Source organism: Rattus rattus, chromosome 15 (genome assembly GCF_011064425.1).
Source record: "Rattus rattus isolate New Zealand chromosome 15, Rrattus_CSIRO_v1, whole genome shotgun sequence".
Classification (NCBI taxonomy): Eukaryota; Metazoa; Chordata; class Mammalia; order Rodentia; family Muridae; genus Rattus; species Rattus rattus.
In genome coordinates this window covers 58,169,359-58,241,447 of record NC_046168.1, presented here as the reverse complement: position 1 = coordinate 58,241,447, position 72,089 = coordinate 58,169,359, and the positions used below count along the sequence as shown (strand labels likewise).

General features: G+C 44.7%; 2 protein-coding genes across 2 annotated transcripts in view; both read right to left on the bottom strand.

The window, feature by feature from the left end:
- The window catches only part of Elac1 (elaC ribonuclease Z 1), a 16,307-nt gene extending 14,809 nt beyond the window's left edge, over positions 1–1,498 (bottom strand). The window contains exon 1 of the mRNA XM_032885707.1: positions 1,420–1,498. The gene's annotated coding sequence lies outside the window, so the exon portion shown is untranslated. The remainder of the gene's footprint in view (positions 1–1,419) is intronic.
- Positions 1,499–16,964: 15,466 nt separating this feature from the next.
- On the bottom strand, positions 16,965–61,350 carry Me2 (malic enzyme 2). The gene is made up of 16 exons (XM_032885468.1): positions 61,195–61,350; positions 52,875–52,992; positions 48,559–48,692; positions 45,023–45,172; positions 43,562–43,637; positions 42,154–42,315; positions 41,957–42,060; positions 39,350–39,459; positions 39,163–39,260; positions 38,628–38,741; positions 36,052–36,166; positions 33,579–33,721; positions 27,437–27,539; positions 20,850–20,920; positions 19,952–20,050; positions 16,965–17,845 (listed from the first exon to the last, which is right to left on the bottom strand). The coding sequence occupies exons 2-16, from the start codon at positions 52,980–52,982 to the stop codon at positions 17,678–17,680; spliced, it is 1,755 nt and encodes a 584-aa protein (XP_032741359.1). The 5' UTR covers positions 52,983–52,992; positions 61,195–61,350; the 3' UTR covers positions 16,965–17,677.
- Between the last annotated feature and the right edge of the window lie 10,739 nt (positions 61,351–72,089).

Genomic DNA, 72,089 nt, shown 5'->3' with positions numbered 1-72,089 from the left:
CTTCAAACCTTGATTCATCTACACTCCACCTTCACACACACACACACACACACACACACACACACACTGCTCCAGAAGCTCGAAATGGCATCAGGGGTTTCCAATAGACCTGACTCGGTGCTAGAATATCTCCTTTCCTGATGCCAACATCTACTAATGGTCACTGTCAAGCTCCATTATGTCATTAGATGTGGCCACAAGGTGACAAGTGTCCCGCTGTGGTTGTTAGCTGGCATCCCTCTCTCTGAGTCCTTGGCCAATCATCTGGTTACCTGTGGTAAAGGTCTATAAAGAGGAGCAAGATCTTATTTAACTCCCGATGGTGCAGTATGAAATACACAGTTGGCTTCCATGACGTTTTCTTGCCAGAAAGTAGGGCCAGAACCAGAAAAGGCTAAAGACCAGTTCTTTGAAGAATCCCAGAGATAGAAAAGGCAGTGTGCGGGCTGTAGGAAAAAATCATGTAGGACACGCGAATTGGCGTTTCAGCTAGTAAAATACAAGGGGTTAAAAAAATTAGAGGCGATCGGGAGAGCAAGAGACAAGAGGTATTACTGTAGAATGTGTAGCTTGTTTGGTTCCTGATCTGGATAAACTGATAGGGGAAGAGAAAGCAGGGAGAATGTAAACACTAGTTAGATAATAGATAGTAGGAAATGCTAACAAGACTGATTTTATGATCAAAAACCAGCCATTGTGTCTTATAGACAAGCTTTTACCATATGGAGTAGTAGATTTCATAATCACTTTAAAACAACAGCGGGGAAAGAAGGTAATGGGGTCAAACTAGCCTGATCATGAATTGGGAATTTTTTTCCCCGTGTATGCTTGAGATTTTCCCCGAATAAAAGGCCTTTAAAAATTGACTAAATAATCAAAAGCCTCCCAGTAGGTCAGCTGGCAAAGAGCAACTATTTAAGCAACGGTGTATGTTTTGTGACATGCATCGCTCGGGGAATTAGGAATTTAAAGTGAGCAAACCACGTTCAGTCCCTGCCTTCTTGGCCAAAAAGCAGTTGCTCGCTCGCTTTCTCAAGACCGGGATCCACGTTCGAGATAGTGCGCAATTTCAGTCTTGACAATGCTGTCACTTGTCACCTCAGGCCTGACTGCAGATCACAATCTCTGCTGACCGTGGGGACATCCCACAGGACCTGAGGGACTAGTGGAGACCGGCGCTCCTCAGTTTCCAGACTGCCAGCTCCCGGTCAAGGCTGCAGGCGGATGACACCGCCGCCCCTCACTTCGGAGCTGCGTGGGCCGGAGATTGAGTGGCCCGGCCTGTGGCCACCGCGAGCCCGGGGCACCGCGCGGCGCGTCCTCGCTGTCGGGCGCTCCCGGGACCTCTGCGCCCGCCCCGCGGGCCTGTGAGCTCCGAGGAAGCGCGCCCGCCCCCCTCGGGCGTCCTGCCCCACTCACCCTCTCCCTGAGGCCCGCCGGAGCCGAGGGAGGCGCAGGCCGGCTCCGAGGCCCAGCAGTGCGCGAGTGGCGACGCGCAGCCGGAAGTGCGCCGCCCGGCGGTCCGGCGAGGCCGCTCTAGGCGCCGGAGGTGCGCGGGAGGTCCGCGCTCGGTGGCGCTCGCCCGGGCTGGCTGCGGGGAGGACAGGGTCGCGGGTTCCCACCCACTCTTCGGTCTCCGGAACGCGCTGGCTGCGATGCGTGCTGCTGGAGCTCCTGACCCCAAAGTGGAAACCTGTCTTCTTCTGCCTTTGGTTTAATTTTCATGTCCCGTTTTCCAGACAAGAGTTTTTCCTGGTGTGTTCGTATTGTTTTCAGTCTTTGGGATGAATCTTACATCTGCAGAGCCTGAAAGTTTAAGCTTGTGCCTTGATAGGAAAGCACTTGGCATCGGACTTCATTATCAGCCTAACCACATGCCTTCTGAACCTCTTATTTAAGGATCGTTTTTGTTTGTTTTTGTTTTGAGACAGTGCCCCGCAATGTCGCCCGCCCGTGGCTAGGTTTGAACTTGCTACATAGACCTGTTGGTCTGGAACTCTCAGAGAATCCTAGAAGTCTGCCTCTGCCTCCGAGGGCTGGGATTAAAGGCGTACTCATTGTTTCCTTTTGCTATTTAGGGGTAAACTTATCACAGCAACAGAAATGAAGCTAGAACACTAACTGTGGCTTGCATGTTCTTCTTGGTTCTCCGTTCTTGTTTTAATAGCCGGAGACCTACTTAGTGTTTGATGAGTGTCACAGACCCAAAGATAGAAATCTGTTAAATTTATCAATGCCCTGTTGTTGGGTTAGAAGGAACTCCATTGGCTCATCCTGGAAGCCATGCATGAGAGCTGATGGCTTACTGTCTTGATCCCCTGGTCACATCCCTGTTAATGTGTAGGCTAAGTTCAAATCTATTCCCCAAAGCTGTGCATTCTGGATCTAAAACCTGTTAGGAATGGCTGCTGCTCTGTGTGCTCTTGATCCTAAATCTTAGAGGCACTCTCCGTTCTTTTCCTGTCTACTCACTGTCTAGACTCTCTCTGGCAAGCTCAGCAAAGGGAACTCGGCCTCCTCGATGCTGATTTACAGGTCTGCTTTATACATAAATGTCTTCAAGGACAACTCTGCCTGCTGCCTTCCCCTCCTCACTGCTGGATTGCGACCTGTATCTTCTCTCCCTGTGAGACTCTACTCTTCCATCTTTAATTCTAGAGTTGCACTAAATAATGTTTTTGAAGAACTTCTATAACTTTCAAGGCTAAAATAGGTAAATTTAGACATCACGTGGGCTCATTCGAGTCTGTTAAAACCTCAGCTGCTCTGTGTGTCTGTCCTTAAACTTTGCACTGGTATCTGATCCTGGCGGGGAATTCCGCATCAGTTCCCCGGCTTCATACTAGATGAACCGTGTGTCTGATCCACCAGAGTAAAGATAACCTCGGAAGGACAGAGTCTAACTCAATCATTAATGCTCAAGGAGATACCCAGTAAAATTATTAAAAGTCAAACCGTCAAGCTCATCTTCTGACTTAAAACACTTGGAAGGTGTGCTTTTACAGATAGACGTGCCTTTCTCAAAGTCATTTTCAGCCAAAACCTTTGGCCTTAGGGAGTGATGTCCCTTGCCCAGAAATGACAACCCTGAATGGGCCAGCAATTAATTCCTCATCTAGGAATGGAACCCTTCCTGGCTGGCAACTGGATGGACCGAGGTTTGATCCAGGAATCTTCCTGTTTCCTCTTAGATACACAAGCATGCGTAGTTTAGCTTCACTGTAAATCTATGTACGTGAGCTTCACGGCTTGACTTTTATACTTTTACTGCTTATCTCCTTGAGCCTTAAGGATCAACTTAGACTCTGTCCTCAAGATGTAAGTATTTCTAAAGAAAGGCCTAACCTTTGGGAATGCAGGCTGAAGGTTAAGGGTTGCTTGATACTCTTAAGAAAATAGATAAACCCGGTGTTAGTGGCACATACCTTCAATCCCAGCTCTCGGGAGACTGAGGCAGGTTGATCTTTGTGATCTGAAGGCCAGTGTGGTCTACAGAGCAGGTTCCAGGACATCCGGGGCTACACAGAAAAACCCTGTCTGAAAATACCAATAAGAAAAAGAAAAAGAAACGAAACAAAACAAACAGCAACATAGATAAACCAACTTAAAACGGACAAGGGATAAATCTAAATGAAAATTACAAAATACTTGGTTTTTCTTAGCCAGTCTTTATGTATGACTACGTATAGGGCATTGTTTGCATCTGCTTGGCTTTTTGTTTTTGTTTGTTTGTTTACTATTTCCGTGGAGCCAATTATAAGTGATTTATTAAGTAAAGTAAAATAATTAAATCAGCCCATGTTATTTATTTATTTATTTATTTATTTATTTATTAGTTCATAGTATAACTGGAGTTTGACAAAGGGGTAGCAGGGGTCAGAAAAAGGAGATTTTAATCAGTGTAACCACAATGGGGGAGGGTAGAGATAATCTCTTCTGCACTGTGTAAAAACGCTCACCTATCAAGAAAATAGGGAGGTTGAAGTTCCGGGAGAGAAAGAGGATTTCTGGGATTGAGTCGAGGCTCAAGGCTCAGGAGATTCATACCACACACAGAAGAAGGCAGTCATATGAAACTGAGGAGCAGGTAACCAGCTGTGTGGCACGACTTAGATGAGCTCTAGTCGTGAAACAGAGGCAAAGCTTCCGGCCTAAGCATCTACTCATATATAAGAAGTCTCTTAGTCATTATTTCAGGGAACTCATGCACACGGTGAGAAAGTCTGCAGTTATGTAGGAGCAAACAAAGGCGTCGGGTGACCCCAGATCCTTCTCCGGCATTAACATGAGCTTTTGTTCGGGTCCAAGAATGGCTGAAAGGAACCATGACCAAATAGTATGCAGGGGCAAAGAGTGTTTATTCTTCAATCTTCATTTAAATGGCAACAATTCTAGGGGCTCGCAGGCCCCCTTTTATGCAGAGCTGGAAGACTTTTCCAGAAGGGTTAGGTAACCTCTAGTTGATTGGTGGGGCAAAGCAGTGGCATTAGTACGATTTTGACTGGCCGCCATGTTAGTTTCATTCTATTTTGGAGACCTTGGAGAGTTTCAGAGACCAGTTCAGTTCTGGCCTTGTTGTCTCTTCCAGCGAGGTGTCCCAGGAGTTGACTCAGCTCCAGGCAGCTTCCCTGTATCAGGGCCGTCACTGATCAATGACCCATCATCAGTGGCTCCCTCTGAGGAGCCCAACTTGCTTCCCGAAGGATTGAAATGTTTTTATTCCCCAGGTTTTTTATTTCTTAGTGGCTACCTCATTTTAAATTTCAATAGAAAAATTAAATCAGTGGATCACGTGTAATTGGACAGACACACCGATCTGTATTTCAATTCTGATTCTGCAGGGTGATCCGAGAAGTCTCTAAAGCTTGTGGGGTGGATTGGTTTTCGGGAGATGAATGCTCTTGTTCTAGGTAACACACTTGCCCTCATAGATGGATTGTGCCTTCTTCTGGGGTGGACTTCTCTAGACTCTAGTCTTCCTGGGAAGAGCTCCCAATGACTACTGTCCAGATCAGGTTGGCCCGAGGGCATGTCAGGGGGCGGGGCAGATTATCATAATTGACTTAATCAATGTGGGAAGAAGATCAGCCCGAGAGTGGGTGTCACCGTCCCTGGACCGTGTGAGAAGAGGGAAAGCGAGCCGAGTGCTATAGACACGTGTGTGTTCGTTTCTCTCTGCTCGCACACGTCGGGCGTGCCCTGATTAGCTTCAGGTTCCTGCAGCTGTGACCGCCGCACAGCGACGGACTTTAACCTGGAACCGTGAGCAAAAATAAAACCCCCTTCCTCCCTAAGCTGCAGTTTGCCAGGACATTCCATCACGGCAGCAGAGATGAAACTAGGAAATCTCAGGCAGTGTATCCTCAGTCATCCAAGGTGAAACTAAATCCCAGTCAGTTTTGCCCTTAGCTTTCCGGTTTATCAGCATCGGACCATAACTATAAACCAAGGCAGACAAATAGAGGCTGTTTGGAGTCTGTTGATGGACTATTGTTTATTGTTTATGTATAATAATTGCTTTAAGATTTGTTTTCATTAATTCGTAGTCTTAAGGCAGTAGGGGGTGGCTGTACCTTACTCACCTAAAACCTCTTCGGTAATTGTCATCAAATTTTAAGTGCCTCCGTAGGAGCACGCTTCCAAACTGGCTGCAGTTACTTCACAGTCTAGTCTGGAGTTGGGACAGTACATCTGGAGGGGGTTGGGGGGGAACAGTGCACATTAAGAATACAGAGATTCCATTGATTAGTGGCTATTAGCCCAAATGCTTGAATTACCCTAGATGCACAGAACACATGAAACTCAAGACGGATGATCAAAATGTGAATGCTTCACTCCTTCTTTAAAAGGGGAACAAGAATACCCTTGGCAGGGAATAGGGAGGCAAAGATTAAAACAGGCAGAAGGAACACCCATTCAGAGCCTGCCCACATGTGGCCCATACATATACAGCCACCCAATTAGACAAGATGGATGAAGCAAAGAAGGGCAGGCTGACAGGAACCGGATGTAGATCTCTCCTGAGAGACACAGCCAGAATACAGCAAATACATAAGCGAATGCCAGCAGCAAACCACTGAACTGAGAACGGGACCCCCGTTGAAGAAATCAGAGAAAGGGACTTGAGACCCCATATGAACAACAGTGCCAACCAACCAGAGCTTCCAGGGACTAAGCCACTACCAAAAGACTATACATGGACTGACCCTGGACTCTGACCTCATAGGTAGCAATGAATATCCTAGTAAGAGCACCAGTGGAAGGGGAAGCCCTGGGTCCTGCTAAGACTGAACCCCCAGTGAACGTGATTGTTGGGGGGAGGGTGGTAATGGGGGGAGGAAGGGGAGGGGAACACCCATATGAAAGGAAAATTATACAGATTTAAGGTTTAAAAATATGAAGTTAAAAGAGTAAGTTTCAAAATTCACAAACTCAGGGCTAAACACTGTGAAAAGCAAGTCCAGGCAGCCCCGCCCTGCCGCTAGAACTAACAGACCATAAAAGGAAAGGACTGCAGAACAGACCAGGAGTACCAGATCTGACTCACAGGCCACCTGGCAGGAAGAGATAAGCCCCCAGCCCCCCGACATTCAGGACGCCCAAACCTGCCAATGTGTAGCTATACCTTATTACCTCATCATGAAATAGCCAAATAGCATGAACATGTCTATGTGCCTCGTTTGAATCCACCAATCCCCAAACTATGCATCTGCTTCTGCACGCCCGCTTCTGCTTCCCCAAACCCTATAAAAGCCCCATGCTGGAGCTGCTGGGCGCGCAAGTCCTCCGAAGAGACTGTGTGCCCGCAGGTACCTGTGTTTTCCAATAAACCCTCTTGCTGATTGCATCCGAGTGGACTCGGCTCGGTCATTGGGCGCTTGGGTCTCCTCCTGAGGGAAAGGTCCTCTCCGGTGGTCTTTCACATATAGAAGGGGAGGGGGAGAGGTTGGGGCATGTTGACCCGGAAACCGGGAAGGGGAATAACAATCGAAATGTAAATAAGAAATATTCAAGTTAATAAAGAAAAAAAGAAAAAAAAAAGAATACAGAGATTCTAATTACCATACCAATAGCTCTCATCATTTTAGTGTTTCGTATCTGTAGACCCATATCCAGAGTCATCTGCCGGGCTAGCCTGGGCTTTTGAAGAAACACACAAGAGAAAATTAAGTATGCAAGTAAGGTGTTAGGAGAAATGTCTGCTCAGAGTTGGGGGAAGCCAGCAAGGCTATGAGCATCTTCAAAACACAATGGAGATAGATGTGACTGGATGTGGAGAAGGCAGGTGAGGAAGAAATGGTGGCTAGGAAAACATACAGTTTTGTACTTAAGATCTCCGGGACGTCATGAACTGATGCTGACCTTTAGAACAGTCCTAGACTCCCAGGAATGCGTCTGCCATACTCTGCCTGCTGCCCTAAGCGGTTGGCCGAGAGAGCCCACTGGCAGCCTGGCTTCCAACTTCAAAGGAAAGACGGTTTCAAAGTGTAGCGCTCACGGCCGGGGCGCATCCTCCTGACGTGATAAAGGCGTTCTCGTGGTTGCCACACCACAGTCTCCAGGTAGACAGTGGGTCAGCATTGAAACAGAGCTTGTGGGCTGCAGCACTGTTTGCTTGTGGAGTGAAGGGAAAGCCACACACCCTAGAGGTCAGGAGAGTGTACTGTGTGGAAAAACTGAGGTGTTTGTAAACCTGAAAGAAAAAAGGCTTGCCAGAAGCTGGAAAGAACCCAGATGCCCTTCAACAGAGGGATGGATACAGAAAATGTGGTACATCTACACAATGGAATATTACTCAGCTATCAAAAACAACGACTTTTATGAAATTGTGAGGCAAATGGTTGGAACTGGAAAATATCATCCTGAGGAGGTAACCCAATCACAGAAAGACATACATGGTATGCACTCATTGATAAGTGGCTATTAGCCCAAATGCTTGAATTACCCTAGATGCCTAGAACAAATGAAACTCAAGACGGATGGTCAAAATGTGAATGCTTCACTCCTTCTTTAAAAGGGGAACAAGAATACCCTTGGCAGGGAATAGAGAGGCAAAGATTACAACAGAGACTGAAGGAACACCCATTCAGAGCCTGCCCCACATGTGGCCCATACACATAGAGCCACCCAATTAGACAAGATGGATGAAGCAAAGAAGTGCAGACCGACAGGAACCGGATGTAGATCGATCCTGAGAGACACAGCCAGAATACAGCAAATACAGAGGCGAATGCCAGCAGCAAACCACTGAACTGAGAACGGGACCCCGTTGAAGGAATCAGAGAAAGAACTGGAAGAGCTTGAAGGGCTTTGAGACCCCATATGAACAACAATGCCAAGCAACCAGAGCTTCCAGGACTAAGCCACTACCTAAAGACTATACATGGACTGACCCTGGACTCTGACCTCATAGGTAGCAGTGAATATCCTAGTAAGAGCACCAGTGGAAGGGGAAGCCCTGGGTCCTGCTAAGACTGAACCCCCAGTGAACTAGACTGTCGGGGGGAGGGCGGCAATAGGGGGAGGGTGGGGAGGGGAACACCCATAAGGAAGGGGGGGAGGGAAGGGGATGTTTGCCCGGAAACCGGAAAAGGAAATAACACTCGAAATGTAAAAAAAAAATAATCAAATTAAAAAAAATAAAAAAAAAAAAAAAAAAAAAAACCCAAAAATAAAGGAAAAAAAGGGAAAAAAAAGGGCTGTATGAAAAAAAAAAAAGAAAAAAGAAAAAAGGCTTGCATTCACAGCATTCTTACTCAGTTCCGGAGAGACAAATAAATAGAATAAGTAGTATTATTGTCTCAGATGGTAAGTAGGTAAATAGAAAATCAGAGATGGGGATGCTGGGGAGTCTTGGCGGCAGTTAGTGGGTGACTCAGAGAAAGCCTTCTGAAGGGATGTGGACAGAGACTGAAAGGTACAGGTGCCGTGAGAGTTCTAGGCTGAGGTACAGTGAGTGCTGAGGCCACTTTTGAGGTCCAGGGTGTAGCCTGGGGTAAAGGGACACTGTCCCTGCAACCCACTCCTAGTCATTCAGAAAATAACCTTTATGCATGCCAAGGGTCAGAGGAGGAGGAAGAAGCAAGATGTAAACAAATGTGCTCCTGGCTCAAGGCTGGCAAACCCCCAGCGTTCTTCCTGTACCTGCCCTTAAACCGCCTTCCCACCCCTCCCCTCCACAACAGCAAACAGAAAAGCTAGAGGAGAGTAACTGACACATAGCATATGGAATTACAAAAATGCGAAGTTGGCCTTTGATCAGCACTGCGAAGGTCTCTCTCAGTGCCAGGCAGGTGTGAAGGCTTGGATGGAACGGTACAGGACAAGGCAGGAGGGGACTGGAGCTGTGGCTCCGTGTGTGTGTGTGTGTGGGGGGGCATTTGTTGAGCACGAATGAGGCCCTGGATCTAATCACCAGGACTGCCAGATTGGACAGGAAGACCTGAGGCCAGGAAGGAGTTAGCACAAAATTCCTATGCTGAGTTTTGCTCTGAGGCAACAGCTGAAGAGGAAGAGGAGCCCAGAGTCCTCCCAGTGCTGCTCTCAGGATGAAGGAAGCAGAAGCATGTTTGTACCCTGGTGCTAGTCAACTGCCCAGGGAGGACTGATGGCCGGAGAGGCAGCAGAGCCAATGACCAAGTTCTTAGACTGAGAAGAAATGGTTCAGAGCCCAAAGAACACTTCTTTTCTTTTCTTCTCTTTTCTTTTCTTCTCTTTTTTCTTTTCTTCTCTTTTTTCTTTTCTTTTCTTTTAATGTGTGTGGTACAGATGCATGTTGTCAGTGTTTTCTGGCCAAAGGCCTCTGGGAATTCGTATGTAGATCATCAAGTTGGGTCATTGCTTATCTCTGTGAAGGAACTTATATGTGGGGTATCGTAATAAGTTAGTACATTTTGGGCTGAGCTCAGAATACTTGTCTAGCATGCTTAGACAAGTTTGATCCCCAGAGTCCATAAATAATTTTTTTAAAAAATGAATAACTTATATCTCTTGCAAGATGTGAATCTGGTTAGGTGATTTTGCAGAACCATGGAAACTGACTCAGGACTGAGCGTGTCAGAAAGCAAAAACATTTCAAGGACACTAATCTCAGTAATCTGCAGAGTCAGTACTGATCATTCTGTCCAGGGGTGTGTGTATGTATGTGTGTGTGTATGTGTCTTGTGTGTGTGTGTCTGTGTGTGTCGTGTGTGTGTCATGTGTGTGTGTATCTGTGTGTGTGTGTCGTGTGTGTGTGTGTGTATGTGTGTGTATATGTGTGTCTGTGTGTGTGTGTGTGTGGTGTGTGTATGTGTGTGTATGTGTGTGTGTGTGTGTGTGTGTGTGTGTGTCTGTGTGTGTGTGTATGTGTGTCTGTGTGTGTGTGTGTATGTGTGTATGTGTGTATATCTGTGTATCTGTGTGTGTATCTGTGTATCTGTGTGTGTATCTGTATATGTGTGTCTTGTGTGTATGTGTGTGTATCTGTGTGTGTTGTGTATCTGTGTGTATGTGTGTGTGTCTGTGTGTGTGTATCTGTGTGTCTGTGTGTGTGTGTATCTGTGTGTGTCTGTGTGTGTGTATCTGTGTGTGTGTGTGTGTGTATCTGTGTGTGTGTGTGTGTATCTGTGTGTGTGTGTGTGTATCTGTGTGTGTGACAGGAAGCTGACGTTTCTTATGGCCTCAGCATCAATGCCGGGCACAGACAAGGTTCCAGAGGGCTCCTGTTTTCATCTGGCTCCATCCTGACCAGCACAGCCTTATCTGAGGTTGATGTTCTACGGAATGATTTATGTGCAACAGAACACGAAACCCTAGGTAAGCCATAAACAATGAGAAGAATGTTGCTGAGAGCCCTAAGACGCCCTCTTCTGATCGTTCTCTCTGAGAGGATGGAAGCTTCTGCAGAAAGTGAAGGTGTGGAGGGAACGACAGTGACCTGAGAGAATGGCATTAGAAATTACCAGACAGGGACGTGCCTGGCAACAGGAAGGGTTCCTTTTTTTCTTTTTATGTGTATTGGTGGTGTTTTACCTTCATGCATGCACATGTGTGTGTGTGTGTGTGTGTGTGTGTGTGTGTGTGTGTGTGTGCTTAGGGTGTCATGAGCCACATGTGGTTGCTGGGAATTGACCTCAGGAGCTCTGGAAGAATAGTGAGTCTTCTTAACCTCTGAGCCGTCTACAGCCCCCAGGACAGGCTTCTTCAAGTTGGCGACTTTGACTGACTGACAAGGACTGGCTCTGCAGCCATGCTTTGCTTTGCCACACCAGCCAGAGATTTAGTTCAGAGTCCAACTCAAAGAGGTTCCGTCACGATGATGGGAGAGGTTAGAATCTTGCTAGACTGGGCAATTGTTTGTAAATGGGACCATTGTTATTATGGAAGTCTCCTAAGTGTTGTGAGGTTTAACTGAGTAAATTTGCCAGATAACCAGAACAGTGCCTGGATTAGGTAAATGTACTCATTGAGTGTTACCTATTACGGCATGCACCTCCCCACCATCACATCAGCAGTTTTCTAAGTGTTGGCATGGGGTTTGGTTCTCCTTTACTGTTGAATTGAGCTAAATAAGGAGATACAAAGAGTGGGGAACAGAGCACAAGAAAATAAAGGGCAAATATGAGAATCGCGAGTAGTGTTCTATGTGTGAACTTATGTCTAACAAGTTCCCAAGGGGTCAAGGACATTTGGAAGAGAGCCGGGGTAACGAAGGGCTCACAGCAACACCAAGTTTTAAAAGTATCCTACACACCCTTTAGAAACAAAGTCAGCAACCGTTTTTTACACATAAGAAAAATTTTACTAAGAAAATATAAGAACACATCTCATGACAAGGAATATATCACAGAAAGGATTCACGTAATTAACACGTCTTTATACCAGTCTCAGGACTCCCCGTAAGCAGTCAACACAGCAGGATATGCTCTACACAGAGCCTTCCCCTTAGCCAATCACCTCCACAAAACCTGCATTCTGCCCTCCACGAGGTGAGACCTGCTAAGTGATCACATACAATGTGTGGTTTCTTCCGGTCAGCAACTGATGCTGGCCATATCACTACTGACGGGCACACGACGACATGAACTGTAAAAATACTTTTTATTTCTGGCAATTTTAAAGCTTCTCAGGCAAAGTACAATAAAAAAAAACACTGGGTAGGAAGTCTGTCAAATGTTCAGGTAAGATAGCTTTCTGGAAATTCCTTGTCCCACACATATTCCTTCTTCACAGAAGTTGTGTGTGCACAGAAGAGACTTCACTCGAAGAATAATGTCCAGGGGCACGCTGACAGGACTAGATTCCCAAAGTGAATGGCTTCTGCTGCTGCTGCTGCTGCTGCTGCTGCTGCTGCTGCTGCTGCTGCTGCTGCTGCTGCTGCTGGTTTGCAGAACCGTGACAGCACTTGGTGGTCCTATGAATATTACTAAATCAAGAGTGTACTAGTTGTTGAGAATCTTTGGTGTAATCTATCACATTCAAAAGCAAACAAAAACCTGAATATATACATCTAATAATTAACAATAAGAGGTTTGTAATGTATTTGAATTGTTAAGTAGGAACAAGGGGGGAAAAATCACATGAACAGGTGAAGACATTCCATGTGGATGGAGCTCTCTGCAGACACTGACGCATCTGAGTGGAGCCCAGCTCTGCTCACCATGAGCTCAACTCCCTTATGACGCTGTCCTTGCTTGTAAAACTCAGTCAGAGAGGAGGGCTCCTGTGTAAATGGGAGATGCTTGGAACACCTGACCCAGAGCAGATATGACCACACAAGGTGGTCTGTCAGGACATGCTGGCTGTATATATCAGACGTACTGGTGTCACTCAATGACCACATGAGAATCAGTGACTTTCTAGAAATACTCAAGAAAGGGAGATAAAGTTTCTAGGATGTATGCAGACTATTTCAGCACAGGTGACGCTAAGTTACAAGTGTAAGGCTGGGCTAGGTAATGTGGCCCTGATTCAAAAACACAAAACCAAAATCAAAAGGCCGAGTGCAAGCATACAAGCAAGCAAGGAAAGACCCCGAGAACTGGGGATACAGACCAACAGACACCTCCGAGTTAAGACTTAAGGGTATGGAATGTCTCGAGGAGCAAATGGCACGTGCACTTTTATTTAGAAGAAAAAGATGAAGAGTTCAGTTATTGGGGAAATACCACCTAGCCAACGACACACTTACTTAACGTATGGGCTAGCCTGGCCCTACCACCAGACACACAGGTAAAATTAACCATGCAAGGAATACAACCAACTGTGAGTACCATCCTTTTCCTTTTCAGGGACACAATGTTAAGTAGTTGCTTTAAAAGCCAAGTATTACTTCAAGTAAATACTAATAAACGTTAGAGAGTTCCATAAGGCATGTCCCCTTTGGACTACCTGAAGGTCTTGAAATTTGAAATAAATTTAAAAAAACAAAAAGCATTCTCTTTCTTCAACCACATATTAAGACATTGACTTCAGATGAGGTGGTTTTCTAAGGCTAGATTATTTTGAACGTTTATATAGTGTATAACTTCAGCTCCTTGTTTGAGGGGTTTTGAGGCAGGGTCTCCTATAGCCCAGGCTAGCCTTGATCTCCATATACAGTTGAAGCTCCATATACATATACTTGATCTCCATATATAGCCTTTAACTCCTGATCCTCCTGCTTCTATCTGTCGAGCGCTGGCACACAGCACAACTGGTCAGTGGGTTTCATTTTAACATTGTGTAGAAGTGCAAGTCACAGCGGCTGATGAGACCTGTCTTGCGTGTGCAGTCAGCAACATGTCTGCACTGGAGTACGCCTTGAATGGAAATAGGATGCCGCTGCTAGTCCACGGAGGATTTCTCTGGACACGGAACTCCAGTAAGGAGCTCTGAGATCTGTATTAATGTCCTCTAGGACGGTGAATGCTCTTCGGGGCTGATTTTGTTTAGGTGAACTCGAGAACACTGACACTCCAGTGACCCGTCTGTGCTTCCTCCAAGGCCAGGCTCCCTGCACCCCTTAAAACTGCAGTCTGAATCCACTGGTAACTGCAAAATCTCTCCAGAAGCTGATAATTTAGAGAAAAATCAGTAAGTCCTTCCTCAGAAAATAGAAAAACTGCCCTACAAATAGACATTGGGTAGCTACTCTTACAAAAGCAAGCAAGCCTGGTCACTAGATCTTATGAGCTTAATAAAGTATTCTAGATTATGTTTTCAGAAAAATTATGTCTAAAGTTTCCTTATTAACTTAATATCCTATATAATTAGATGAAGGCCATTTCATGTAATTTCAGTTGACCCTTTTCACATAAACTGGAGCACAGTTTCTGAGCACTAGATTTAAACGTGCATGCGACGTGCTCAGTTCTGCACCTGCACTGACAGCGTGGGTGACACCAAGAGATCATTGGACATGTGAGACCCCAACAACCAACCCATAAGATGAAAACGAAAAGCAAACCATCCCTCAACAAAACCACCACCAGCAGCAAAACCCCCGAAACCCAAACAAAAAGCACACGCCCAGACAAAAGCCATGGGATGTGTTGGTGTTTGGCCAACCACTCCTAGACATGGGGGCCGCCCTAATGATGTTCCATTGTTTTCATTTTTGTTGTTGAGAAAGAGACAGAGACAAAGAGAAAGAACGTGAAGTTGGGTGAGTAGGGAGATCTGGAAGGATGAGAAATGTATGAAATAAAAACATATGAAAAATAATTTAATAAAAAACAAAGAAATGCCAGAGAGTGAACTCTGCCCTGGAACCGTACCAGCAGCAGCATGGTCTATCTGCCGTCCCACATCAAGGCGTTAATAGGTAAGAACAAGGGGACATCAGAATCCTGGGGGTGCTGCTGAAATAGACCTGCCAGGGCTCTCCCCACCAGAGGTCGTTTAGGGGTTTGAAGACAGGGGTACCTCCGTTTAAGAGGCTCACAGTGATTCTGAGGCAACCTTCTGGTGGGGAAGCCACCCTTGGAAATGGTTTAATGAAACTCTCAGGGCTTAACATCTGTGCATCCGCTACACCTTCAAGTTTCCCTCTTGACTTCACAGTGGAAAACAAGTAGGGCCCTTTTCCTCCCGACTGCTGGAAACCCATCTACAACTGTTCTTCCACCCAGCAGAGCACAGCACCACTCTTCAAATAACGACCTTCTTGCTTGGCAAAATTCCCCATGGAAGTCCCAAGTGATCCCCCCACATACACCCAGTTTGATGCCATCAAGGTCTCCCATTGCCTAAAGTCATAGATAATAAACATTTAAATTCATACTAAATGCTATTTATATTTTTCATCTTGCGATCTTCTCCTTAAAAACTGACTGCTGTGAATTGTACCATTCAATAAGCAACGTCTTAGTAAAATTACTTTAATTCAGCCTCTGTCCTAACCATTAACAAACTGAACAAACAAACAAAAAAACCAGTAACACATTTTTATACTTGCAATGCTCACTATTTAGATTTCATATACAGAATAAAGCAAAAACATGAAAAAATAAACGTTTCTCATTATTGATGATGATGATGTGTGTGTGTGGCAAGTGGAGGGTGGGGAGGGTCAGAGAAAAACTTCTAGAAATTGGTTTTCTGTCCACCATCTAGGTCCTGGGATTAAATGTCAAGGCTTGAGGACAAGGGCCTTAACCACTGAACCATCTTGCATTCCTTTTGTGAGTTCTTTAGTAGGCAGTCTGGCTTTGAACTTGAGATTTTCCTGCCTTGGTGCTAGACCGATGCCTACATATTCATCTTTCAATCAAACTACGATATTTGCGTCATTGTTTTACTAAGCAGACGGCTATGGATGCTAAATTAGCCATTGTGCTTACCCATATTTAAAATTGAAATGCCATTTCAAGTCTGCCTCTTTTTGGGGTGGCCCTGTGCACTGAATCCAAGGTCTGTGCACACTAAGTAGTCTGAACACATCTTCAGAATTTTGAATCAATCTTCTTAAGCAGGGAGATGGATAAAAGGTCCCCTCTGCCTACAGAGTGTAAAACATGCACTGTGGTATGGACCTGAGAATTGCTTTGTACTGCGATCGTTCCAGGGTAAGCATGTTTAAGTCTTGTCCCTGCACATGGTGGTTCATAGCTATGGTCTCAGCATGTGGAAGCGAGCCAGAGACACATAGTGAGTTCCAGGCCAGCTTGCTACAGTCTCAAAATAAAAACAAACTTTGTCTCTCAAAGCATCTAGACAGGTGAATACCACAGCCATTGCCATTTCTCCAAATACTTCAGAGTTCTTGAGAACATGACTCATGAACACTGATGTCTTTCTACAGTGCTTGCCCTGGGATTAAAGATGGCAATTCCTCGGCTGGGCTGGAGAGATGGCTCAGAGGTTAAGAGCACTGACTGCTCTTGAGTTCAATTCCCAGCAACCACATGGTGGCTCACAACCATCTGTAATGGGATCTAATGCCCTCTTCTGGTGTGTCTGAAAAGAATGACAATGTACTCATAGAAATGAAATAAATAAATCTTAAAAAAAAAAAAAAAAAGGCATTTCCTGCCAGGTGTAGTAGTGTACGTCCCCAATCCCAGCACTCTGGAGGCAGAGGCAGGTAGATCTCGGTGAGTTTTGGGCCACTCTGGTCTACAGGGTGAGTTTCAGGACAGCCAGGCCTACATAGTAAGATCCTATCTTGAAAATACAAAAGGCATTTCCTGGTCTGATTCTACTTTATTTATCTCCAGTAATCTTGGAATCTATTTTGCATTCTCAGCAGAGAAAGCCATCACTGCTAATATTCAAAGGAATGTATGTGAGGAGGTCCGCTAACTACTGCACAGTAAAGGACGTGACCGACAGGGAGAAGACCTAGGCTGTAGTTAACCCCTTAGGCACCATCTCCGAATCACATGACATTAGTCATGTGCGGTAGATAGACGATACTCCCTCAACTGAGTGAAGACGGTGAAACTCTTGTCATAACCAACAAAGCTAAGTTTCTGTGTGGTCAATAAGATAATGTAACTGAAGCAATTAAACGTAAGGAATTGGTTTTATTAGTAAAACTGGTTTGTACACTGTTGCAGATGGCCGTTCAGTCTGTCTAAAGGCAGCAGTGGCTCCTCCCACTCTTCTAGAATGTCACAGTTAGCACTGATTTAGTTCTAGGAAACTGGCATCTTTTTTTGTTTTCGTATTTCCCCAAACCTGTCTACTACAAAGGAATTTCAGAGCAGAAAGTGAAATGAAGTATATAGAAAAGAACAGCTTGGGGTTGGGGATTTAGCTCAGTGGTAGAGCGTTTGCCTAGCAAGCGCAAGGCCCTGGGTTCGGTCCCCAGCTCCGGAAAAAAAAAGAAAAGAAAAAAAAAAGAACAGCTTTTAAGTGCTAACAACTTTTTCTTTGGGATTTGGTGAACACTTAGCTTCTTCTCAACACGTTGTACTCATATGCACAGTGCTAGAGGACTGAGTGGAAGAAGAGAGACATTCACGTAACAGCAACAATACCGTGGCGAGCTCAAAGCAGAGCACACGAGGAGACCCACTGAACTGAATGACGCATTCCCAGTACTGGACTGTGGGCACCGCAGCATAGTCAGCATGTCTGTCCCCAACCAAAGCGAGATTCACAGGAAAAATGCCAAGCAAAGTAGTACGGAGGAATAAACCAGAGGACACAGTAACTCAGAGAATATTATCTTTTTGTCCCTGCAGCACGGAATGTCTTAAAGGGAAAGCTTCTATTCTGGTATCTGAGGAGGCTTCAATGACGATTCTGGCCAATCATACACATCTGGCAGCAGGGAAACATAATTACTCCGCCATATCCTTTCCTTCACATATTTGGCCTTGTCCTCGGGCTCTGGGTATCGGAAAGCCATTTTATTAGCGTACAGGTACTCTGCAATCTGGAAATAAACAGCGTCACTATTTAGGCTCTGAATGTCTCTCAGAGAAATAAAACAGTATTACAACACCCAGACACACATATAGATAAATTGTATTTTACTTTTTCCAAAATGTAAAATATTACTTTGACTCATTTCAAATTATTTAAAATGTGTCAAGTTTGAAAGATATAGTAAAAGTTATCCATCATCTTATGAAAGCTTTGATGTGTTCTGGTCACCTTTCCTGACGTTGAAAAGAATGGTTAGTATTTCTTTACATTCAACAAGCACATCTAAGTTCTAGTCTGTCAGTCTACATGTAGGCGATGCCTCCATTCCCAGAGCCCTGCTGAGAGGGGCTGTGCTGTTCAGTACACTCCAGCTCTATCAAAACTGCCCCACAGAACAAAATGCAATCTTCGCTACACATTTGCCAGCCAGGCGGTGGCAGCACATGCCTTTAACCCCAGCGTTCTGGAGGCAGAGGCAGAGGCAGATGAATCTCTGAGTTCGAGGCCAGCCTAGTCTATAGATTGAACTCTAGGGCAGCCAGGGCTACACAGAGAAACCCTGTCTCAAAAATCAAACATAACAAAGCATGCATCAAACAAAGGGGCAGAGACATCCACAAGTCGGCTGTCATCAGCCACACTGTTCTGAAGTACGTGGGGCTGACTCGACCCTCCACAGCCTCTACTGCCTTCAGAATGAATCTTTGTGTATGCAAGTCTTCTTGCTGGAAACTTCTTGCTCTTGACTCTAGACAATCTCCCCTCCTTACAACCTATCCATACTGGTGCCCAGGACAGTGGTTAGCTTCTAGACATTCTAGGAAGCAACTAGGAGTGCATGGCAATGCTAATCAAGGTCCTCAGATCACAGGCATCAGCGTCGTGTGGGAATTCTGGACTCTGCCCCAAATATATAAAACCTCTTATGACCAAATCCTTGTAGTACAGCCCTGGACCTTGTAAATGAGTGTTCCAGGCAATTCTGATGCATTTTCCAGTTTGAGATATGTTGCCCAGTGTGATAACCCCTATTTCTCTTAAGCTATCTTATATTTTAATGCTTTTCTCTTAAGTATAAAGGGGAGAAAAAATTCACTTTTGATTAAAATGTAAAAATATACAAAAACCCCATCAATTTTATCATAATAAGAGTTGAATAAACTAAAAGTTCATAAATTTCTCAGGCCCATCCACTGAAATAACAGTGTAAGACAACAAAGAAACTGCTCTTGACAAGGGCTGGGGTTCAGTTCCCAGCACCTACATGGTGACTTACGACTGCCTGTAATTCTAGTTCCAGGAAGTCTGATATCTTCTTCTGGCCACTACAATCATGTGCTACATTCAATTGTCTACACAATAAAGTGTAGGCAAAACACTTATACACATAAAAATAATCTCAAAGAGGTGGGAGGTGGGGAGGAAGGAAAGAAGGAAGGAAGGAAGGATGGAAGGATGGAAGGAAGGAAGGAAGGAAGGAAGGAAGGAAGGAAGGAAGGAAGGAAGGAAGGAACAAAGAAAGAAATGGTCCAATCTAAAGGGAACAGGATTCTTCAAGGGAGGATGGGACACTTTGTCACAGTGTGTAGGTAAAAAGCAGGCAGCTAAAACAACGAGGTGCTTCCACAGCCAACGTAAGCCTGTATTTAATCTGTAATAGCCACAAGGCTCAGGAACAGAGTGGTTCACACTGGCAATTTCTCCCCAACGGACAGGCTGACAAAAATGCTGAGTCAGCAACAGATCAAGAGCCCTAGTTGGTCATGCACGTAGACAGGGTGACTGGCATCAAACTGATGAGCACAGTAGCCCAGCCCTGATGCAGAACTCTCCTGCCTCTGGACTGTAAGGTCGGGGCAGCCGGCTCCTGTGGGCACAGAGCTGTGCATATTTCCTGAGCCTTTTCTCTTAAAAAAGAAAGCCAACTCTGAAGCCACAGCAGACCCCCTCCCTTCCCCAGGCCAGGAGTGCAGCAAACCTGAGCTCACCATCCTACAGAACAGAACCCAGAACAGGTAGGTCTCCTTCACTGTCATACACGACAAACCAGCCTGGGCTACCCCACACCCTTCTGACACAAACATCAGAATGTGCACCATATAAAATGACTTACTTTAATAGCTATGTTAGCAGAAACTTCCTGAATATTAGCAAGTGATGGGTAAAGCCTCCCTTGGGCTAACTCTTCATCTGTCAATTGAGATGTCAGTGCCTGAAAGGGAAAACAGCGTCATATTTGTGTGTAAACAAAAGAATCAAGTAAAGTGGAAAAAGCGTTGGAGAAACAGAAAATTAAGACGACAGGATTTTTATTTCTTATAGGACTACACTAAACCAATGTAGAAATTAAAACTGCTCATCATGGCTGGGCGTGGAGGGACACACCTTTCATTTCAGCACCCAGGGGCAAAACAGGTGACCTGTGAGTTTGAGACCAGTCTCCTCTACATTGTGAGTTCTAGGCTAGCCAGCACTGCACAGTGAGAGCCTTTCTCAGAAAACAAAACACACCAGAACCAACACAACACAATGTCCATTAAAGAATAACAACCAGATCTAAAGATCTGATGACCAGTCCTGCTTCACACAGAAAGCTGGGGACAGCAGCTGAGGAGAAGACGGACATCATCACTAGTGTTCATGTGAGGTCTTCAGAGTCCCTTTGGGAGGTGCAGTGCTCCATTAAGGGCAAGGGCTGTATTTTATCTATGTTGTAGTAATTTATGCTGTCTGCACTACCTTCATATGACAGGTCACATGACACGCAGGTAGCATGGGAGCACGAGATACAGGTACAGCGTGCTATAAATACGCACTGATTCGCAGCATCTACAGACATTTGAAAAGCTATGATTTTTAAAAGTTGACAACGCAGAAGTAGACAAAGAAAGAGTCATGGATTGCTAACTTCCTTTTCATCCACATTGCGGATTTAACTCACTCCTGCTTTAAGATCTGCTCACCTCTACAATCCATACTTTATATAAAATCAGCAGTATTTACAACATTACCTTTGCAGCTTCTAAGAAAACGGTGTCACTGATGTGTCGGGCTTCACAGAGAATAACAGCTAGAGCCACACCTAAAATGCAAGTTACACACTTCATTTAGTAAGGTCACTTTTCAAATTATGAGGGGCTAGATTCCTAAACTGAGAAAAGGAAACAGAAATAAGCTCCCAACACAACTGCCCAAGAGAAAGCAATACTGAAGTAAAATGATCTTGGTCAATGTCTACTTCTCACCACTAACAAAATCATTGTAGAAATAAGCAAGGCTTTTTGCTTTGTTTTGTTTTACAGTTATCAACATAGCACATATTTATGGGTTTGTGTTAGGGCCTACTTCAGTCTACAGTGCCAAAAAACGAGAGCAAGACAGACAGACAGACAGACAGACACACACACACAGAATGAATATACAACCCAAAAGAAACATCCAGCAGCCAAGCAGAAATGCATTCACTAACCTTTAAGAAAACAACCAGTCTCAACCCACCTGGACCCTGATTCCACAGCGGCACCTACTGTCTGTCTGCTCCTTCAGCTCCTCGCCTCACTGTTTCTGAGTCTTTAAAAGCCCCCTTTAATTTCTTTAGATTTTTGAGCTTGGGGTCCATCTACATTCACCATTTCCCTGAGAACTCTGTGGGCACTATTGAATCCAGGCAGAGTTAGCACTATGCTGGGACCATTTCCCCCTTTGTATAACTTTTCTTCCCCCCAGAGTTCATGCTATTTCCCCTTAAGTGTTTGTAGTAATGACCGTGGTTTCCTCCTGGGGCTCTTCCTTAGCTGCCCCGTCTTCTGCGCCTTTGCACCTGTGGGTTTCTGGCACAAGTCTGCAGCTCTTACTGCCCAGCTCCCTCTTCACCCTGTTGCCCAGGGACGGGTTTCTGGACTCCAATTACTAACACCCCTTCAGCAGTGTTTTGTTACCCTCTCTTCCTAGCAGACAGATTTTCCTGCAGTTGTTCTGAGAGACAACTGATAGGATTTTAGTTTGCAAATGTGTTTCCTGCGGAGCTCTGTCTGCATCTCCTAGCTTCCAGCCTTGGCCCCAGGTCTGTCTGGTGTCAGGTCCTGTAGGCAACTGTCTTTTCATCCCTGAAGCCCAGAGCTCTTTGACTCAGGCTTTATAACACTGTGTCTTGGGGTATGCTTCAGCTGACGCTCAGGTGAGCCTTTCCTCTGAGAAATGTTTGTGAAGTCTTTGATGTTCTTCCATTTCTTTCTTTCCTTTTGTCCCACTATTTCCATTTTCTGATCTTGTACTTGGGAAGCTGATTGACTCCATTCTTTGTTATCTATCTCCTGCCCTAACTGTCCGTTAGATGAAAACTCTGAAGAGCAGCCTGTGCTCTTACCTGCTGAGCCATCTCTCCACCCCCGAAGTTTCTTTATTCTAATACCTCTTCCTCCCCTTCTCTCTGTTAGTGGTCTATGTCGCTTTAACAAAGAAACTTAAGTCTAGTGTTTTGACTTACAGTTGTCTTGCCCACTGTATGGTTTCTTTCTTTCGTTTTTTAATTACTGCATTTTATCCCCCAAAATCCCCTGACTGGAAATGAGAAGTTCTTGCACTATTCTAGTGATTATTCTCAAGTTTACAGCATGTGCCCTCAACAAAAAAATCTCCATTCATTAAAATGTATCTTCCTGCCCATGTGAATCCCTGCCCATGTGATGACCGTCAGCTCTGTTTAACTGAGAGCATTGCTGTGCGTGTGGTCTCAGCTGAGATGCAGCAGCCTGCTCGGTCACGTCCGCCAATCCTTACCTGCACGTGCAGACACGCGCTGTCTTCCCTGCATGTTTACGAGCATCTGTTTACGAGATGCTTCTACCCATCCTCCCCTCACACTAGGGCTTCTGGGACGGTTTCCAGTGGCCTGAGGAACAGCATTTCCTGTGCCTTCATCTCACACAGTCTGCAGGCAGAGAGTTCTCTGAATTCCTAAAAATGTCTCCATTTTGTTCTAGCTCTTGTAGACTGTGAAGTGAACTCTTGGCTGGCAAGTATTTCCTACAAGCAACATGAGCACATCACTCCTCTCCCTCTTGGCCTGCAGCGGTGCTGAGAAGTCAAATGTTGCTCCTACACTTGGACCAGTGGCTGACATGATTTCTCCTTGGAACTTTCTGAGGCCTCACAGTGAGGGTCTGAGGCCTGGACTCCTGAGGTACTGGAAGGTACTCTTAGCCATGCAGCCCTCAATGGCGCCTCTCCTGCATTCACACACTCACTGTCACCCAGGGCTTTACTAGTCATTAAAAGTCTCCTCCTTACTTGCTCTTCTGCATTTCCCCTTCAACTCTGCTTCACTTCCAGTTTCTTCTGTGCTGCCCTACACTTACTGGCCTTGGTCTAATCTTCATTCACCCATTAGATTATTATTGTTACTCAATTCCAGAAGTTAGGGATTTTGGCTTCTAAAGCTTGGCTTTCGCTGTTGTAAGATAATAATCATGTTTGTGTCATCCATATAGCCCTGAACCTGTCTTCCTGTCTAGTGTGTCTGTTGGACTTGCGTTGTCTTTGCGAAGGTCTTTGCACAGGTCTCCTTGTTCCCTCTAAACAAGAGTGGCATTTGTACATTTCTCTAGAAAACCAACTTGAGGACTGGTGCTGTGTTTTCAGAGAAGACTTCTACTTGGTTTTGCCGGGCACTGACGTCCAGAGCAAAGGCTGGCGTTTTCTAGAGCAACCACGCTATAGACCACGGTCCGTTCCCAGATGCAGTCCTGTAGGGTTTCAGCCCAGGATGGGTAGCCACTCATAAGGGGAGGAGTCATACCAGGACAATACTACCTTTCCTCTAGGGCAAATACAACTTGTCCCTCTGTTGTTTATTTCCTGATCAGTGCATGTTTCTCCTGCTAAGGGACTACAAACTCTAGCCTCTTCAGCATGTTCTCTGCTCTTTAATCTTGACCCAGGATCTCACATCAGTACGTACATTACTGGCTTCTGATCTTTGACGGCTGTCTATTCATCACTCTCTGTCTTTCTTTTAAAGACTTATTTTATGTGCATGAGTGTTTTGCCTGCATCTATGGGTGTGTGTGCACCATGTGTGTGCCTGGTGCACTCCAAGGGCAGCACGGATACTCTGGAACTAGAGTTATATGTGTTGTGTGCTGTCATGTGGGTACTGAGAACTGGATCTGAGCCTTGTGCAAAAGAAATAAGCACGTTCTCTAGCCCCTCTTTTCTTAATATGTATGATGGCTTTAACTCACACTCCTCCTGCCCCAGCCTCCCAAGGGATGAAATTATAGGCTCGAGTTATGCTCAGCCTTAGGTTTTAAATCTATCCAGTTGTTAGAGTGGCAGGACTGGCAATTCAGATGATACCACAGCCCTAAGTTTTAGATTTCTTTTTATAAGACTTTCAGACAATCTCCCATTGGTGGGTCTGCCTTTACCCCTATCTTGTCTATTCACAGGCCAATGGCTTTCACTCATAAAGCCCAGGACTTTAAAAAAGCTTATCAACAATAATAATCAACTGCCAAACTTCTTAAGAGTCAAATCTGAGGGCTGGAGAAATGGACAGTGATCAAGATTACTGGCTGCTCTGGCAGAGTCGGGGCTCAATTTCCAGCACCCACTCAGGATATGTGACATGTTCCTCTGGCCTCCATGAGCACCAAGTACACACATTTACATGCAGCAAAATACTCGTACTATAATAAACTAAATACATTTTTTAAAAAGTCAACTCTGAACGTAAGATCAGCTTTGTCAAAATCAGCAAGTATTCTCTTCTTTGCTCTCAAAACTTTATGCTGTAAAAATACTACTGTATAGAATAGGACAGTTTAAAACCCAATGCTACAAAGAAATCACTGGTGGTGAAAGTCTTTATAGATGTCTCAAGAGACAACCGAATAACATAAAAAGAAGGAGGGGCATTACATACAAAGGTCCCAGGTAAAATAAACACCCTGTTTATTTCAACAGTGTGATAATGTGCTTGCCTGTGCCCTGAACTACTTAGGACTTCTAGAGCCTGCTGCCAGGACTTTAGGGAAGACCCATAAAGGGAAAGGAGACATATGTGGCAAGGAGTCAACACCACATCCCCACTTTGTTTAGTACAGTCTTTCTAAATGGGCCGGGATGTAGCTCAGTGGTAGAGCACTAGCCAATTATGCATGAGGCTCTGGGTCAACCCTCGGCATCACAAAAAGTAAAAAGATTAAAAGGCAACTGAGGATCAATATAAAGTTATGGAACAAACACAAGGATGAAACATTTCCAATGGCAGAGAAAAAGAATCCTTGACTTTAAAAATAAAAGAGAAGACATGGAAAGGTAATTCCAGACTATGGTGCTCAGAACAGAGGACGGCTAAACTGCACGAGCTGATGAGCACAGTGCCCAGCAGCCCAGGCTTCTCTTCCACTCTGACACCAGAGGAAAAAGACCGAAATGCCCGATTCCCACTGCCATTTCCACCGTCTCCATGGCACGCTAACGCCTGGATACATACGAAGGTATTAGGAATGGACTGAGACATGCAGTAACGCACTAAGAACCAGACAGGCCGAGGCCGAGAGGTGCCACAGAAGCTTCCCTATTAGAGGATACAAAACGGAGGCAAAAGTGAGATCCACGAGTCAGGGACAACACTGGGATTCAACTACGAGCAAACATAAGCTTCATCCAGGAAAAGATGAGGAAGGGGAATGAGAGAAGAGAGGAAGTAAAAGTCCACCACCTCACATGTGTGTGACAAATAAAAACAATGCCACCCAGACCCCGCCCAGTGACCATCATCCATCGGAAGGGAAACCTGCAAAGACTGTGAGAGAGAAAACTTTCTATTATGGAAGTGAGTGAGGCAGTCCTGACCTCGGATCTCCCATCGGCACCAAGGACCTAACACAAGTGAATGGAGGAGCGGCCTCAACAGGCTGAGGACAATGACTTTACAAATCTCACTCAAACAATCCAGTGAGGGAACAAAACGAAGATACTGGAGGTTTGCAAACTTACAACTTTTCACAGGCTTTTGTTTTTCTGGAGAGGAGGTCTTGCTATGTGATCCTGGCTGACTGCACTTGCTATGTGGCCTAGACAGGCCTCAAACTCATGGTAATTCTCCTGCCTCAGCCTCCAAGTGCTAGGACCACAGGCCTGCATGGCCACACGAGTTTTTACATGTTCTTTAGAATTTTTTTTTTAAAAAAAACCTTATTCAAAGATATATTCTAAAAAAAAAAAAAAGATATATTCTAGAAACATAAGATAGAGTGTGGGCACTTTACTGCTGAGATCAAGAGGTGAGGACAGGAAACTATAAGGGGGCACCATATTGATTCTTGTAGCCAAATGCAAAGACAACGAATTCTGTACAACAAATTGTACCAAGTGACAATCTAGTCAGTGAATACTAGTTACATAATCAAGACTTTTATAATCACAGTTTTGAATACTCAAGTCAATCTAGACAGAGCACGGATTGATGGATCACCACACACTTGCTGTCAAGCTCCACAATGTAGAAACAGCAACTGAACGACACCAAGAGTGGAATAGGGTCAGCAGACTGATGAAAACGTAATCCCGGGAGCTGGGGAAACAACTCAGTGGTTCATGCAGCTTGTTGTACAACCACGAGGACGTAAGTTAGGATCCCAGAACCCACATAAAAAGCCAGGCATGGTCTTGTGTACACTTGTAACCACAGCACTGGTTTATAGGCATGGAGACAAAATTGCTGGGGTTTGCTGGCTGCCATACTGGCTGAAAGAACATGAACTCCAGGTTCAGAAGAGGCTGCACCTCGAGGAATAAGGCAGAGAGCAGTAAAGGACACAGATGTCCTCCTCTGCCTCTGTGAGCACACATACATACACATATGTACACACACACTAAACATGAAAATGTAAACTTCTAACAAAACCCTTTGTTGTATAAGGTAAAGCGAACGACTCAGAAGAACAAGACAGACACACGGGGCAGAAGAGGGTCAGAAGGAACGTTGTGTAGTATTGCTGATGGCTCACACTGGGAAAGTCACACCTACAGACAATTTAGAAGATCCATGACACAGGGAATACCTACTCACACAAAAAAGGGCAAATACCTGACAGTAGTTATATTCCAGAGTGTGATGGAATGGTATAACAGCTGAAAACCATAGCCTTCTGTCCCTCTGTTTATGAAATACACACTGTATTATTTCTATAATAAAGCCTAACAGTATGATGATGTTTTCAGAGAACAGAGCCAATTAGAATTCCTCAATTCTGTGTTCCCTAGACATACCATACTTTAGCAAATACTATTATGTCAACCTGAATTCTGAAGAATTCCATGAACATGCTTTTTTATTATTTTATGTTCTCTGGATCTTTCACCTGGGTGTATCACTCTACAGCACTTTTATGTGTGCTGACAAAAGTCAGGCAAAGCCATCAGCTTCCCTGGAACTGGAGCCTCCATGTGGGCGTGCTGAGAACTGAACCGGATTGTCTGGGAAAGCCACTGGTGCTCCGTCAGTCCTCTGAGACACTTTTATCCAGTCGACAATGGACCTATGATATGACACCCGGAGTGCTGTGACACCTGTAGTGATGCTGCTTACCTGGGAAGATGTATGCATTGTTCCCTTGGCCCGGGGTGAAGACACGCCCATCCTGGAGTCTCACCGGCTCAAATGGGCTGCCACTGGCAAACAAGCACCTGCCCTGTTAAGGACACAAAATAACCTCCATTTTCCTGGCCGCTCATTCAGGAAAATTCATAAATGATTAAGTCTTATAGTTAGATTAGACAACTAAATGCCTGGAAACAAGAAATCATTTACTACATAAAAATCCTTTAAATTCTTTTATTAAAATTTTTAAATCCTCACGCATCTGCTCCTTTTATAAAAGTAAAACTGGTAATAAATAGCATCTCAAATAATAAAGACTCCTCAGTGATGTGAACCTTGTAAGAGAAGTGAAAGAGAGTCAAATTATTTTGCTACCATGTACGGAACGTCTGCCCAGCTAGCTCTGTGTTGGGTGCTTCATGTGTGGTGTTCAGTTCATTTTCCTTTTCTGAAAACCTTGACTGTTACTACCTTCTGCTCATTGCTTAAAAAAAAAAAAACAAAACAGGAAGGCAGAAACTAGGGATTTGATGTTTTCAAGTAGTTTGTAAACATTGTGTATCGTCTGTAGCAGTTAAATTTGAATTCAAATTTTTATAAATCTAAATCCAACAGTTTTTCTATTATGCCATGGCATCCCCCATCCCCCATTTATTACATGGGCATATGATATAACTACACTACTGTTACAGAACAAACTTGCCACACTGCCTTGTTAAGGATAGTAACTCTCCCATGTGTTTTTACTTTATGCAGTTATACACACACACACACACACACACACACACGCACACACACACACGCAGAGTCATGTGATGCCAGTGGAGCCATCTGTATTTCCAGGATAAATTGATGCTCCTATGACTGAACGGGACTAAGTTTAACTCATAAAAACTCTTTATATTATTTTCCCTTCGCCTCACCAAAATCAAAAAGCAAGATGAACCAATGGCACGCAAACAGGGCAGCTTATGGGGGGCAGAGGGGAAGGGAAACCTCTACAGAGTCAGAGACCTGGGATAAGAGAGGCTCCCAGGGGCGTTGGGGATTTAGCTCAGTGGTAGAGCGCTTGCCTAGCAAGCGCAAGGCCCTGGGTTCTGTCCCCAGCTCTGAAAAAAGAAAAAAGAGAGAGGCTCCCAGGACTCAATGGGAGTGGCATTACCCTGAATGTCCAACAGTGGGGAGACAGAACCTGAAGAGACCACCTCCAGGAGACAGACATGGCCCCCAATTGAGGAAGTAGACCACCCACCCACCTTCAAATTTTTGACCCAGAATTATTACTGTGTAAGGGAAATGCAGGGACAAAAATGGAGCAGAGTCTGAAGGAAAGGCCTCCCAGAGACCAGCCCGACTTGGGACCCATCCCATGTGCAGGCACCAAACCCTGGCACTATTCCTGATGCCATGTTGTGCTTGCACACAGGGGGCTAGCATGGCTGTCCTCTGAGAGGCTCTACCAGCAGCTGACTAAGAAAGAAGCAGATACTTACAGCCAACCACTGGATTGAGGTTAGGGACCCCTATCAAAGAGTTAGGGGGAAAGGAATGAAGGAGTTGAAGGGGATGGCAACCCCACAGGATGAACAATAGTGTCAACTAACCTGGACCCCTCAGAGCTCCCAGAGATTAGGCTACCAACCACAAAGCTGGTTTGTAGCCCCAGGCATATATGTAGCAGAGGACTGCCTTGTCTGGTCTCAGTGGGAGAAGATGAGCTTAATCCTGTGGAAACTTAATGCCCCAGGGAAGGGGGATGCTGATGGAGTGAGGTGGGGGAAGGGGAGTGGGGTGAAGAGCTAGGGGAAGGGTGACCAGGAAGGGAGGGCAACATTTGGAATGTAAATAAATAAAATACTTTAATAAAAAAAGGAACAGGGCAACTTATCTTGGAATGTTTAAAAAGTTAATGTTAAGTAATACTGAAACACCCAATTAAATTAGGTTAAAAAATGATTCGCTGAAAACTGAAATATCTCAATAGACATGGACAGACATACTGCCACTACTCTAGGACATTCGACAGCTGGCCTCCATCTCTAGAGTATTAGGATTACAGGTATACATCGTAACCCAGGCTCAGGATCCGTGAGGCTCTGTACATGTTAGGTAATAAGCATTCCACCCACTGAGCTATGTTCCCATGCCCTAACAGACTGTACAGTAAATGCCAAACAGTCTAAAGGGCTGTGCTCTACTGTTCTACCTCAGTGACACGAACAGTACAAATTCAAAATGGTACAGACAGTAAGTGTTGGAGCAAGCCAACTACGCTAGGTCATTTTCATTCACTCTATAGTCAGTACTGCCCCTCACAGTCAGACTTGATGACAAAAGCAATCCCATTCTGCTGTCCAGTTTTAACTGGCTATTAAACATGAAGACATTGTTCCAACAGTCTCTTCCTGCAACCCCTACTGTTTAGGAGGCTGAGGCAGAAAGATAACAGGGGTCAAGGTCGATCTGAACAACACTGGAAGTGTTTTTCTCACTGAGCAGAAGAGGGTGGGTGTCAGAGCAACTCTTCTCCCCCCAACAGAGGGGCAATAAAAACTTAAGAAGCAAATACAAAACTTAACATCATTTAACAGGGAGAAGGAATTTACAAGTTAGGATTAAATGGGTCCATGCTTTTTTATTTTGGTAAGACTTAAAAGTTACAAAACTGTGAAGAGATGCACACATTAACTTTTTTCACACTTGTGTGACTGTTTACACGCTAAGGTGAGATGGATGACCTATGGCGGTCTGTTCTTTCCTTCCGTGTGGAGCCTGCAGGCTGAACTCAGAACACTAGTCTTGGTAAGTACCTTTACCCCTCGAGCCTAAAATCTGCACAGTTTATCAAACTATTCTCCTTGGAGAATTTTATTCCTTCCAAAGATATCTATTTAGTTCAATAATATTATTCAACACAATAATATGCAGAAATAAAGTTCTCAAATACTTGAGCAGTATTTACCGCTTTATAAAACATTACATATATGTACACACACACAAATGTCTACACAAATGCGCATATATATACATATATGTATATATATATATGTAGTTGTACATAGTTTTATTTGAAAATGTCAGAGCTAGTAATATATTGGATCTGAGCCTTACATTCATTGTGCAAGAGAAAAGCTTAATTTGGAGAACAGCAGCCATCAACAGTTTACCCATATTATCCAGGTAAAATACACCCATTGAAGTGGCAGATAAGATAAGCAATGAAGCTAAAGATAGTAATAATGGTAAAAGCTTAAGAACAAATTCAAGAAAGCAACTAAAACTCTGTGTGCGTGCTCTGTTCCATGCATGTCTGCACCAGGTGCTGCCTGGTGCTTGTGAAGGGCAGACAGAAGAAATGAGGTTTTTTATTATCTCTATTAGATAGTCACAGGAACTCACGTTTTCTAACAGAGTAGCAACACGGAAGCAGAAGGAGCTGAGCGGTGAGAACTCTGACAATGAGAAAAAGAAGTCTGCAACCGGAACCAAGTCCAAGACTTCCCCTAAGTTCTGCCTGCCAGCAACACTCTGGGCTGGACCACCCTCATGTCCCCTCTGGTGAGTAAAGAGTACGGACTAAGAAATGCTTCATACAGAGTTTTACAGGAAGCTGGTGTCGCCACAGCTATGGTCTTTAGGGCTGGGAGATGGGAAGAAGGCGTCTCCTGAGACGCACACAGGACCCAGCAGCAAAGGGGTGGCTGAGACCCCCTGCAGCAGAGACTTGACACTCGAGTTCAGGGAGCCGTGAAGGCTGCTAAGAAATACCTCAGGGCAGATTTCCACCCAAGGAGCTGCCCAGCTGGAAGGGGTGAGTCCAGGATGGGACTCATACCTTACCTGACTAAGCCAAGTGAGTTACAACAATCGAACCCAGACTGACAGCCACTGGAGGAGAACAACTATGCTCACAAGAGAATTGGAAACTAATTACTAAGGCGGGAAGAAGGGAAATATTAAAAACAGATTTATAGAAAGTGAGACTTTCTTACAATCAGAAACTCTAACTAGAATTCACATATTCAAGACACTAAATAAAAAGCCAAAAATGTCACTAGACAGATGTGGTAGCTGGTGCAGTCCTATAATCCCACAGCATCTGGTAAGCTGAGGCAGGAGGATACCACATTTCAAAGCTGGAATACACACATAGCAGGACTTCGTTTCAAAACAAACAACAAATCCACAAAGAGAAAAAGATATTCTGAAGAAACCTGGACGTTAGGGCAGAGGATAAACTAAGTATTAAACATTACAACTGGAGGGGCTCAGTGGTCACTGTGCCCACTGCCAGGCCAGACGACCTGAGTCCGATAGAGAAAAGTGTCTCCAAGTTATCCTCTGAGCAACACATACACGATGTGTTGTGTGGCACAAGTGTGCCCACACTCACACACACAGAATAAGTAAATAAAAATGTTTTTAAATTTAAATATGGCACAGGGCTATTTATAATTATACCTTTTAAACCCTTATTTGTTTACTGGAGGGGATGTACAAGACCCTGCCAGAACACACATGTAACATGAGGACAACGTGGGAGTCTGTTCTCTCCTCCCACCACACGGATTCTGGACGCTGAACAAGGTTGCCAGGGCTAGTGCAGAAGCCGTTCCTGCTGAGCCGTCTTACTAGCACCTGCATGTTATTTAAGACTCAACTTCTGACAGATATGTCTACAATCGATATCTAAGATCTTTAAAATCATCCAGGATATATGAAAGAAACAGGGTTGCCAATGACTTGTTAGTGGTGAGAATATTAAAGACTTACTACATTCTTCACTCAAGAGTATAACCCAACAATTGTATTAGTAAATACTCACATATCAAGAAGTTAAATGAGACTCTGACGTATCGTGGCAAGCAGAGTGTAAAATTCACTCCTAGGGCCTAGGAATACAGCTCAGTGGTAGCTTGCCTGCCTACATGTGTGTATCTTCAAGGCTGTAGGTTCATTACACAGAACAAAAACCAAAAGCCCCCAAATTCCTGAAGTCACTCTGATGACCTCTAAGAATGCAGGAAGTGATTATGGAGTGGACAGTGGAGGCTAAAACCCCATCCTGCAGAACACCAGGGCCCTTCCTACGTAACAGCACAGAAGCTCTATCTGTCGCTGAAAGGCTCTACAACAGTGTCAAAGACCCCCAAAGTACTGACTTGCTACCAGTCTAGGTGAAAGTAAAAAATCCACTCCAGACAGCAACTGATTTCAAAACAAAATAAAAGCCAGCCCTAGGAAAGGCAAAAGCTGACAGTGAAGGGGTCCGAGGCAAGGAAAAGGATCGTTTATAAAATAAAGTTAAGAAAGCAGAGTTTCTGATGATTTTGAATTTTTACAACTGCAAAATATATAAGAACTGAGACAAAGACCCAAGGACAGATCAACAGAGTAGGAGAGTGACTGCTGGGTGGGAGGACTGAGACGTCAGACAGAAGCAGAGCTAAGTGGGCAGCACACATGAAAATACAAATAGTCAACAGAGGCACCAGCCTAGAGACACCAGCCCTGTTTCCAAACCAAACGAAACCTCAGCAGTCGGTCATCAACTACAGACTCAGGAGTACACTAAGCCAGGGAGAACTAGGCAGGAAACCACGTGTGTCCAAACCCAAAGGCATGGCATCCAGAAAACAACAAACTATTTCTAGAGTTCTGAAATACAGCAACTCCCAGTTGTTAATTCCAAGTGGGGTGAAAATGACCTTCCAATGAAGGCAAATATACTGTCAAGAGACTCCTTCAGCCCCATACAAGGAAGTCCTCTGGGAGGAGGAAACCCGACTCAGAGAGAAGCAGCCAGGCAGGAGGGTGGCCACAGAAAAGGCGAGCAAGCAAAGGAAACGCAAACGTAGGCAAACCTGAGCGGACAACTTCTATCTAAAAAGAAATCAGAGAAAAAAAGAAGCAGGTTTGGTTTCAGAATACACAGAAAAGCATTAGGGGCAAAGCACAGAGCTGGGGGAGCAAGAGAGCAGAAGCCCGAGGTCAGTAACTGCTCTCAAAACGGACGGGCTTGTTTCAGACTCGGGACCCACTGTCATCTCCATTCAAACACTAACAAACCGAGTGTGCAACTCACAGGCTAATGAGATAGAACCACTTGCATGATTCCCACTGACACTACCTCTGTAAGTGTGTAAGCGTCTTCGGCAGTGCACTCAGCCTGTGCTGTAGGATTACTTAAAGCAAATATTATGGGCCTCTCGTTGATAGCGGCCATGGCTTTAATTACGCCAGGAGTAAAAAGCGGGCCAGCACCTGCCACTCCTGCAATAAAGAAAGGAAAAAACAACTTCAGCACAGACATAACAAACTGGTTCTTACTAACAGTGTTTCTACAACATTCACCATAACGAAATCACAGGTATCACTACATAGATTTCGTATTGATGAGAGAATACTACGGGAGCACAACTTCTGATATGAAAAGGAAAACAATGAAATGCTGAAAATTTTCACTTACATACTTATTGTCTAGCACACACAGCAAATTCTAGGAAAACCTGTCCAACGTGTGACTATCTCCACACTGCAACCAGTGACAAGGTCCACAGTGCTGTGTGAGCAGCTACTCATCTGAGGGCCAGAGACCGACCCCCAGAGAGAGCTCAGACTGCAGCTGCCAGGGCCTGGCTAGGGATGCCACATTATTCAATGGAGAGTTTTAGCTTCATCTGGTAATGGAAATTATATATATATATATATTTAACATCCTGACCACAGCTGGGAATCCTTAAGAGGTCAGAAGACTGTCCTGACTAAACCAGTCACCTTTTTGATGCAGCTGCTTTACCTTTACTAAGCAATTCCATGTCCCAGACACTAAGTTAGATGACCAGGTATAGACATAAACACAGCAGCTGGGTGTGGTGGCACACCTGTCACCACAGTGACAGTGGGCAGAGCTAGGCCCATCTCTGAGTCTGAGACCACTGTGGTGGTCTACATAGTGATGCCCCATTCAAACAAACAAACTAAAAAGTAGGTGTAGGACTGGGAATTTAGCTCAGTGGCAGATCGCTTGCCAAGCAAACACAAAGCCCTAGGTTTGGTCTCCAGCACTAAGAAAGAAAAAGAATGTAACGCAGACAGATTATAGCTGACAAAGAGAAAACTAGGGTTCTTTTCTCCAGCAAGCTGTTAAGACATATGTGTGCAGGATTATGGGAGATCTGTGAAGGGAGAACACTCAGGCCTTGGTGGGCTCTGGAGGAAACTGAATGAGTGAGGCCTTTGCTGAGAGCAGCCCCTCACCTTCTTCCTGCTTCTTTGCTCCCCTGGAGATGAACAAATGAGTGACTACATTCTTAGGTTTCCATACTGAGTTTTAAGAGAAGTGACGTAGAAAACCCTTTAAGATCTTCTTGGTGTGTGTGTGTGTGTGTGTGTGTGTGTGTGTATGTGTGTGTGTGTGTGTGTGTGTATGAAAAAACAGACATTTTCTAAGCATAGGAACTCACTGTGAGGATTCTATAGTTAAATATTAAACAGAGTTCCTACATGAAAACTACTAAATCACAGCACACAGAGAATCGAACAGCCCTGTATCTATGCTACTAAGAACTCAGGGCTGTGTCAGCACAGATGTCAGCAATAAGTGCCTCACAAACACATGGAAAGTTTCCACTTTAAAATTCTCACTGTGCACTGGATTTTCCTGGTATAATCTGACAATTGACCTTGGCCTTTTAAAGTTGGGTTTAACGATCACAACAACTCCAAAAGCAAAACACCATAAAGACCCAGGCTTGCAGTCCCAGCAACTTGGTAGACTCAGGCAGGACAAACACTGGAGCCCAGATGTTCAAAGCCAGTTTACAGGAGAGTAAAACAGCTGAAGTTAGAATGCAGTTTTAGATTACATCTACCTACTTAGTGTCTACATGTGTAAGTCCAGGGTGCCTTACCATGGAGTACATGTGGAGAGGGCAACATGTGGGAAATGTTCTGCTCCTGCTACGTGGACCGTGGGGCTCAACCCACACCATCAGACTTTCAGTAGTAGGCACCCTTACCTGCCGAGCCGTCTTGCTGGCCCCATTTCCAGAATTTTAGACACTTCACTGTGTAGCCCAAACTGACCCTGAATTCATAATCTTGCCTTAGTCTACATAGTGTTGAGGTTACTCGCCTAGCATGGAATTCTGTCCCTTAAAACCTTTATGCGGAGAAGCCAAATATTTTAATTTGAGTCAGCCCTCCTATCTGTGAGGTTCTGTACACAGATTCAACACATGTGCATTTTCAATACAGGGCAACAATGCAGAAGGAGACAGCTGTGTATGTACTGAGCATGTGCAGACCTTTGTGTCATTCCCTCACAATACAGCTGAAGAATCACTACACAGTAAAAGTGACCAGCAGTGCGCTCAAGTACACAGCAGGATGTGCCCAAGTCTCACACCTCTCAGTAGACAGATTTCGGTGCAGCAGGTCTGGGTGTGCCCACAGGCCTTGGCACCAGTCCCTAAAACACAGAGAGGCCACCTGCATATGCTGAAGGTGAGGTAAAATACAGCAGCTAACATCAGTAATCCTACATGTGAGTTATGGCTGACAGTCAATTAACAGGATTATGTATAAACAACTTTACTTACCAATTATAACTGAAGGCTTAAGTTTATTTACTGCATCTTCAAAGGTTGCAGGTATGTTCTCTGGGGCAGCATGAGCATATGGTTCCTGGTTACTATCTATTCTAGCAGTCCGGCCCTGAATGTTTTGATAAAGTACAGTATCAGTACGTGCATATTAAAGATAAGTTGAACATATGGATTAATTAGATCTATTTTGTCCTTATAACACAAATGTCTGTTCATTTACTTTCTTCAACCTCTATCTGCTAATTCTAACTTCACGGAATTCAAAAACAGTTCATCAAATCAATCATGTCCAGAAACATTGCAGTGCCTCTCAAAAACTCATTCCCTCTATGACAATCTTTAGTATTTTAGAAGTGTAATATAGCAATATAGCAAATATTGCAAATTTGCCCAACATACATAAGACCACAGCCTGACAAACTTATGAACAGCCACATCAAAATGCTTTCTTGGTCCTATGAATAGAACCCCAGGGCTTGAACATACTATCAAACGCTTTACTGTTAAGGCAAACTCCCCAACTCCCTTCCGTTTTAAGAGATGGTCTTAGGGGACCTAGGCTCAGCTGGTCTAAAGCTCACTTCATAGTGAAAAGCTGCTCTGCACCCCCATCCCTAACTAAAAGAGGCTATGGCTATCCAAATACTGGCTTCTTACACAGCTTGGCATCCGTACAGCTCTGAGAGAGGGGGTCTAGCAGAGAGTACTCAGTGTCTTCAAAAAGACGACAGGCTTAGGATCACTGGAGGAGGTCTGAGAGCCCAGATCCACAGGCCAAGCTACCTGCACATTCTAAAGAGCAGAGCAAAGACACCCTGGGAGGTCGGAGGTGAACAAGGATTCTCTGGGCTTTGGGAGAGCTGTTGTAGCCACCACCACGGTTGCAGTCATTAGACACAAACCCTTGACAAATCCGCGCTAGAGTGAAGGTCTGAGCTGTATGCCAGCAGAGACACACTCCCCTGCAGGTAAGCACGGGGCAGCCACTGCAGCCACAGCACCGTGGGGACAGCATCGTGATCCAGAGTCTGGGCTTCGAACTCAGGCACAGGCTTAGGTTTGGGTTCTGCCTCCATCTCTTTGAAAAGGCAAAACCTCTGCTCACCAAATAAATAAATAAATAAAATAAATAAAATAAATAAAGCCCTCTGCCCCAAGTGCTCTTAACTGCTGGGCCATCTCTCCAGCCCTCTATGATCCTTTCAAACTTGTTTCTGTGATTATAAAATTTTGTAAGAAAAAAAGGAGCTAAAAAATTTCACAAGGAAAACAAAAAATAAAAAACACAATGTCCACTCCCACCCCTCAGCCTTCCCGCTAAGGACATGAGTTTTGACAGGACTAAAGGAAACAGTACATTAATGTTAATCCAATGTCTGGTTGAAGAGAAAACAGCCGGGACCAGAGCCATGTACACGCTCTATACATACATGAAGATAGCATGCATAACACATGTAATGGAAAGGAAACGTCTGTCATTAGAGTATGGTGTAGACATGGGGAACTGAAATAGCAGTGCACACTGGATAAATGGAAATGCATGTGTAAGAAACGCCCTAGGAAAGCCGTCACGTGCAGAGGAATGCAGGCAGGCTCAGGAGGTGCAAACTCCCCTGGGGAAGGTCTTCATATACTGGACTGACACCGGGGATTAGGACTTAAACAACATTACAATACTTAGGAGCTTCTGCTCAGATAGTAAATAGATGAATTGCTAATAGTTTATGCAGGATGTTGAATTCCAATGGTAGGATGTCTATGTTTGACTAACATGCATATAAAGCCTTGGGATTAATTCCCAGTACCACAAAATATTTTAGTTTAAAAGAGTCAAATTCCATCAGACATAATGACTACTTCATCTCCTAAAAGTCTGAGAACAACGCCAGAGAGTAAGTCTGGTATCAAGCAGATTATGACTTAAGTATGAACTAAGAGTCTTTATAAAAGACAGTGTATCTGTAAGTGCCGATTTCACACGCAACCTTAGATCACTTGATAAAAGTCTAAATGAGGAAATATTTAGACCAGGTTGGCCTTTGGACATGCCTAGTGGGAGTTAGACACACACATACCTGTGTGTGTGTGTGTGTGTGTGTGTGTGTGTGTGTGTGTGTGTGTGTGTGTGTGTGTGTGTAGGGGGATGTCTGGATTGCCTTAATGAAGGTTAGGTGGAAAACCCACTCTGAATGTGGATGACTCCACTTCACCAGCGAAGAGTAACGGAAGCCAGCCCACCGCAAGCACACAAGCCTTTCTCCCTCTGCTCTGGCCTGTGCAGTGACAGTTTCCGTTTCTGTCCTGACTTCCCATGGCAATGGAATCACAATCATAAGCCGAGAGAGGCCCGCCTTCTCTCCCCTGTATTGCTTTGGTCAGGGTCATTTTATCACAGCCACAAACATGACAGCCAGCCAGGCGGGATGATCTGTGCTGACGACACAGTGGAGACCAGCTCCTGCACACTGTGGCACGTCAGTGAGGGGTAGAACAGCAAACAGCACTGTCAACAGCCAACTCCAACACCACGGCCAGGCGCTCTGCTGCTTCTCCAGGTTCTGCATCCTCACCTTAACTAGCAAGCCGTTCTTGTCGAACATCCAGATCTTTCTCTGTGCCTCCTCTTCTGAGAGACCACTTTCCATCATTGATATGACTATAAGATTCGCAATTCCAAGTGCAGCCTGCCCAGTAAACACATTAAAAATCAAGACTAGATTAAGAGGTGATGCCCACTGCTTTGTTCTCCCTGTAGAAATAAATCATACGTAAGTAGATTCTTTGTCAGTCTCTTGGAACACAAATTACTTATTTTATAAGAGGTCATGATTCTTAAACCATTTCAGTGAACTCTAAATTCTTCAAGATCTTCAGTAAATACCAATATACTGCCCTACTTTCCTTTCAGACAGTCTCTTTATATGGCCCTGGCTGTCCTGGAACTCACTCTGTAGACCAGGCTAGCTCAAACTCACCTCTGCCTCTGCCTCTGCCTCCTGAGTGCAATAGGGTGAAGAGCATGCTCCACCACACCTGGCCAGTCTTACTTTAAAAAAGAAAACGAACCATTGGTTTTAAATTGTAAAAAAAGGTTTAAAAACCTACCTCTCCTGCCCCGAGGAATAAGATTCTGTGTTCTGAGATTGGTTTATTAATCACTCTTTGGGCCGCAAGGAGACCAGACAAGGCAACTGCAGCTGTCCCTGCAGGAAGACCCGACAGTTTAAAAATAAACAAACAAAACACATTACAACGCTCAACAGTGGGGGAAACCCTTTCACTTCAGATTTACCTTGAATGTCGTCGTTGAAGGTACAGTATTTTTCCTGGTATTTTTTTAAGAATCTGAATGCATTATGATTTCCAAAGTCTTCAAACTGAATAAGTGTGTTCCGGCCGTATCTAGAAACAGCAAAGTCTTAATTGTGTTGAAAGCATCACTACTAAACGGATTTCCTATTTACTGTTTCTATTAGTAGAATCTGAAAGTAAGTTGTCCTCCTAGCTCAGGACCCTGAGTTTCAGAGCTTGTGAAAGCCCAGAGCCAAACCACAGATGCCCATTACTCCAAGGACACACACAGCAACAAAACTGAACCCATAGCCATTCCCTGTCTAAACCATCCCCAGAGGCCAGAGGGAGGGTATCCAGTGCTAACGGGCACTAAGAAACCCCCAAAGGGACTCTATCTGCAAGTTGGAGGGTAAAGCTCAACATGGATGTGCTTGGTTATGTGAGGAAAGCACACTGACTAAGGACCAGCCAGCTTGGTCTGCTTTGGTGAACAGTAGTACAAGAGAAGCCATTGCAAGTATGGTGGCACACATACACATCCTGACACCAGAGGGGCTAAGGCAAGAGGACCACACGTTTGAGGCCAGTCTGAAAAACACAGGGGAGACTGACTCGGACAAATAAACTAAAGAAAAGAAAAAGCAGAAGAGACTCGAAAGGGAGTTGCACTGAGTGTTCATCTGGGAAGTAAGAAGCCAAGAAGAGAGCGAAACAACAGCCAGTGTTCACACTGAAGGACAAGGAGATGCTGGCTACGCCAAGTAGGGACAAGGGACCTGTGTGTCTCGTGTTGAACCCCTGAAGGCTGCAGAGGGAAGAACTCACAAAGACAACCTGCCGGCGGTGAGCTGAGGGAAGGGGAAAGGCAGAAGCAGCAGCTAGGAGTCTGCAGTGACAGAAAACAGAAGCACAGGCCATGGGATACCTGAACAAACAAATTGCAAAGTGAGGAGCCAGTCCAGTGCTAAGGCAGTTGGCAGAGCTAAGAATATGCCACCTTGCCCAAGGAAGGCAAGTGACGGAAGAAGGACAAGAAGACATCGAGTGAGATGAGCAATTCAGCCCTGACTCTGCCATCGTCTTTACCTGGAGTAAGGAATTCATTTCTGAGTATCTTGTTGCCTGTAACTTCAAAAGCTGAGTTTGCAAGATGGCTTCCAGAATTTTACCTCCTATGTTAAAAGTGCTTGCCCACTAAGTGTGAGGACTGAGTCCAAATACCAAGAATCCTCATAAAAGCTGGATCCAGTGAGCATATGTAACCCAGCAGGGAGGCCATAAATATTACTATCTCCCATATCACAGGGAGAGAGAAAGCAGAGGAGCAGAGTCTCTGGAAGCTTCTGAGCCACCTAGCAGCTTAAAAAGTACGCTATAGGAGAGCAGAGTAGAAACAAACAACGAAGAGACCCTGGCTCAAGGTACATGGGCCACAGATACATATCCACACACACAGACACACACACACACACACACACACAGACACACACACACACACACACACACAGACACACACACACACACACACACACACACACACAGACACCACATAATCTCACACACACACAGACACATACACACAGACACACACACCACAGACAGGCCATAAAAATGAAGGATCTGGGTTTTAACCTGTGGCTATAGAAAATCATTGAGAAAAAACTATGTAAGGCAATGCACATTTTATAAAATTAATCCTAGTATTACATGGAAATGAACTAGAGAGAAACTGGAGAAGAGTTTATAGGAAGCCAGGAGAGCTGAAAGAAGGGTGTGGTAACGGAAGAGACATACTTGTGAGGCAAGCAAATGTATACCAGCTGATTCTGAGGACGCGCTGATGGATGGATGGCTGGTGAAGAAGAGCCCCACACAGCGCCCAAGATTAAAGGTCTGGCAATGGTGATGGCCACTGCCACTGTCAGCACTTAGGAATACAGAAGGTAGGCTGTTTGGAAAGAATTCCATCTGGGATAGAAACAGGATGCAATAACTGTATTTCTCAAGACAGGACAGCCCAGCAGCTGCAGGTGTGGGCCACACACGTGGCTTTAGGAGTCACATGTATGAAGACCACAATTGATGACTAAGACCACATGCAAGGACTGGCAGTCTAGCTCAGTCACTTGGTGCTTGTCTAGCATTGTGAGGTCCTGGATTCCAGTCCCAGGACAGCATCCCATAAATGTATGCATAAACAGAGGATCCATTCACTAGGGTTCAGGTAAAGGGCTTGCCAAGCAAGCCTAGCAACCCAATTCAACCTACACAAAGGCAGATGGTGACAATGGTCTCCACAAAGGTGTTCCCAGACCTCCCCACACACAGCATAACACATACACACATACCTCTACTAAATAAGTACGTAAATCTGAGAGAACAGGCCCAAGTCAGATGTCAAAGCTACAGGAGAGCTCTGGTGGGGTGGGGAAAATGAGGCCAGCCATGGGAAACTTATGGGAGGAATGCCCTGTGAGAGTTTAGGAGCGGTGAATGCAGACTTCCTTCCAGATGTAGGTAATCTCAGCCAGCAATGCACGTGTCACTGGGCATGGAAAAGCCCACAACTTAACCCTCCCTTACAGAGGTCCGCTTCATTGGATACCTGTCAGTGATCGCCTTCATAAACTCATCCATCAGATCGTCATAGAGCTGGGAGCGGTCTCGCTTCTGATACAAGCCCATATAAAACGGGTCTTTCAGTAGAGCCTATATAAGAACCAAATGCAAAAATAAAGTCTTATGATCTTCCCCCTTAATCATCTGCGAATGGGGGCAGATGGGCAGGGAGGATGCGCTCACCATGTTATCGGTCCCCACGTCAATGCACACAGGCAGGCATTTCTCAGGCTGGATTCCTGCGCATGCTGTATACAAGCAAAGCTTCCCGACTGGAATCCCCATTCCATAGACACCCAAATCTCCAAGTCCCAGGATTCTCTCTCCATCAGTCACCACAACAGCCTTTATTATAAACAACATAAAACAGAAAGTGAACTCAAAGCGGCCAAAAGCAGGCCAACGATGAGGTGCACTTTTACAAAGGATGGGTTCTGCTGCTCTGTCTCTACTCTAATTTACAAAGGAAGAGTCATTAGTCTAATTCCCAGGATAGCCCACAGAACACACTTAAACTAGACCTCTGCCTATTATGAGGTATTAAAAAAATTCATTAGAGATGTTTTCCATCTGACTTTGGTCTGGAAACACAATGAGGGGACAGGAGGACCAACTCAAGAATTCTTTCCAAAAATAAAACATGGGAGAAGTGAATTAAAGTCTGAGGTTACTACAATAAAAATCTAGAATCTACTAATCTAGGCCAATGAGAAAAACCTTAGCAACAGTAGGGAGGAAACAACATGGATTTTTAAAATACATATACCTACACACAAGTTTGAAAAATTAATATTGTAAATTTAGTTATTTTACCAAATTTTTTCTAAACTATCTGAACTAATGATTTTGGAAGGATGGGGGAAAAGGAGGGAGTGTAAAATTCAGCACAAGCTGGCCTAGAATTCCTTCTATGGGATCACATGATCCTTCTGCTTCTACCTTCAAAGTGCTGGCATTGCCCCTGGCTGAACTCACATTCTTCATGGTTTACTCTGGTAAAGAATACATTCATAACAAAGGCAGCAAGACTGCTATAGTGACAAGCACAAAGCTACCCAAAGATCTTTAAATAAGTTATTCAATTTGCTTTATGAGACACAGTTACATTGACTCTAAGAATCTAAATCTACCTTAGTAAGAGAGAGCGAAGGTGTGGAGGGAGGAGGGAGGGGAGGGAGGAGGGAGGGAGGAGGGAGGGAGAGAACATAACTACCACCCTGAACCAAGTTCCTCTGTCATCTCCTTTCCTGTTTCGAGGCAGGGTCTCATGTACCCCGGGATGCCTTCCACTGAAGCTTCTGACTAAGCGTGTCACCGTAAGGATGAGGTCTGCACCAGGTCTCTACCAGGGAAGTAAAGCTGCAGGGGCCATGCCCAGGCTCGCCTTGCACACTGGTGTCATGTCTTTCTCAGGGCCAAGCACTGTCCCAGCAATGCACCTCAGTGGTGCTCCCAGCATCTCCTTAGACACAAAGCATACATTGGCACGGACACAGTGTAAGTAGAGCGACAGGGAAGCTTGACCTTGGCAACTCAGAGTTAACTTACAGGAGGAAGGAGGCATTGTGAGAGGAGGGTGTGCTCTTAGTACCTTAACATGATTTTCTGGCCAGTTATCCACAATTGATCTAACATGACCTCTGTCTGAGATTGAAATAAACAATCCCCTGCAACAGAACAAAAACACCTTTGCATTTCATGACAGTATTTTGGTTTTTTCTACGTTTCTGTCCATAATCGGGATACTTAGATATTTCGATAAAAATCAAGAAACTAGTTTAATTTCCAAGCACTGATTTATTTCCAAACATTTCAAATGATAATTTTGTTGCTTACAGAACAGCTATAATAAAGATTATTGTTAACTGATGTGATTGATATCCCCAAGAGAACTGTGTCTGCACTATAACCATCTAGATGGAAGAGAAAATAACTATCCCCACACTGGGCACGATGGACTAACGGTAAGATCCCAAGCTCCGCCCCGTGTCTCGTCTCCTGTCAGGCCTCATCTGCAGTGCATGTGAGACTCACAGCAGGAGCTTTCAAAGCTACACCTGGCCATGCCTGCCGACTGAACCAGACACACAAGGGTGAGGAACTGGAGCTCTCCAGTTTATTCCTTATCCTTTATTCCTTAATCTGAGCGAGAAACACTCTAAGAAGAAAGCACACACGTGCTGGGCCATCTCCTAGAAACGTTTTACAGACTTTGGTGACAGCACCATATGGGCCAGGTGCTTTCCAGTGTCTGCCAGGGAGCGTCTGCCGCATAAGCAGAGGGCACTCACTAGCTGCAGCTGTGAGACCGTCCTCATCGGAACCTTGTGGGGAGAAAGTTGGCAGGGGTCAGCCTTCTAAGTAGCTCAATGGGTGCGTCTTACGCACTTGAAGTTGAAGGAGGTGCAGGGGCTGGAAGTCACATTCAGCCCTGTCTGAATGCCTATGCTGTTATCAATGCTTGAGCTGGCCATGGGAAAAACAAGGGTTAAGGGGAACAACACACTAGAAGAGGCAGAACAACTCAAACAAAACTAGCCTTAGATCCAGCACGAATTTCCTCTCCGTGATTTTCAACAGGACCATCCACCCAAGGACTTGAGGTGTGGCCTGGGAGTAACTCCTCCCACTAAGATGTCTAATATAGTGAGAACAGTCTGAAACTGAAAGTTCATGAAAGCTAATTTTTCTGTTAAAGGGGAGGAGGAGGAGCATCAGAAATTAAAACTGATAAATGAGAAGCCAATCCCAACCTGGCAAACTACCAAGGCTTAACAGTAATTATGGTTTAGGGAGGAGTAAAGTACAGCTACTACACAACTCCTCTAACAAAGGCAATGATTATTAGGAGCTGGTTAATTGAGTTGTTTCTATGAAAACAAAAGATATGAACATGTTGACTTATTAATATCTTTTAATACAAATTAGGCTTTTATGAGCCAAGAGACCTAGCTGGATAATATTGTAACACTCAGAATTCTAATTAGATGCCACAGAACGATTTTTTTCTTACACCATAATCAATATATTTGTATATAAAAATAAGTCTTACTTAGGTCTCCTAAAGATATGTCCGTATTGACAACAGGCAAGACCAACTGTTGGTGTGTACACAATTGGCATCAGACTTTCAATATCATCCTGTAGTATTCTATAAAACAGTTTCTCGTTTCTTTCTTGTATGCCCATTATATAGATGTATCTGAAAGGAAGCACAGCAAGTGACAACCAAGTTAGCCTGCATCACACTGAAAACCTCGACTTTCAAAAGCTGACCTAAATGTTTAAAGCTGAGCTCGTGCGCGCGCGTGCGCGCACACACACACACACACACACACACACACACACTCCTCACAAAACCATACCAAAACCCTAAATTATAATTCTGTAACACTCAGAACTAAAAATTTGCAAGACACAGATGTACTAAAATGGTAGATAATAACAAGAGAAACAACAGCTAGCCCTTTGAACAAAGGCCTGGGAATGCTAAGGAGTCAACAGAAGGCGGACCCCGAAATGAAGAAGCTACAGGAAGTGGTGACTCCACAAGCCTGGCTCTGGAGTCCCAGGCTAAAGAGTTGAGAATCCAGTTGTGGTTTCTCATTATTCTGTACTTGGAGCAGAAACAACACCGAGACGGCACAAGTTAAACTGGAGGCCATTCTTAGTTTCTTCCCCTGCCTTTCTTGACCACAGTCTAGGACAGATCATCAAGGCCCAAAGCATACACCTGCAAGTAGCCGTCAACTACGGCATTTCTTCTCCCCACATGCAGTCTAAGCCACTAACTGGTCTTTATACGGTTCCCTTCCTTGCTCCGACCGACCTCTTTCCTCTATGCTGACTTATGTTTACTCTTACCTAGGAGACCATGTATCCGATGGCCTAGGGACAGTCCCTTACTCCTGTCTCCTAATGCAGCTCACAGGCCAGTCCCTCTCCTGCTCCCCTGCTCCCACACTACACTCTGATTTCTTGTGTATTCCACTTCGCATTGCTTTTATACTGTTTTTTAAAGAATTCTAGACTGGCCCACCATCAGGGAGTGGCTATCTGTAAAAGAGGGGATATATGAGTAGGCTACACGCAAATGTTCTCTCCTATGCTGGGCAGCTACAGTGAGCCACAACTTCCAGGTAGCTATGCAACCAAGGGTCAGAAATTTGCCCTGAAGTGAGCTGGGCTGCTGAGCTGTATTAGGTAGGCTGGGTACTAAACACACACTCGCCTTACAGTACTTTTAATTTGCAAATGCTTTGTTAGAACATAACTACATCCTAGGCTAAGACTTCTGTATTTCTCTATTTACTGGGTGAGTACTAAGCAAATGAACTACATTTTCCTAGACTGCTCCTGGGACAAAGACGACATAAATAGGTAGAGTAAGATAAGGAGAAGGCTTCTCCTACTGTGAGGAATAACCAAGGCATGTGGCTACCAAATGGAAGAGCAGCTTTCTGAGGAAAACACAAGAGGACTAAAGAACAGGTGATCCATCCATGGGTGGGAGGGAAGCGGGGCCTCCTCCGGCCACCACTCTGACCTTAGTCACACTGCTGTTCGCTTCACACTGGTCTCAATCCTCTACCTAGGGCTCTTAAAACCTAGGGGTGACCGCTGCCCTGAATTCCACACTGACCACAGCCTGACTCCTCACTCGACGGTCACTGTTAGACTAGCTAATTCGATGGCCTCACTTCCTGCCTCCTTCAGTATATCCATGGCTCCTGCTTTATCTGGTTACAACTCGTCTACTACTGTGAGGTGCAGGGTCAGCTCTCACCTTGAGCAACCCCTCGCCATCTGCTTCCGGCTGCACATGTCTCCACCACTGCACCACCCTACCAGAGCCTGTGCTCTCCTCCCCAATCACACACTGGACTGCAGACGAGCAGGCTGTTTCACTTTACAGTGAGAACCTGCAACGGTGCCAACGCCTGTGCCGATGCTGTGCCAACGCCTGTGCCGATGCTGTGCCAACGCCTGTGCCGATGCTATGCCGATGCTGCACGTCTCCTTTACTACCGTACACGGAGCACAGCACACAAGATCCTTCCAGCCTCCAGGGGCCGCTCCCACCCTCGTCTGTTCATGCTGGGTCTCACTACGTAGCCCAGGCTCACCCTCAACATGCGGCCCTGCTCCTCCTGCCTCAGTTTCTCAAGCGCTGCAACATGTGAGAAGTGGTGCTGGGTACCACAATGCCAGGGCTGCTCTTTCCTGACCTACCTTGAAGGCTTTACTTCATAACTGAGTGTCACTTCCTACTTCTCTTCCTAGCTGTATCCATTTGACCTCAGCTCTTCCATATTTTCTCTGGACGATCACAAAGAAAACCCGTCACCAGGCATGCGTTCCGAGCCATCACTAGTATACCTGCCCTTAGCACCTGATTTCTCTCCCTCTGTACTTGAGCCTACACCTTCCTCTGGAAACTTGCTGTGGCAGGTTCTCTGGAGTCTGCTCTGTACGACTATGAACACATTCAACTTTTCCCTCAAGTGAGACTTTGAGAGCAGAAGTGCACATGTTGTATATCCAAGGTCTCTCCTCCATCGCACGCGACATTCTTCAGGGTACACTACATCTCCCCGCCCACCCACCACTCAGTGCAACTCTCATCACTGACAGCACTCTCCCAGGGCAGGGCAGCAATGCGTACATTGCTCCAACGGTCAGTCAGTCCTGAACTCCGACTGCTCCCTCTGCCTGCCATACCGTGCCCTTTCTCATTTTAACACTTTGCTAACAACAACACACTTTAAACTTTAGCTCAGACATTCCATCTTTCAGGAAGTTTTCTGATTCCTCAAGTTAGGCCACAGGCCTCTCAGGCTTTCCGAATAGACACCATGTGTGCAGTTTTCCCACGATGATACCCTGCAGTCCAGTCACACAGAGCAGTCACAGCTCAGCTGGCTGCAGCTGAACACCTGGAAGGCAGGACCATATGCTACTTACTGGGTTAGCTCCGGGCTATCAAGGGAGCAGGTTAGTGTCACAGATGGAACCTACTTGTAAAAGACCATTGCCTCACTATCTGATGTGCTATACAACCTCAAAAATGTACGGTCTCAGGGTTGGAGACATGGCTCAGTGGTTAGAAGCACTGACTGCTCTTCCAGAGGTCCTGAGTTCAATTCCCAGCAACCACACGGTGGCTCACGACCATCTGTAATGGGATCTGATGCCCTCTTCTGGTGTCTGAAGACAGCTACAGTGTACTTATATAAATAAAATAACTAAGTCTTTTTAAAAAATAGACAATTTCTACTAGCAGATGTAGCCACTTATCCCTGGATTCCCTCTATTAGCAGAATGTCACACTCAAGTGACAATGAAAGCTGTGGAATAAAATGTGAGCAAATGAGATGATGCCTTATGTTTCCAACATTCTAATCACAGAGAATGTGCATGTAAGTAATTATCCCTGGCACAAAACTTACTCCTGCCAATTCTACAACAGTGATCACTGGCGAGGAACCCACAAAAGAACAAATGTCACCATGTGAGTGCACACTTCTTGTGCCGTCACACTGTGATTCTAAGACTGCCAATATAAAAGCCAAATGTCAATCAACTTACTTTTCCAAAGGGCTAGTCATTTTTTTCAAGTTTCTATGGAATCGTAAGGCTTGAATATCCTGTGTCTCTATTTTAGGAGGTAAAAGTCCTTGAAGACCAAGCATTTGTCGTTCTTGTAATGTAAACGCCATCCCCTAAAAACAGAATAAAGAATTAAAATTAGTATAACTACAGCAGCAATAGCAAGTCCTTTAAAATGCAATTCAAGTGCAAATTCTGAAAAGTAAAATACACTTTCTAGGAGTTTCAAAACGCTCTAAGGTTGATGACATCACATACTGATGTCACATGGAAAGAGTTGCCTCTCACAGGGAAATGTCATCCAGAGTAAGCGTCTGGAAAACAGCCTGAAGTGCACAGCCTCAGCGTCCTGTTTGTTTTCTACAATGGAGTCTCTGCATGCCCTGGAATTGTTCTATAAACCAGGCAGTCCTGGAACTCAAGTGATCTGCCTCCCCCTGTCTCTCTAGTGCTATGATTAAAGGCGTGCACCACCACTGTGGCTACACTTAAATACTTTAATGCACACATCTGTAATTAAGCAATATGACCTGCACGTAGCCTTTCCAGAGAAATATGCAGATATAGGGAATGCAGATATATGCAGAAATATGCAGATATAGGGAATGTATAAGTGACCAGTTCTAACCGTGCTCCCTAGATGTCTTGGCTATCCCAAACTAACTAAAAGTCCATCTCTATGCAATAAGGAATCGACGGTATATCCATACTATGATTACTTCAGAGTTGCCAATCAAGCACACTGTTAACCCATTTATGCCTAGAAACCATTCATAAGGGGGGGAGGGGAGGGGATAGGGGATTTGCAAAGGGGAAACCTGGAAGGGAGATAACATTTGAAATGTAAATAAATAAAATAGCCAATAAAAAGTTAGTAAGGGGTTGGGGATTTAGCTCAGTGGTAGAGTGCTTGCCCAGCAAGCGCAAGGCCCTGGGTTCAGTCCAGCTCCAGAAAAAAAAGAAAAAGTTAGTAAAAAAAATTCATAAAACTCATAGGATGTACCATGCATGTAACACATAAATGCCAGAACGCTAATCTCCAGTTTTCAGCTGTGTGATCAATTATATTAAAATGAACCCAGCAAAAACACTTGGGTATAGATTTCTAAAAATCTTTCCCCCATAAAAGAGGTGAGAGCATCGGTCAAATGATCAGAATCAGCTTCTTCCTTAGTTCTGCAAAATAACCACAGGCTTTCAACATTTAACTAAGGAAGCAGCTGGACTTCGTCTCAGGCAACTGCTTGAAAAACTGTATAATGCCCAGGGTAAACAAACTAAAGGGAAACTGCATTGGGAAAAGCTTGGGTAATAAAATGTCCACAGGAGTGAGGCACTGAGAAGCTCTGACGTATTGGGGGACTACAACACCCTGGAAAGACTTGAAAGAGCTAGAAGCGAACCTGCAAGCTGTGTGAGCAGGAGCTACAGGCTGTGACCCCACGGCTCAGGCATGCACACACCATGCAACAGGGCCTGGGAGAGCACGGAGACTAAACGGTTCTCACTTCAGACATTTAAGTCTTTGTCTAACGGTTGGCTGACTTCCGAAGTAACCAGACACTTCATTAGATACACACAAGGAAAATACACACTCGGATGTTACAGTACACTAGACACACAGCTCAGTGACAGAGGCTTGCTTAGCATGCACGCGGCCCCGATTTGATACCCAGTGCTGGGATAGGAAGACAAAGAGAAGGAAAGAAGAGAGAGAAAAAGAAACACCTATCAGTCTAAGAAGCCAGGTGAGGTGTGCTAGAGAGATGGGTCAACAGGTAAGAGGACTTGCTGCTCTCCAGAGAACTCAAGTTCAACTCCCAGCACCCACATAAGGAGGCTCACAGCCATAAGAGCTCCGGAGGATTCTGACACCATTGCTTCTGAAAGCTCCTACACACACATGCACAAACCCACAGATAGACAGACAGACGGACAGACAGACAGACAGACAGACACACACACACACACGTAAGTAAATAAGTAAACAAATGGCTACTATAAGACATTTAAAAAGATACAAATAGAGAATGGTATAACCCCAAAGAAACGGGAAATAAAAAGATATAAACTCATGGAAACATGATCTTAAGATACCAAAAGCAGCAGAACAGAGAAAAACTGGCAATGCCATAGGAACAGGGGCTAAAAACTGCTGCCAGGTTTCAGAGAAGGAGCGACTCTCCCGGTCTATGCTGGCCTGAACGGTCACTGGTGTTCAGCTCTGTTTGCCTTGTAATGTGTCTAAGCATTGGATCCAGAGTCTCCAAACATGCTATGCTGGTCCTGAACTAGAAACGAGTTACAGGTTAAGGAGCAAGCAGTGCTTGGAATGGAAGAAAAACAAGAAGGAGATCCTTCACTAACGGTAGCTCCAGCAACTTTCTGGCGAGTATCAAGCCTGCTAAGAGGAGTTCCAGCACCCAACATTCTTCTGCAGGCCCAAAACTCCTACAAACACGTTGTATTAAACAGCGCTGATTTTTTCTCTTATAATAAGAAAACAGATCTTCGAAGGTTTGTATGGCAAGTCTTTTAAAATAGATCACACCTTTAATCTCAAAGCACCACTTCCCGTAAGGCATATCATTCATTGTGATAACCTCTACGTGTTATCTCACAAGCTTTGTCTGAGAAATATCTTTTCAGAATTACATTTCAAAAATACCTTGTATATGTATTTACCCAGAGCTGAGTTTTATTAATGTCATTTTTGTGGCGCTGAGTACTGAATCCAGGAACATGATGGCATGCACTCCACCACTGAACTATTTCCCAACCATCACTGCCAGACCCTTAACCACATGCCAGGTGTTGTTGTAAAAATATAAAAATAAAAAAGTATTGTTGTCTTTTACCTCGCTGGGTCCGCACCGCGGTGCCAAGATATCTGTTGGATATCTTGGCAAAATCACATCCCAACTCCGCGGCGGCCCATTGACTCCTGCCACTGCACACTTTCCCACACTCAAACCGTCACATAAAAGAACACACAACACAATAACCTTAGATCCAATTGATATTTTATAATTGCCCACTTAAACATACAAAGCCCGGTACCATCCATCCCTTAGGAACATTTTTTTTCTTTTTTTCGGAGCTGGGGACTGAACCCAGGGTCTAGCAAGCGCTCTACCACTGAGCTAAATCCCCAACTCCCCACCCCTTAGGAACATTGATAACAACCTGTAAATACACAGAGCAGAATCTTAACATCACCTGCCATGGCTTCTCACCCTCTCCTCGTCTCCTCCTCTTCCTTCAAACTTCTCTCCGCCCATCCTTCCTTCTCCTCCAATGACAGGCCTCCTTCTATCCTGTACCTGCCCCTCACCTGTACTTTACAAATTCAATGGGGAGGTGGTTCTGGTGAAGTCACCTGAGTTCTGAGTCCTTGACTAGGCAGCTGTCCTTGGGGCAGTGGAATTAGCATCAAAATACAGATAACTTCAGGGCAAACCACAACATCCAGACACTACGCAGACCCCGTCAAAACCCGTTTCATCCCCTCTCTTCAAAGCATCAACAGGCAGGAACTACCGCTCACCATTTTTCTTGGAACACGTGAGGTGAGTTGCCAAGAGAGCTTATTCAGATGCTAGTGTCCTACAGTAAATAAAGCTCAGAACTGGAGTCAAAACCCCAAGTCTGGCCCTATAGATCCTGTTTAGTATTTAATATGACTACTAAATCCTAAGCAGGATTCGCCTACTGAGCCCCGTTCACACGAAGATGAAGGCATGCCTGGCTGGTCCTTGGAATGATGACTTCTGTCCTACTAGTGTTAATCTAAAAGTCAAGGCAATTTCTCCTTTGTAGCATTCGCTGAATTAATGGTCAAAAATATGTGCAGTGATTTGTGTCCAAAACGATGGGTGTGAGCTGGAAGGTCAATAAGGGTTTCATTTCACAGTTTTACCCAACCATCCAAAGGCCTAATTGTCCCGGGGTAAGTCCCTGACTCAGGCTAGGTAATCTACCTAACCCCTCTTGTCAAAGGCCCTTGTTGTAGCACCGCTCTGAGGTGTCCTGATACTACTGCTGCTTCACTGCACTCACCTAGCACGGGAGGTAGTCGAGCCTTTTCTGGTGGTGAAAGCTGTGAAGAGTGAGACTTAGAAGTATGAACAGCCCAGAGAGAAGATACATACTGTGTCCAACAGGCAACTCTCCCCCAAAGGCCTTAGTTACACAGCTACAGAGCTATCAAATGCAAAACTTTCCAGCCTTATCAGTCTAAAAGCACAGCCCTAACCAGGAAGACAAACTACGTTAGGGCTGTTGATGTTACTAACCTTGTTTGTTCTTGGATTCAACATGAGTGGCTTGCCCTTCTCCTTCAGGTGCACTCGGCGGCAGGTCAAAGTGCAAGGAGTGGTAACAGCTCTTAACCGGGAAAACATCTTCTCTCTCCTGGAAAACAACGCGATGGTAAGCGCCACACAACTTAAGCATTTTCAAAAGCAGATAACGCACTGCATACTGAAAAAAGCTTCAGTTTAAAGGCATCACCGAGAGAGACCTGCCAGGTGTATGGCCCACCACAGCAGAGCCACTGTATGTGGTGGAGAGATGGGAGAGAGTTTGAGCACTATGAAGAGAGGTGGGACTGGAGACTCAAGGGTGAAGAGGAGCAGCCTCATGTGAGTAGCCTCCCCTGTCACCTCAGGCCATAGCCAAATATTGGCCTATGTTGAGGACCAAGTCTAGATCTGAGTCTAGACAATGGTCTGTATCAATGTCAATGGCCCACATTACCCTCAAAGGTCTCGTGGGCATCCCTGCTGCCTGGGACCATGTTGATATCCAAGGGTAGTGCAAAGCTGGCCCGCTCCCTCTCTGGCTACAGCACTTGGGAAAGCAGGCCCTGAACCTTGCCTGAGCAGCCCAGTAGAGCTGACTGGTGGTATGGGTGCTGGTGAGCCACCAGAGAGCAGGAGAGCTGGCCCCATCAGGGCAGTGCTAGAGAGCCCTCCCTAGTGGTGTGAGTGAGGAAGAGTGGGCGGGCTGACCAACTCAGTCTTCACCCTGGTCCAGACCCAGGGCTCTGAGCTGGCCCACCCCAACATCCACCCCATTGATGCACTATTGGAGTTCATGACAGGGCCAGTTCTATGGATCCAAAGTTGCAGGATCTCACAACACAGAGCAGCAACAGGATGCCTGAGAGGAGTCCCCATGAGGGTCCAGGATTGATGTAGGTATAGCAGAAACCAGAGGCCTTGAACTAGACCCATGACTCATTACAGCAAACAGTTGCAAAGATACGCAGACCAAAGGGTATATATACTGAGTGACACACTGCAGTATCCACAAGATTTTTGTTTTCATTTCTTGGGTTCTTTTTTTCTATTTTTGTTTTTTATTTTCTTTTGGGGAGGGTTTACAAGGGCTAAGGGCAGACAAAAGAAAGTCAGGGAGATGAGTGGGATTGGGGTGTATGATGTGCAACTCACAAAGGATCAATAAAAAGCTTCTTTTTAAAGGGCATCACTGAAATAGCTGACAAACAGGGAGCTACACTACTGACAGGAGACATTTATATTTCCTGACTTTGAAACTGAGCTACACTTCACTGTCAACTTGACTGAAATCAGAATCACCCAGGAGACACACCTCTAGGTATCTGTGAGCACATTTCCAGAAAGGTTCCGTGGGAAAGCCCTACCCTTCATGGTTGACACTGTGGCATGGGCTAGGGTCCTGGACCAGAAAAAAAAAAAAGGCATAAAAAAAAAATGAAGCCAGCCTTCATCTCCCTTGGCTCCCTGGGTTCCAGTCGCAAGCTCCTCCAGCTGTCGTGAACTCTGCTATGTTTCCCTGTCACGATGGTCCTTACCCAAGATAAAGCCTTCTCCTTATAAGCGTTTTTGTCAGGCTCTGATCACAGCAACAAAAAAAGCAAATACACATATCATATTCCACTTCGCATGCATGTTACAAAGTTATAGGTGGAAAGGGTATGATACATGTGTAAAACACATCTTCTGAAATTATTTCAGAGAAGAAATGTATATAGTAGTGTCAAGTGTGCCAGCAAATGACGAAATAACCATTGACTTTACTACAAGACTGTAAGGAGGGTTGAAACGGCACTGCATACAAAGCTGGAATTATGAAGCTACACTGAGGGAACATATAGCTCTGGGTTGTCTATATCATAAGTCTATATAGTAATAGTCTCTTCGCTTCTCCACGTCTCTTTCCAAGCTTCCTACCAATCAGAAAGATCCTTTGCTGCAGAAGTGCAAAGCCAATGGACTGCTTAACTATGCAATTAAACAGAAACCCAGTTTGACCAACTTAAAATAAAATCCTAAAGAACAACCATAAAACACGCAGTTTAAATAAAGCTCCTGTTCCAGCTTTCACGGACGTTGCTGGGACAGTACGGTGTTCTTGGATTTACTTTCCTCCCAGTTTTTGGTTTCTCCTCCTGCTTCCCACCAGAGATGATCCCAAAACAACAGGAATCCTCTAGGGAAGAAAAATGCATGCCACACTTTAAAGTTTACCATCAGAGAAGACACTGGCTTCAAAGTGTCTCAAGACACTTACTGGCAAAATAATTCTGTGTTATAGTATTTAGTGTAGGTTGGCAACCAAAGAAGCTTTTCTAAAAGCGACAGGATATGTATGCATGGCCTGTTCATACAGGGTCCTTAACCTGAGAATGGGTTTCACATTTTTATTCATTCAACCCCTCAAGGACCATCTATGATCCAATTCCTGGCTGCAATTAAAATGCAGCTGTGGTTTCTTTTAAGTGAGGAAAACTGGCAAAAGTCTTCAGATGGAAGCAGAATTCTGTGTTTAGTGAAGATTGTACAATACAACACGAAGAACACACTGGAAACAAATGTACAAAAACAAACACCTAATTAAGATCTGGAGGACAGGAGAGCAGAGAGAACAAAAGACAATCTGACTTTCAATTTTTATGTCACATAATTTTTTATCATTCCTAAAATTTAAATATCTATAAATATATAGATATACCTGAATATCTATAAAGACTATTAAGTTTACTGTCTGAAGATCACAAAGCTTGGAGATCCAAATGGAGACTGAAGACACAACATTAAGTGGACAGTGACTTTGTTTCCCCTCCCATGCAGCTCCCCACTCCGCTGGAAACAAGTACTAGAACTTATTTCTTGTCCTAGTCAGTGGGCCTACCACCACAGAACAGCTACGGAAGAGAGCTATGTATTTACTCATAGAAACTTCTTACTCTCCTACACCTCAGCCACCGGTCTATGAAGCTACAGCATCTCTCTCCTATAAATGAAAGAGACCGAGCAGATGTATACGGGGACTTACTCCAACACAAACAATTCTGCAGCAGACAACAGGGACGCCCTGTAACTCCATTCAACTGTGACACTACACACAGTGCCAACCAACAGTTAAAGACAGTCAAGCAGACTGTCACCTGTCCTTCTCGTCAGGAAGCTCCCTTAAGGCCTTAACAGTTTGCAGGTGGTTCACAGCACTCAAAGGAAGACTTACTTCATTTACTGTTTAATTATAAGACATAGGAAGGATGCAGATGAACTGCAAGACGAAGAGATGTGCGGGGCAGTTCAGAGCCACAGGACATGCAGCCTTCCCTGCTCTGTCACATGCTTGGCAACCCAAAAGAGCATGAACCCTTCTAAGTCAGGAGGTTTTACAGAGCTTGATGTCCAGCCCCACCCTTTCCAGAGATCATGGGTGAGGCTGAGAGTTCCAGCCCTCTAGTCCCTGCAGTACCCAGTTCTACCCTGGAGCTCTCCCAGAACCCCACCCAGTTACCTCATTAGCATAAAGTGATGTGATCAAAAAGTCTTACCAAGAACAACTGACATTCCTGTCACCCAAGAAACTGAGAATTGTAGCTTTCAGCAAAGAATAGTACAAAGATCAAATACATTTCGTATTCATAAAATATGTAAATATGACCCCGGTTTGTTTTTTTGTTTGTTTGTTTTGGTCTTTAAAGAAACTACTATAATTCCACACATGTATGTAATAAATTCTGGTAACACATGCACACATCCTTTCTCATCCTGTTCCCATCCCATGACCCCAACAAGTCCCCCCTCCAACTTTCATATCTTTCGGGGAGGGAGTTGTTTTGTTTTGAGGTCTTTCCCCCCTCTTTTTTGGGGAAAAAGGGGGCACTCTGTACACCAAGTCAAGTAAATCTCCCTGCCTAATGCAAAAGATTATAGCTACTTAAACCAAATCCACGGCCTTAAAGGTAACTATGACTCATTAGTGGACTTACATACTTTAACAGATTTTCCTAGAATACCGCCTACAGTTCCACCTACCTTAAACTTAACTTATTGGAAACTATGATGGCTCAATAACAGGAACTGGCATGCGCTATTTTACCCTGCTTAACAGGTACTGTCTGGATTTCCCTTCATGTTCCAAAGGACAGCCCTTGAAACTTTGGTTCGTTTCTTCGCGTTTCATGTAGTTAGTTCCTTTCCCTCTTAGTCCCATCCTTCCGAATAAAATTATTAGTTAAACCATTTCCCTATCCTACATTCTCATAGATCTTTAGCGCTGTTTCTTTTCAACAAGACAAGTCTTTATGACAAGTCTCATATGTCAGACCCCAAGCTTCCAATCTTCCTGCCTCTACTCAAAGGCAAGCACTGCCTACCTAGATCTCCTGCTGTGCTAGACTGCAAACCCAAGGCACAGCACAGCAGGCAAGCTCTCTACAGGCAACTACATCCCTACCCTAATGACCAGTTTCTGACAGGCGCCTTTTCCGCATTATTTCTCCATATATCTACTTGAATTCTTATACCCGCCTGTTCATATTTTATAGTTCGAAATTCTGGTTTCATTACATACTTCAAGACCCTTCCAAATCATCCTAATATCTCTAGTACTAATATACAAATTTTGGTTTCTTTTCCTGGCGTAATTTTTATCCGAGGTCATTTTCTTTTGAAATTATAGAGACCTTTGACCGTGGACCACTATATGTTTCATGCCAACTTTTGGAGGCCACTGAAAGTTTGCTTCAGTGAGATCAGGGTTTAGGTTTACAGCCTAAAACCAGTTCTTAAATGAGTTCATGTTCTAAACAGATAGATGCCTATCTCCAAACCCAGATTCAAGTGAGCGGAAGAAGATTGCTGTCAGCTGGGAAGCCCCTGGTCACCATCTGGAAAGGCTCCCACTAGAGACCAGAGCCTTCACACTGTTCACAAGTCAGAGGTCAGGACTTGCTGTAACGAGCAAGTCTGGCAGTTAGAGTCCTGAACTTGAATGTGGACTCCGATAATTACCAGTTTAGCATGAGCAGTCACTCTGGAGATCCAAAATGGTCTTTGATTTGGCACTGGGGTTAGTCACGGTTTCACTGGCCTGTGACCACCTAAGGAGAAACTAGGACAATATAATAGCATTGTTCATAATACTAAATGTATCCTCTGTTTTTATGTTATTAATTATGACCTTCCCTTTCTGGTGGTTAAATCCTATCTTTTAGGACAGGATAGGGACAGTGGACTTTTCAAGGGGTTGTGTTATCGTCTTAAAGACACTGTTGGGCTATGTTTGGGTCTCAAAGTCACTAATTAGAACAGGCAGGTCTCAAAAATCACAGCAGCCCTCCTGTGTCCCAGTCAGTAGAATTTACAGAATCTTTAGGAAGGGTCTAAACATAAAGAAACACTGGCAACCTCATGTCTGGTCCCAAATATCTACAAATATCACAACACATCTCTACATATATACTTAACAACAACAATAAAAAAACCCTGTTATTGAAGTTTAATCTAGGAACCAACCACGCCATCAGAACGCTCGTCTGTCTGGCTCAGTAAGTAAAGTGCTCCCTTCGCAATCACGAGGACCCGAATTCAAATCCCTAACAAGCTCATATGAAAGGCAGATATATAGGTGCACGTAATTCCCGTGACAGCGGCAGGAGGGTTGCAACAGCAGATCTTGTTCGAGCCAGTCTAGACAGAGGAACAAGTGAAAGATCGTATCTCTGGAAATAAGATGAAGTAACTGAGGACAACAGCTGTGGCCCCCACACTCAGTGAACACAGGTATAACACACAAAGGGAAAGGAAAGGGTAACCTAGCTGTCAAACTCATAGAGTGACAGAGTACATCCACATAGAGTACTGGGACCTCATCACAAGCCTCACTGCCTGACTTGAAGGTTTTTCCAATAAAAAGAAAGGTCGTTCTGCAAGCGCCACAGTCAGACTGCCCCGACTTACACCCTTGGTTTGCCACTGTCCGTATCCTCTATCTGGTAGTTAAGTCTCACTCGCCCTCCCTGAGTTTCAGTTCTCCCCCAAGCTCACAACAGGAACTACTCGAAGGGAAGGGCTTCCTCCGCTCCCTGAAGGTTAAAATTAAGATAGTTTAAATTTAAATTAGACCCCAAATGCTTATTGCACTGCTGTATAAACGTTCCTTATTAAGTATTACCACTGCTACTGGCTAACCTGGACAGGAGTTACGCTCTAAATGCCTGGGAGTTTCTGCATCAACATTTTTTTGATGATTAAATTAAGAGGCTATGAGGACAATCAAGATTAACACAACATACTTCATTCTCTATCTGGGTCAAGAAGAACATGAACAGTACAGAGATCCAGATAAATGAAACTACTGAACAGTACCTATAGAAATAACATGTTCTTCACTTGGAAATTCGTAAACATTGGTCAGTCTCAGACACACGAGGATGTTTCAGCCATAAGCATTTACCTTTAAATAAACTAGTTACCTTTCAATACAGTAATTAAACCAAATGTTACTCTGAGCCCAGATTTCGTTCCCTAATGTTAACAGTTATCTTTATAGTCTCAAATATTATATTTGTGTATTGTATATTATATTATACTTGTGTCCCAAATACAGTTAGTTTGTTTCACGATCTATGAGTTATCATTTTAATTTAACATAATATAAAAAACTAATACAGATGCGAACTTAAAAAATGGGAGTTAAATACAAACTAGGCACAAACAGAATCAAGAAGCTTTTAACTTAAACAATGACAAAGCCTGCTAAACGAGCGGGCATGGAGGACGCCCAGGTGTTCGAGCACTTGGGAATCCTGGCAACGCAATTGCAAGTCAATGCAAGGCCAACTTGGGCGATGTCAGACCCTGTCTAAAAACCAACCAACTAAATATATAAAGACGAAAAAACCCTAAAATGGTGAGTCACTTATGGCTTTGAAATATACTTTTCATAAGTATACTAAGCTCCTTATGGGGATGTAACTCAGCGGCTTCTTCATTAGCAGCTTGAGGAGAATGAATGAAACCTCCCTATAAAAGCAAGGTCCAGCAAGCCTGTCTAATGGTGAGAAAACATTACCTCATCATTTCTGGCCTCTGGGTCTAACTTTCAAGCTTTCATTACTACACAAAAGAGCCAGGCTCAGCTTACAAATCAAAGCTCAAACCGGATTTCTTAGAAGTCCAGTATTAAAAAAAAAAAAAAGCTAAACTGTTTTCTTGAATCTGTGAAAACCGTGTAGCAGATATATAGTCAGCGATATATAGTCAGCGAGTAACAGCGTTTACACACAAGATAAAATGTATTCGGGAGGTGTGACCGACTGTTTCTCTAACTTCCGGAATATTTGGAAACTAAAAATAAAACACTAGTTTGCAATCCCTTAACAACATAAACAATGCTTAAGGAGTAGGTACGGTTAAGAGTTCAACTATGGAGTCAGCTTAGGACCAGTCCTTTATCATACAGTACTTTATTTCTTAATAAAGTCTTGGAATAGTTACTTAACCTTCTGAAGTATTTGCTGGGCAACAACGGCACTAACCTGAAAGTGTTATTCTGGAGGCGACCTGTTCAGAGAACAGTGCCCAGACCATTTCTAACAACAGTGCTGCTACGGTTACTAACAATTCCTACACCAGCAGAAATAAGAACGACATTAACTGCTTTGCTTACAAGTGATTGCCACAAGCAATTAAGAGGATAATTCCAGGGATCCAGCGTTACTAAGGGTGCACTTCGGCTGAGGTCAGTTATTTTGATTAAGCTTCTCACCACAAGCAATACTCATTTTCTAGAATGATCGTCAGTACCAAAAATATAAAGTCGAACCTAAAGCCACAAACGCAATAACCCGACTGGGTCGGTTATGAAAAGCTTGAGAGTCACCTGCCAATCCCGGCGCACAGATGCCATTTCATAAGAATGGACAGAACCACGCCAATCCTGGAACTTTCTAGCCTGCAAAAACTCTTTTAAAATAAGGAACACGCACACACGCACACATCCCAACTCCTGTGCCTCCCTGGGTTCGGTTGAGAAAGAAATCTTGCTAAAGAGGGTTTGAACCACAAAATAAGTCTTTCCCAAGCGCAAGGGGAAAGGAGACTGGGATGCTCGAGGTCTGGGAGCCACCTGGCTGGAGTTCTAGGAGGAAAGCGAGGTGTTCTGGCACCAGCGAGCCCGGAGCCTTAGAGAGCGCGGCGCCCCTCCCTCCTTCCCGCTTGCCCACCAGCCAGGCCGGCCGCACGCGCGAACACAAGCCGCGCGCGCGGTTCCCGGAGCGGAAAGGCCCGGGGCCAACCCCTAGGCCAGGCCGCCCGCTCCAACCCTTACCGGACGCCTGGCCCGTGCCAGGTAGTGCAGCAAGCAGAGAGGCCGCGGCGCTATAGCCAGAGATGCTCGGCCCTGGCGCCGCCCTGCCGGCCTCCCGCGAGCTTCTGGCAGCCGGCGCCAGCTCCGGCTCGCTCTGCCTGGGGCCCGCCCCACACGCGCAGAGGTAGCGGAGAAAGAGGCGCGGGCCGGTGCTGGCCTAACGGACAGGCACGCGAGCCAATGAGAAGCTGGAAGCTGCGTGGGGCGTGGTTCAGGCCTGGTTCCGCCCCCGGCTCGGTTCCTCTCGGCGGCACCTTCCTGCGCCGGGTTCCTGGGTGTTAACTATTCTGAGGCCGCGTGCACCGGCTCACGTGCGACCCTGACGGCGGGAGGAGTAATACCCAGCTCCATGGGGACGCGCACGGTGGCTTATCCTGGTCACTGCCAGGTCCGCAGAGTCGGCGGCCGCCGCAGGGGCGTTCACGCGAGAAGATGTTGTGCGCAGGCGCGGCGCAGGGTCGGCGGGTACCAATCTCCTAGTCCAACAGACAGGAGAAAATAGTGGTATGGGTTCTCGTGGACCCCCGGGGCAGGAGGGAGGAAACGGACAGCACAGGAGAATGGAGAGAAGAGACCACAAGAAACGCAAGCTCCCTCGGTTTGGGAGAGCCATATTTTTCTGATTAGTATTTATTGATGTATTTAGATCTGTAAAATTCAGTGCCATCGTCCATGGCTGCTGGCCCAGTTACTGACCTACCGGGAATTTATTAATCATGAATGCTGCCACCGTCGCCGTAAATATACAGTGCCCTCGGGGAAAGTGCTACAGGAGTTCATCTTCGCATCCTTGAAAGCAGCAAGGAGCCTACACACACCACAGACCTTCCCACGTCTGTTCCCACTCTCCACTATGATTTTGGAGAATATTTGTTTTTTTGTTTCAGAAACCGTAATGGCTAGAAATTATTCACTGTAATGGAATCCATATACACTTAAGGGATAGGAACGGTAATTTTTAGAAAAAGATAAGAGGGTAAATAAGAGGCAACAAAGGGAGAATAAGAAAATTAAAGGTGATGGAAAAGTTTAGGAGAAGACAGAAAGCAGTTACACGACTCTGAACGTTGAAGGGTGGGGTACGTGAGGAAAGTCTACAATTATATGGCCGATGATAGGCATGCCTGCTAGAGTCACCGCCGCAGTAAAGAGGAAGTAGAAATAAGTGTGGCCTGTCATAACCCTGCCTGCCAGAAACGCAAGGTGTGGTCAGCTGAATGATGGACGCTGCAAAGTGCAAGTGTCATGAATTCATCGCTGAAGTTCCGTTGTCCTTGACAGTCTACCCTGTGTTAGGATTATTCCAGTTCAAAGGGTTGCAAAGAAATGTCGCAATAGAATTAATTTTGCTTGAAGTCAATAGAGCCCTTATTAAATGCAATGTCTGCTAATGTCAAGAAGACAGGTGCCCATTTGCCTGATGTACTCTTGACTTGCAGATTTTCCCAAGAGATTGATCAAATGCCTTCCAGTGAAATGTCCAATGTACTAATGTCACTGTACAAACAAGTTAGCCTTTCTGCCGTTCTCCCACTTCCTCCTTTTCTCCCCCACCCCCAAGGGCTGGCATGGACTGTGAAGTGGTGATAGGGAATTATCCAGACGCACATCACCGGTGAAAACCAGGCCTGGGTTAAAAAATGTGCCACCCAGCTGTATTGCATGACATCGATGACAGTGTCCCAAGATGGTGATCGGGGATGAAGGCGTGATCTGAAGAGTACTGAGAGGGTGAAGAGCTGGGGTTTCTCACCTGTTGTGTGTACACAAACATAGTGAAGAATGGTGACTTAGTCCTTATAACTCTCCTTTCTGTAGGCAAGAATTATTACATTGAAGGCTGTAGTCCCTGTGGTAGTAAAGCGGTCACTGCTTTGCAAATGACAAATCACGAAGCACGTACAAGCTTTAGAAAATTCTGTACTCTTGAGTTTACTGTTCAGCAAATACCTAACCTATTCAGTGTTGCCAGGATTGAGCAGTCTCATCCTCAAATGATGCTGTTTTTTGATTCTACAGTAGTTGTAGCAAAACAATAAGATAGCTCATTCATATTTGCATTTATTTATGAATCTGGAAGGCGTGGGCACGCACATTGGAAGTCAGAGGTCAATCCATGGGAGTCAGTTCCTTCCACAACGAGGAACTGAACCCATCATTGGGTTTTGCATTAAGTGTCTTTTATCTGCTAAGCCACCTTTCTAGCCCTCGCTAGTTAATACTTACAAGGTGAAGATTTATTTGTTCTACTGGGGAGAACTAGAGTATACTGGTTCATATTTAAACAGACAAAGAAATCACTACACTGGCTGGTTTTGTGTGTCAACTTGACACAAGCTGGAGTTATCACAGGAAAAGGAGCCTCAGTTGTGGAAATGCCTTCGTGAGATCCAGTTGTAACGCATTTTCTCAACTAATGATCAAGGGTGGAGGACCCAGCCCTTTGTGGGTGGTGCCGTCCCTGGGCTGGTGGTCCTGGGTTCTATAAGAGAGCAAGCTGAGCAAGCCAGGGGAGCAAGCCAGTAAGTAACATCCCTCCATGGCCTCTGCATCAGCTCCTGCTTCCTGACCTGCTTGAGTTCCAGTCCTGACTTCCCTTGGTGATGAACAGCAATGTGGAAGTGTAGGCTGAATAAACCCTTTCCTCCCCAACTTGCTTATTGGTCGTGATGTTTGTGCAGGGATAGAAACCCCAACTAAGACAGTCATACCAATCTCTGCATCTCTAGGAAATAGGTGGCATTTTTGTTTTCCACACAGATTTAGCCTAGGGTTTTGAGCATACTAGACAACCATTCTGTTGCTAAACTATATCCCTAGCCTTCTTTTTACTCAAGCTCTCACAGGCTGGCCTCAAACTCACTGTTGTGTGACGATTTTTCTAAAGGAAGGTAAAACATTCTGTCAGGCAGACTAGCTATGCTAGGTCCCTTTCTACAAGTGTGCATAAGCAACAAAGGCTGAGAGAAGCCCTTAGATAAACCTACTTGTGTAGTAAACTCAGCTAAACTGAGCTGCCTAGAAGAGGCTTGAACCTACCTAGCTGCCTGGAACAAGACACCCACCAGCCTCCTGGACCCGCTGGTTGTGTGGTGTACTCCAGCTCTCCTCACTTGCGTCAACCATGCTTGTGTGGGGTTTTGTCCACTCAGGATCTCTTTGAATCCTTTTGTGCCTGCGCATAACCTCACTAAAACTCATTGGTTCACCAAGTTGGATTTCGTAGTGTCCTTACTTAGGTCATCAGTTCTGTCTCTGGAGTGAGTAGACATTGGTCGAAGGGTTTCGTTGCTGTGAGTAGACCCATGACCACAGTGACTCTCATAAAGGAAAACACTTGTTTGGGCCTGGCTTAGAATTCAGAGGTTTAGTTAATTATCGTTGTGCTGGGAAGCATGGCAGTGTGCAGGGAGACATGGCACTAGAAAAGGAGTTTTACATCTTAATCCACGGGCAGCAGAAGGGGACCGTGTGCCACAGTGAGTGTAGACTCGGCCCGTGAGACCTCTAAGCCTGTCTCCAGAGTGACACACTTTCTTCAAGATCACACCTACACCCACAAGACCACACCCAAGCCTACACGGTCACAGGTCCTGATAGTGCCATTCCCTGTGGGCCAAGCTTTCAAATACATGAGTCTATGGAGCCATTCCTACTCAAACTGCCACAACACTTGTTCATATCTTCCCAGGTACACTATCACAGCGCCTTCTCTGTAGCTGGTACAGAATTTTAAAAATACAAATGAATAGTTCTGCTGTCTGTGACAGTGGGTCAGGGGCACCCAGAACAAAGTATGATTATCATTACTGTTCTATTCCTAGTATTAACAGATCTTATATTCTCAATTTCATCTAACAGATGTTAAGATACACTCTACAAAGGAATGATATTATGAACCGAACAAAATTTTTTTTTTTTGTACATTTTAGCAGTAACTGGTAGAAGCTGAACAAGGCTTAATCACTTCCCGAATGGTCCCTAAGAGAATGAAAGAACTTCCAAAGAAGAGTCCCTAGTAAATGGAGCTAGAAGCTGAGGACCCTGACCAGAAGTGTGGCTCGACTCTAAGCAGAGTGTAGATAAGGAGCTTGTTTCGCATGCCCTAGGAAGAGTCATTGGATGCCAATGTGTTTGACTGTTGGGGTATGTGTGTAAATGTTTCTGAAAAACACTTTAATCCACAGCTTTTTAAGGGCTTGCTTCTTTACATGGAAGGGAAGAGCTCACCTTGGGACTTTGTGTATTTGAGTTCTGGTACCCTCTCTTTCACACACACTTTTAACCTAGAACACCCCTTTGTCTTGACAGACAGAGATAGCTACACTTTTCCTACCTATCCCAGAGGGCATTGGCAGGAGGAATTGGGGGAACACAGTGCAAGGGAAATACAAACACAAGCAGAGTTCTCACTTAGACCCCCTGACTGGCATATAGGCGATGTTTGGGAAATAATATTTATATTTTGTTAGGCAGCTAACTTTTGCTGAAAATTACTTTTCAAATCTCTTTTACATACTAAAATTATTTCACCACATGAATTAGACTATGAGACTGGCATAACTATTGTTGGATTTTACTTATGGGAACACTGGAGACTAGAAGGCCACTCTCTCCAAAAGTCCCGCTAGTAAGCAGAAAGGGGACACAAACTATGTTTTAAAACATTAGTTTTAGTATTTTTCTGCACAAGTGGGAAACTGCTGAGTTAGAGAAATGTAAATTTTACGGTCCCCACCCTGAACCCAGTTTTGCTTGTGTTTTGTTTCTTTGGTTTTGTCATTCTGGGGGTGGACTCCAGGGCTCCAGGCATGGCAGGCAAGCCATCCACCACAGAGCTTCTGCCCTGGCAGGTGAGTGGGGTACAAGCTCAAGGTCACCATGCATCTATCAAGGGAATGGAGAAATGATCGCTATAGACAGAACCCCTCCCTCAAGGCATCCCTTTTGTAAAGCAACAAAGCATTTACTCACATGAGCATCACAAGACAGTGTGTTGTTAGATGACTCTTCTCATATACAAATTATAAAATGTAGTGTGGTGTGAAATGTTTGTAGGTGAAGTATACGATGGCAATGTTTGCACGCTGGGGAAAATGGAGATAAACAAAATAATATTGTCACGGTTGGCTGACATTTTTATGAGGGATTATTACACTCGAATTTCTGCCTTTGTGCTTAATTGGACATTTTGAACAGGCATTCTTCTAACATGCAAAGAATAAGCTCCAAGTACTGTCCTCATTCAAAAGAGGGATTACCTTAGAAGCTCTGCGGGGGACGGGACGTGACACGCAGGCAAGCCTTGATCGCTAGAGAACTTCCTTAAATGACACCTTGTCGGCTCCACAAAATGTTATCGGCAATTCTCAAATCCAAATGTTTCAAAAATATTGGTAGTTTAGGAGCTTGTGACAATCAGAATGTGTCACAGGGCTCTCTCTATGGTTTTTGTTTTCCCAACCTAATATAAATAGTTACTAATTTCTCTTCAGGAATGTGAGTACCGGGCTGCTGAGATGACTCAGGAGGTAACGCACTTGCTGACCATCTGGGTTCAACTTCTGAGCACACGCATGGGCACGCATGGGCACGCATGCGCACACACACACAGGCACACATAGACACACACAATGCATACATGCAGCAAAAAATTTTAAAGAACTGTCAATGCATTTTTCAGGCACAGCCCCAGATCCTATTGTATTACATAACATGCACAATACGAACCTCATATTTTTCTGAATCCAAAGGTTTCCAAATCCTCAACCCTAAGGACTTGTCCGTTTGTATAATTTTTTTTAAAGGCTATCTTTGTCCCAGTGCAAGAACGTGAGGAAAGGCTCCAGGCAGTTCTTTCTACTTACTAGGATTAAATAGATTACTCAATGGCTTCATGTTTATGTGCGTGTGCACAGGTACGATTCTCTCCTGCACTGTCTCCGGACTGCGTGTTATAAAGCTTTAAAGGGCTAAGTGTCCTGTGAGTGAGAAACAACTATTGAGATGTTTTACATGCTTTTCTGAGCATAGAAATATCTGACTCGCTGACCTATAAGATTTACTCTTAATACTACGCTGATGGTGGTTAGTCGTGGGGTGCTGCATTCAACATCAGTTCACTGAAAGATGTGAAAGAAATTTCTGGAGGCTGAAAACAATTCCATAGCCCAGGCTGATCAATAGTTATACAGGCGTGGACTTATTGAAATGAGTCTCCTATACACACCCCTCGGCATGACTTTTATGTCGACACCCTGATATCTACTTAAGATAACACATTAGATGAATTGTTCCTTGTAGAGTAAATGCCCTCTAGTACTCTGGTGTAGGTCTACTGCCTTCTTGACCTGTTTCCTCATTGCTATCCTCTGTTGGACCCTCCAATAGAATGGATCTCTCTAGGCCTGTTTATGGCTAACTAGACTGCAATTCACCTGGCCTTGCAAGCAAACGCAAACAGCACTGGGTCCAGGAAGAGGACAGAGGCTCTTCTGCCAAGAAACTTGATGTCTGAGACATGAGGGTAGGGAAAGAAGTTGCAAAGACCCAAATTAATAGGAAGCCCGAAGGAGGAAACAGATGTCAGACAGGCCATTGAACAAACAGAAAAATCTGTCAGTCTGTTTAGTTTGTTTGAGTTCTGAACTGCTGGAGTTGAGCCTGCTGCTAGGTGGGGCTTTGTGTTGCCTTTGCTCTGTTTGCCTGTGAAACAGGAGGACAGGCAGCTGATACATAACTGGTCACGGATTTCTCTGTAAAACTCTTCAAATTGGCAGGGTTTAGAGTGATGTGTTAGTAAGAAAGACATTGAGTAACTGGCGTGCCTGTAATCCTAGCACTCAGGAGGCAGAGGCAGAAGGATTGTGAGTTCAAAGCTTGCAGCCTGGACTACAGAGAAGCAGCAGGAGCATGTGTTTCTCAGTTACCTCAGGATGGCTACTCCCCAGCCTTTATCCAGGAGAATGCTGGAGGAGTCCTTTGTATTGGTCGCCATGGAAACCGAGCAGTTTCACTGCATCCAAATACCCAGAATGTGTTTCCTTAAGGAAAATACTTATTGCGTTTTCTGAGGATTCTGGGAGGTCATTTTTTTTGCATGAACAGGGTGGTTGGTTATAGGTTCCCACTGACTGTAGCACCAGCCGATACAGTGTGCTGATCACATTTTGAGATCATCCTGCCATGACCAGAGAGCATATTAGGAAAACCCATCCCAGACTGTGATCTTATACCTAGGTGGTTCTCTGCACCTTAACGTTGGAGATCATGCAGGACCTCTGCTGTGCTATATACTGGGAATGCACATTGTAATCAACAGATCCTTATTTCTGGATACTAAATAATGTAAAATCCATTAACATATAACATATATGTGTGTGTTTTATATATGCCTATATAATGTATGTGTGTATATATGTATATACGTATTATACATTCAAGGGATAGTGATAGAGTGCTTGTTTAATGTGCAAATATAAACCAGGGTATTGTGGTACACATCTATAATTATAGTCTGAGGGCAGGAGAACCAGAAATTTAAAGTAATCTTAAGATACCTAGTAAGTTTGAAGCCATCTTGGGAAATGTTTTAAAAATTCCTTGTGGCAAGACAAACATGCTCGTTCTACTTCTTTGACACACTAAGAACATATTATGCCCTATTACATCAATATTAATTAACACTATATAATATATTGTACTATATTAAGAATATATTAATACATATTAAATCACACAATCTTTCTTGCTCTTTTTGTATGTGCAGTGATCGTATTTCCTAAGAGAAAGTTTGCAATAAATACAACGGATACAAGGTCTCTCTCTGGCTGCTAGCTGAAGGAAAAAACTAGAAACAATGTTTGCCTTGATCATCCAAACAATGTTCTTGGCAGTTTGAACAGAACTCTGCGTGAGTCTGTAGCAGCCGGGGCAGGTGCTGAAGTTCTTTAATAACACTGTTTGGAAGCTTTGAAATTCTATCTTTTGGGGGCAGCAAGGGGCTTTTTTTTTTTCTATAAAGTAGTTAAGATTTTGTTGGCCAAGAAGCCTGCTACAACGGCAATAGTGACTTAAATTGATTTTGTACTACTTCTTCCCTCTAAGCAGTAAATGGTGGATCCTGTGGGGGATATGAGGGGTGTCAGAACCCAGCAAAACTGTTGATATAGTTACTTTAGCAAGACATACTCAGACCACAGTAAAAAACTCTTAGATGTAATTGTCCTCCCAATATTTTTGCTCGACTTTCAGATAGGGTCGCCCAGGCTAGCCTGAAGCACAAGATCCCCTACCTTGGTCTCCTGAGTGGGTTGGAGACAAGTGGGTTCTGTGGGTGCCACCACACTGGGCTCCCAGTACTTTTTGATTTGGAATTTGCTGGCAGTCACCAATACTTTCTGAAGTAAACTACCCTTTTATGTCACAGTGCTCTCCTGGCCTGGAAATTTCAGAGTTTCTCTCTATTGACAGCGGCTTCCTCGGGATTCTTTAGAAGAATTCAGAACTTCCCCCAGAGATTTGGCTCAGTTCCACTGGTTCATTTGAGAACTTAGTCATTTCAGGGCCTGACTAGGCCCAGTGAATAACAGGAAGGATTCTGAGTATCCAAAAGGAAGTAGAGCATCCAACTTTCCTTGCACTTGAACTGAGATTACACTTGCATTGCGTAAAATATGATTAAATGATTATTCCTTTAAAAAAAAAAAAAGACTTCTACTTTGCAGAAAGGCTAGTTAGTGCACAATGCAGCAGACTGCACAGCTGAGCAAAGTGAGTTCCTGTCATGTCAGGCCAGAAAGAACAAATGTTCCAGCTGCTTGTTCTCTGCTTCCTTCCCTTTTCTGGGTCCCTCACCTGTGAGATGGACCCACTACATTCAGTGTGGGCCATTCTCCCTCCATCCTCCCTGAAAACACCTTCATAGACATACCTGGAATTGCATACTCACTATCTTCTGGTTGTTTCTAAATCTAATCAAGTTGACACTACCATAGTCTTAATGGTAGAGCACTTGCCTAATGTCCATGAGGCCCTGGGTTCAATACTCGGAAGAGGAGCAAAGTGCATTAAGATGTTGTATGGGCAAGGGAAGCGACTGGCCCCCTAATGGATCGGGCCATTATTACTGTTTGTAATGTGTAATTAAAAAAAAAAAAAAATGCCCCTGCCTTTGCCCAGAACCGTGGCCAGTGCTCTAGCCCCTCCTGCCTTAGCTCTGCCAGTCTTCTGCCTTTCCCGGGAGCTGCAACCCTGGAGCTGCCCACACTCTGGCCCCTGGCCCCTCCTGGCTTAACTCTGATTGGCTGCCCGCTAGCCCCACTCCCGGCTTGTTGTTGCTGTTTTGTTTGTTCTTTGTTTGTTTGAGACAGACTTGCTATGTAACTAGGCTGGTCTAGAACTCACAATCCTCCTGTCTCTAGTTCCCCGTGCTAGAATTTACAGGTATGTGCCACAAAGCCCACCTACTATTCATTATATTGTTCAGTGGTGGCTGTGGCTGTGTCCCTGGCAGTAGAGCAGCCTGGGGACCAGAGTCTGCAGGGTTGTCAACACCGTTCTGTGAGCTCTGAGTGCTCATTACACTTGGTGACTTGAGTTCCCTTCTTTGAGCTCTGGGAATATCTTCGTGGGCGCATTTGACCTGAGTCAAGGATGCACGGAATATCACCGAAGAGGGTTAGAAGAGGAACGATTTTCCACCCTGGTGAAACAGTATAAGAAACAGTTTATGCCAAGCCATTCGGAATTGCTGGGACGGGGAAGAGGGCGAAGGCAAGAAATGGTACTGAAGAGGAGGGAAGGGCAGGACAATGAGAGGCATTGGAGGTTTCCATGAAGACGAGAAGATGATTGACACAGCCACTCTGAATTACTGCGTTGGGGGATGGAGGAGGAGGTAAGGGTGGGAAGTAGGGGGTGGAGCTTATCCCAGCACCCAGTTTCCCAAGGAAGGCAGCAAAGGGGTATGAGGTTAGTGATCAGGGCCAAAACTGCATCTTTATCTTTAGCAATTCACTATTCTGTGGCCAAAAGCTACTTTTGGCCATTCTTCTATCCTTAACACTTTGCGATTCTGCAGTCAAAAGCTGCTTACTTGTAGCAATTTTTCTGACTTCAACTCTTTGCTGTTGTGAGGCCAAAAACTGCTTGCTTTTGGCAATTTTTCAGACTTTAACCCTTTGTTATTCTGGGCTCCCACTGATAGCAGCAAGGGAATTAGGGGTGTGGAGGCGGGGGAGGGGAGAGGCTTAGTTTCTCTCTGGCTCAAGGGCCTTTCTCTGGTCCGGTGAGAGACTGGGAGTTTGTTAACTCTTTGTGAGCCAGAGAGAAAAATTAGAGGAGGGGAGAATCCAAGCATACTCACAGATACACACAGACACACACACTTTGGCTGGGCCAGACGACCTGTCACATCTCACCTTTCCTGTCCAAATTTCTAGCATCCAGTCCATCATAATTGTTAATTAGATAAAGCACTCTATCATCCATCCTAACTTAAAGAGCTTACAATTCTAGACCTGAGTTATATTCTGACTTTAACTTGCATCACCATCTGAAAAACAGCCTTTCTATATCATCTTCCTCAATGTTAAACAATTAAGTTCGATTATGAGACTATAATTAGCTTTCAACCCCATCAGAAATCTGAGAACAAATGAAATATCACCCAAATCTATAGGAAGCACAAAAACATAGCTTCCAAAACCTAACCAAATTTGACTACCTGGACAGTTTCCCATTCCCCAAAATGTCAGAGCATCTGTCTTCAGCCTTCTGGCCCAGAACCATCGGACAGATCTTGAGATGAAGCAGGACTTGTTTACTAAATTGGCAGAGCTCGCTGTTGACTGTCC

Bases quoted from the DNA above. Each gene is read 5' to 3' on its own strand.
- Me2 (XM_032885468.1), bottom strand. From the start codon at position 52,982: ATGTTTTCCCGGTTAAGAGCTGTTACCACTCCTTGCACTTTGACCTGC. The intron at 48,693-52,874 runs GTTAGTAACATC...TTCTGTTTTTAG, and splicing joins TGAATCCAAGAACAAACAAG to GGGATGGCGTTTACATTACA. The intron at 45,173-48,558 runs GTAAGTTGATTG...GCTTCCTTTCAG, and splicing joins ATGACTAGCCCTTTGGAAAA to ATACATCTATATAATGGGCA.